Source organism: Magnolia sinica, chromosome 10 (genome assembly GCF_029962835.1).
Source record: "Magnolia sinica isolate HGM2019 chromosome 10, MsV1, whole genome shotgun sequence".
Lineage (NCBI taxonomy): Eukaryota > Viridiplantae > Streptophyta > Magnoliopsida > Magnoliales > Magnoliaceae > Magnolia > Magnolia sinica.
The window spans coordinates 16,329,352-16,401,440 of record NC_080582.1 but is presented as its reverse complement, the minus strand read 5'-3'; the positions used below and the strand labels follow the sequence as shown (position 1 = coordinate 16,401,440).

The following is a 72,089-nucleotide window of genomic DNA, read 5'->3' as shown; positions in this document are numbered from 1 at the left end:
GCATGTTGTGGAAGGATACCTCCACCATCTTCGTCAAGGGAGTTTGATGGAGATTAAGGATCTCAAGCTTCTGCATATCCCTTAGGAATGCAGGAAGAGTCTCTAGCTTGCAGCAACTTCGAAGCTTCAACAACCGTAATTCACACAGGGAGGACATGGATGAGGGCAGGGAAGCGATGCTTGTGAAAGAAATGTCGAGGACTTGGAGTTTGGTCATGTTCTGGAAAAAACCATCTGCGATTTCTTGCAAATGATCATTGTTTTTTAGCAACAATGTTGAGAGAAGAGGGCAATTTGGAGAGCGGAATGGGAGTGTTTCTACCTGATTATTGGATAATGAGATCCATTGGCATGATTCTTCCCTATCTAAGCTGTACTTCATTAGGAAAGTCTGAGAACCAATCACTTCCATCACCTGAGAATTCATATCCACATGATATTGTCCTCCCGAAGATACCTCCATTGTCAATTGCTTTTGTAGCCAATCCATAAATTCCCCTTCCATAGATTGAACTTTTGATAAGTCTCTCCAAAAATAAATTTCCCACCTATCTAGAAAGGAGCTTAGGTAATTTGGGTTTGATGGCACCAGGGACAATAGCACCATGCACCTCTCCGCAAGCTCTTTGAGCAGTACATTCCCCATTCTCTTGAAAGCCGCTTCTTTATTCTCTTCCTCATTGAAGAATCCATCTAAAAAGCCCACCGACCTCCAATACTCTTCTATCAAGGAATCTGCATCGATGGAGCATCGGTTTCGACAGAGCAAGGAGATGTAAGAGAAGCATTTGAAGACCATGTCTCTGGTTATTGAGAAACCAATGCTGGCAGAAACATCCGCTGCCTCTTCCTGTAAAAAATCCCAGGCGTCTTCTTCAGACCACTCCCCCACCCTGATGTTTACTTGGGCTTTCATTTCGTTACAGACTTCTTGGGATTGAGTTGTGATCACCACTTTGCTGTCGATGGTGAAAGCAGGGGCCATGACTGGAACTCCCATCTCTTCCAAGTTGATGCTTTCCCAAACATCTTCTAAGACGAGGAGGAACCTCTGGCCGCTTAGCTTAGCCGAGATTTGTTTAGCAGCAGCGTAGAAGTTGATGGACTTTGTGATATCCAATGCCTCCTTCATTCCCATCTGTACCTCCATTAAACGATTCCTTCTCCCCTTTTTATCCATCGCCTTTAAAATGCTTCTCTTCACAGACGATTCCGCAATGCCCTCTTTTTGCAAACGGTCATATTCTCCTTTGAGTCTTGCCTGCATATTCTCAGCAAGACTCTCGACCCCCGGTGCTCTTACTCGTATGATCACATCAAACAGACGGCTAGATTCTCTGGATTCATCCATCACCGCTGCAACCACCTGTCTCACGATCCGTGACTTCCCCACACCCTGCCATCCCCAAACTGAGAACACTGAAATATTGTCATCTCGCAAACAGTCCCATATCTGTTGCCTCATGCGTCGTGAGCAAGCACTCACAACCTCTCCTCCTTGTCTGAGCCGTCGATCATCAGCATCCCTGGAAGCTGCCGTCTCCTCCGCACGATCACTTTCTGCAAAATGGAATTCCTTGTTTGGTAATAAGGGTGGAAATGATGAGAGCATGGGCAAGATCATTCTGAAAAACAGGGCAATCTCCAGTGCTGGGTTAGATGGGAATTGTAAGCCTACGGTTGGTGCTAGAAAGGGTTCAACGGTGGTATGGTCCACTTGAGCTTTGGATGTGACTCATGTTTCGGCCCATCTCTGAAATTATCAATAAATATTGATGAACAGTGTGGATTTAACACAAAAATAAAAAATTAAAAAATCATAGTGGGACTTGGAGAAGTCAACATATGAATTATCTGCAACGGGTAAAAGAAGGGTGGTGGGAACTTGTTTTGAAACGTCAATTTTGAAATTATGTTAAGATGCCCGCCCACCAATATCAGATGTTTGGGAAATATGTGCGCACCTCCTATTAAGTGCAAACCATGCCGTGCAATCCATTTCTCTCACAAGGAAAATGCCCAAAAAACTCCACTTCCAAATAGGCCATAGTTACATTGAATCTGGACCGTTAGTCAACAAAATGTTGCAATACCATCATTCATTGCATATTAAAATCCATTTACGTAATCATTTTTCAACTTTGCCATATTGTAGGGCCCAAACGTCTTCTTGGATAGGACTGTCAATGGGCCGGGTTTGAGGTTGGCATCTGTTCGTATTTTGAACTGTTAAAGCCTGACAGTTTGGCCCTATTCAAAATTTTGATTTTGCTGGAATAAGCCTGGCACATTGACAGCACTGTTCTTGGGCTTAAAACATAGTATTAAAGCTCATCTTAATAGGAACTACAATATTACAGGTTAGTCGGATATGGTTGTTTGAATACTGAGTTCAGCTGTTACGGAGGCCATATTTCTTCCCAGTTAATGGTTGCATACCCAAACATTCGGAGCCGTATTGATTCTACAAACAAGAAGCTGTGGTAGCTTCTCTGATTTACTGAAACCGGTGAAATCACAAATTCCATGGATGACCGTCCATCATCACAACCATATTAGCAGGCAAGTTGTGTCCTCCTTGCTCTGCTAAGGGCTTGTTTGGATGAGAGGAATCCACAGCCAAGTAAAGCTGGGCCTAATGGATTTTTGGGTTTTGGCTTGGGCCCATTACTTTAAGACCATGCATGCTTCAAACTTGGGCCTAATGGTGCCTGGCCCGTCTAGCCCACATGGCCACATGCAGCAAAAAGGCCCGCTTTGACGAGCAGGTACAAATCCCTCGTACCATTTCTGTACTCACATGCGTTATCGAGTACAATTTAAAAAGGATTGCGTGGTGACCCTAGAAGGATTTGATTGGGCCACGTGTGCTGTTAGATATAGGTGGGCTGGTGACCCATGTGGAAGGATTTGATTGGGCCATGTGTGTGTCAGAGATAGGTGGGCCATGATGTTTATGTGAAATTTACCCTGACTATATGATTGGAAACAATGTATAAGGACAACACTCATCATCCAAAATGTTTCCCTTGGTGTGGCTCACCTGAATTGTGGATGGACTTTAATTTTGGGCCACGGGATCAAATTTTGGTGTGGCATCTAAGGGTTGAAGTGGATTTCATATAATCATCCTCGTGGATGGTGGACAATGTAAAGATCAAGGTCATGAGGGTCTCTACCCACGGAGAGAGAGGATCCTGCTCAATTTTGGTCTCAAGTCCTAAAATGATCTCAAATAATGGATGGACGGGGTGGATTTCTCACAAACATCAAGGTGGGCCCCACCAAGAGTAACGTGAAATGATGTGGAGAGTGCGGATTGCCTGTGTTGAAGATAGTAAAATTCAGTGCGGCCGCTTCTGATTGATCCACGTCATCACTGGATTTCTCTCTACCCATAGATTGCGTGATACACAGGGTGACTTTTAACGTCCACAATGATTTATGTTATAGATCCAAACAAATTATCAATTTTTACAGATCATTCTAAAGAATAAGCCATAAAACAAGGCACATCCAAAGCTGAAGTAGACTACAACATAAATAATGGTGGGGATTAAACCACCACCGTTAAAACCTTCCTAGGGTTCATTGTTAGGTTTTTTTTCCATCTAACTTCTTCGTAAGATAACATATACATGGATAAAGGGAAAGAAAAAACATACTAACTTGATTAGAGTTTTTGGTGGCCCTAAGAAATTTTCAACAGTATGCGTACAATTCTCACTATTTCTATAGTGTCGCCACTTGAGCTTTGATCTACATCATTTTCTGTCTAATTCCATAAAATGGTACGGAAAATGAATAGACGGTTTGGATCTAATACTCCCCATCTTCTTCTCTGGACTTGGAATGTGCTGCACCACGGGAGCTGATTAGGTGAGACCCGGGCTTACCCAAGACACAGCGGTAGTTACCATGGTGCTCACCTTGACTTGTTTATTTTGTATGCACTCCTTTCATCCATTTTTCCAGATAATTCTAGGGTATTATAGAAACAATAAAGTAGATCCAATTATCAGGTGGACCATATCATAATAAACAGTGGTGATTAATGATTAATAAGCCACAAAAGTTTTATGTCAAGAATATATTTGGTTTACCTCTTCATCCAGGCTTATGTGAACTCATCAACAGATTGATGGAAAATAAAACAAACGGAAACATTAAGTTGAGCCCTAAGAAGTTTTTAATGGTAGCATCTCAATTACCATTGTTTCCTAGAATATAATCCACCGCACCGTCTTGGGTGAAGCCCGGTCTCACCTAATCATCTCGCGTGCACCACCTAGTAAGCCATCGAATTTCTTGGAGTGTGAAATTTATGCAGGCCATGCTATGATATATTTCTTAGATCCACACTGTCCGTTCATTTTTTTCAGATCATTTTAAAATATGAATCCAAAAACATTGAAAATTCAAAGCTAACGTGGACCACCCTACTGAAGACAGTAAGAATTCATGCTACTGTTGAAAACTTATTGGGGCCACAGAGCCTTCTAATCAAGTTGATATTTGTATTTTAACTTCATGCAGATATGTGTGATCTTATGAACATGCCAGATGGAAAATAAGCCTCACAATGGGCCTTAGGAAAGTTTCAACGGTAATTTGTTTCACCTCCACTACTTTGTGTGGGGTGATTTACTTCAGCTTTGGACGTACCTCATTTTAGGATTATGCTCTATATTTATCTGAAAATATTGATGGACAGTATAGATCTAGCACAAAAATCATGATGAGACCCAGAAAAAGTTCCACACACTTCAAGAGTTGTGTTGTGTAATGAGATAGAAATCAGTCGTATCTCGTTAGCTGAGTGACTGAGTCATCAGAAATATCGTGGAGGAATGAAAAGCAACAGCTACCACTGGAAATTTTTGTGCCTTCAACACAGACGATCCACACTCTGCAACTTATCCCACTTCCGACACCTTCCAAAAATGGTTTACAGTGAAAAGATAGAAAAACCAATAGATGTAGATACCTGGTATTTGCCTCCTCTTATGTCCTGCGTTCACAATCTCTCCTCTTCTTCTAAGCTGTCCATCATCTACCATTACCTCGGCAGGATATATTTCTGCAAAATTCGAATTCCTTGTTTTGTAAGATTGGAAATGAGTGCATGGGCTAAACATGCAATAGTCATTTTAGACGGACCCATCGGGACCAAACTTCATATGTAGCCGTTATGTCACCAATATATATTTCTAGACTTGAAGGGCCCGTTTGAATATCACCTACACCTAACAAGTAACCCTTTTTATTATTATTATTATTTGTTTCTATATATATATATATATATATAAAGCTTTTGGCAAATAAAAAATTTATTTTTGGAAGTTAGTTTGATTAGCACTATTAGATTTTCTTTTTCTTGATTAGCACTATTAGATTTTCTTTTTTTTTTTTTTTTTTTTTTCGGAAGTTTTTCTACTTTTCTACTCCCCTTCTCCCGGCACAGATTTGGTGGATCCCTAACTGTGGAGCCCACCATGGTGATGCGTGAGCCTTACATCCACGGTGTCCATCCAATTTTACACATCACTTTAGAGCAAGATCCAAAAAATGAAGCATATCCAAATCTCTAGTGGACCACACCACAGGAAATAGAGGTGATTGATCATTAAAAACTTCTTCTCGACTACAAAAGTTTTGGATCAAGCTGATATTTTTGTGGTCCCTTCGTTCATGTCTTTGTAACCTCATCAAGAGGTTAGGTGGCAAATAAACATTCGCGCATCCCCCAAGAAATTTATGGTGGGCCACACAGTAAGGGATCCAAGGACCTATTCTCTAGAATTGGACACTCCGCATAAAAGGTGGCCGCGTATGATGGGCAACCCATATAAAAAATGAGGCCCACATGATGGATGATCCACATCAAAGATGGGCTTCATATGATGGATAATTAACATTGATGGTGGGCTCACATGATAGATGACTTATATCAAATTGGGCTCCACATAATGGGCATCCCACATCAAAGGTCAGCCTCTAATGATTAATGGTTTATATGCTTAGCTATATTCTTTTTAAAATTGAATATACAAGAGGTGCACCACTGTTGACCTCGCCTGTGACTCCCGCCATCAGTCAAACTTTGCTATCATTTGTGACCCTCCTACGAAACTCGATATAGTAACTTCGGTTGGCATTAAGTCATGCGGTGTTTTCTTTTAGCCTTGGATCATTGACATTGAAATGATATTTATGGCTGCACTGTTGTTGACCATAACTCACGAAATCGGGCAACCATCCATATGTGTGGTCACATAGAGAGGTTTTGTGTGTTTGGTTATCGAATGTGAAGGTTTAGTAAAGACACTTTCTTTGCTTCTCTTCATTGTCCTCAATGACAATACAGGTCTGCCTCATGGCCATGGTTAGCTGGTGGAGGATCAAATATCTACTTGTGTTGAGGCCTCTACCTCTTCAATGTCCTTGACCATCTGATTAGACTGATCCAACGATGCTTGGAACTTCATTAGAAAAATAATTGGCAGGATGCAACTTAAAGGTGATGGAGCAGTAAAGTCCCGAAATGTAACTGTGGTTTTGCCGCTACTTTCCTTGAGTTAGCTGTCTCAATATGATCTACGATTTCTTTTATAAAATTCTTAAGCTGGGAGATCCTTGGAAGGATTGGTAAGCTAAACAAATTTCCTCAGAAGAGATGAGAATATTTTGAAATCCTTCTCCACATGGATGTCTTTAGGGGAGGGCATTGGATCCTAAGGTGCTGGACATTCATGGAATGGTCCGAACCTCTTTGCGATCGATCGCGTCCTTTTGCATATAACACGATCAATAATTGTAAAAGCACTAGCCATAGCCCTCCACCTTTATAACCTATGTCTCTAGTTATGATCGGTCCTTAAGGATCTTGGGAAAACTTCTAATGGATTGCAATAGTCCACTGTTTGGTGAATGTTTCAACAGGCTTAACCATTCGTGGCCTTACAAGTGGCCAACAAAGTAGCGGGTGATCCGGCTAGCCTACAAAGCGTCTCCTCAGAGCTTAATGTGGCAATTCATTAATCCTTGGGCACCCAAACCTAATTTGGTCAGGTTTTCATACTCTCATGATTATAGGCAACGTGAAATGTTGACTTGTCTTTCTACGCTCATGGGTAAGAAGCAATTAGTGCTACTGTTGGTTCGGTTGTCGACGCACTGGTAATTATCTCGTCATTAGTTGGTCAGACAATCATGACAACCAATTATATCGGCCGTTAAGTGACGAATGTTCTGTACCCTTCTCTATGTGCCTCAAGCAGCATTCACGCATCACCAAATTTTCCTTGAGTTCATTGGGAGGGGCATTATCATTAATCTCCCATTGATGCTTGCTTCCTTTGTTGGTTTGGCCACAAAGATTTGGAGGAAGCAATAGTCACTTGTCGTTTAGGTTTAGATGGCTCCTTTGTTAGTGTTTAAGGAGTCGCCACCTTGGATTTGTTAGTGGTTCGACCGATTGTCTTAATTTCATCAGTGATGACATTGACACTAATGGTCCTAGATGATATTACTCAAAATTACACAACTCTTAGTAGAATATGTTTTGGGACCATGCCACTTGCAGTACTCCCCTTTTTGTTCCTTGGCCAATGGATTCTTCTGGTAGTCAGAGAGTTTGATAAATCTGACCTTTAACAACAGGTCAAAGATTTCTTTGGCCTTAGAACAGTCAAAAGAGTATTGCCTTAGGGACTTGGGGATACCCTTCAGCAGAGGGTTCACACCTGTGAAGGTTTGAACCTCAAAATGATTTAAATTCGGACATTTGTACAACTGTTTGCCTATTACCTCCATGATGTTCCGTTCATAGTTAGAGTCATGATAAAAACATGCCATGTGATTAGTTCATATGATGACTCTCCTCATGGAGGATTTGTTTGTAACAGGTGACCCTAGTTGATAACTTGAACAGGTCACCAAAGTGCATTCTTTCAAACTTCTAGTGAAGCTCAAAGTCCATGCCATCTAAGATGAGTCTAGCGAACTCAACCTCAGGAAGAATCATAGGGCACCAATTCTTAGTGCCCTTGAATTGGACGATGAACTGTTTGGTCAATTCTCTAGGTAATTGGCAAAGTCTGGATAAATCGGCGCCCATGAAGACTTTAGGCTCAGTTTGGCGGAATTTCATGTGCAACCTTTCCTACATCTCAAGTTAAGTCTGGATCAAGTTTGCACGGAGGTTTATATACTATGTAAAGGTCGCTTCTGTTGGGTAATAATTCTATAGTATCAACGGGATGGCCAACTGCCCTCTAAGATTTATGATGCTATCTTACAATTGTCCCCCAGGTATAAGAAGGTTTTAGAGGTCGGTGAATTTCAGTTGGTCGCATTGTTGGCCGTTTCTCCTTGCCATCGGTGGGGTGGTAATGGTCAACCATGGGGTTCGGCCTAGCGGACCCTTGTTGGGGTTTTAGCAAGCCATTCCGCCTCCTTTTCTATGGGGGAACGGCTGGCAGGTTGTACATTCACAGACTAAAAGAATCTTTCAAAGAAAGTTTTGAGCTCTTCGATGAACAATTATACTTAGGCCTTATTTTCCTCTACAATATGCAAACAGCTCCTCACAAGGCGAGGATGTGATTTACGACATCTCAAAGGGTCAGCCATTGCGAGGAAGATGATGCTCATACGTCGATGACTTCCAACTACTCTTCTTCATTACATGGTTCTCCTAGAACTTCTAAGAGAGAACTAGGCCTTTTTGCTCTGCTTACTATCTCGCTTTCTCGAGAAACACTAAGAATAACACACTGTAGTCCCACCGAGAGTGCCAAAAATATATTTTCTATTCACTCAAACTTGAGCCCACATGTCAACAAAGGCCCCTATTCAATCAAACATGTTCAAGTAGGATAGTGTGAGCATGCCGAAGTCATACTCAACTTAAGTTTGATTGAGTCTTACAACCCCAGGCGCCAAACAGCCCATAGGATCAGACATATGGAGGTTGATCTGATTGTCCAGCCTCTAATGTTGCATTGATCAGATGATTTAGAAGGGGAGAGTTTGTCCTTCTAAATGAGAACATTTGCCTGAAACTAAAGAGTACTTTTCTTTCAACGGTGATCGTGAGTACTACAATAATGGATGGGAAGAGTTAAAAAATAAGGACAAAATGTGGATTTTGATGATCTATAATTGGAGCTTAGTACACCAACGAGGAAACAATATAAGCAGAGAAATAAATAGAAGATAAACACCTACAATCGGCTGTATGGACAAACAATTGAGGCGAGTGGTTGGCAGAATGTGACTATGGTGTAATCTTCTAATTTAAGGACTTCATTGATAAGGAATTCGACGATAGTAGGTCATGGATATTTTTGCTACTCTTAGGCATACCATAGCGATCGCACTAGATAGCAACAATGTAAGCTATCCTAAACTCTAGACATTTTACACTAAAGCTAGACAGAAGTGAAGGAATTATATATATATATATAAACTGAAATTAAGCTAAGTAGCATTGCCCTGTGTAGAGAGATTGTATTTAGCTTAGGCCCTGAGCTCTTCATCGCATGCTCCTTGTATAGCTCAGGAAAGTGGAAACCCTTATTGGGTTTCCTTGCTAGTCAAGATTCTTGATGGTTAAAACATCAAACCATTTTTAGACTCCATGCTAGCTTGGCTACATAGGTCCTTAAATGTTACAACTTTGTTGTATCTTAACCGGAATTGGATTCCTCAACATGTCCTTTGATTTCCTTCCATGGGAGGAATCGGCCTCTCGAACCTTCATAGTCATTAGAGAAGCAGCGATCATCTCTATGGAGATCTCCCATTTGACAAAATCGTGTGAGATAGCCTTGCCAAGTATATCTGGATTATAATAAACTTTCAATCTTAGTGGGTCTTTATAAGCTTGTTAAACATGTTTCTTAACTACACATGCCACTTGTGTGAGGGCCATGTGTCCTTCATTGTAATATCCCATCTGCGAGCATTCGTATGGCTATGAGCCATTCTGTTTTGAGCACATGATATGTTGTCGAAAGACATCCTTGAGGCACGAGTAGGATTTCATCTGTAATTAGTACGTAACACCGACACATGCGACATCTCATTAGTCCGTGTTGACATCCCAAGACAAGTGTAAACATCCAAATCTCAGCTTGACCATGTCATAGGAACCATGCTGATTGAATTTATTATGTCGTTAAAAACTTTTTAGCGCCCACTCTAATCCCCACCATAGTATTTATTTTCTATCTAATCTGTTAATTAGGACACACTAACCTAGATGAAAGGGAAAAACAAATATAAGCTTGATCCAAAATTTCTTTATCTCAGAAGTTCTATCTCCTCTAACCATGGCACACATTTTATATATATATATATATATATATATATATATATATATATATATATATATATATATATATATATATATATGGGAAAATGTACTATGTGCCCGACCTCACGAGTCCGTCCCTTGAGGTCAAGCTGTGTGGGCGCCACCGTTATGTGTGTCCAACGTCAACACCATGCATTTGATGGGTCTCCTTTGAATGATGGTATATCTCAAAAATCAGTCATATAAGGAAGTCAGGTGAGCCATACCATCTAAAATAATGCCTTTAAGCTCATGCTCTAATATGATATGAAGAAATGGATGGAGGGCATGGACACCTCCATAGTACCATGCAATCTGCGTGGACCAGAAAGCTCTTGCTTTTACAAAATAGTGCCACACTAATACGAAATGTGAATTCGACTTTATGGGTTGATTTGCTTGCTTGATTCAGTTTGACGCAAACCATCCATCTGGTGGATAGTACTGCCATGGCTCAGCCTCTAACGCGGGTCAATTGATTGATGGGCATTCAACACTGCGGGTTTTCTTCTTCCCCGATAGGCTGCACCACACAGCCTTTGACGCATGAAATTTACGTGGGCTCCACCATGATGTATTTCTTATTTACATACCATCCATCTATATATATTTCTTACGAACAAGATTATAGCTTAAGTGGACAACAGTATGAGAAACAGTAGAAATTGGACGTCTTCCATTGAAAATTTCGTGGAGCCACGTAAGGCTCTGATCAAACTGATATTTGTATTTTCCCTTCATCCAGGTCCGTGTGACCTTATAAACAGGTTAGATGGCAAATAAATCTCATTGTTAGCCACTAAGAAGTTTTCAATGCTAGTTCATTCAACCTATTGTGCTTTGGATGTGCTTCATTTTTTTGGATCATTCTCAATAGTGCTGGAAAAATTGATTGACGGTGTGGATCTAACACACAAATCATGATGGGCCCACAGAGTTCCACACGTTGAAACCGCGTAGTATGCAATCTCTCCGGGATGGAGAAAATAGGCGGGTTTTATGCGGGACGGATTGCGTCCTACCCCCGCCCGTACGGTAATCCATCCGGGCAGGGCTATGTGGGGTCCACCATGATGTAATTATTTTATCCACTCCGTTCATCGTTTTTATCAAATAATTTTAATATATAAGTTAAAAAATGAGGCATGTACACAGCTCCAGTGGACCACACCAAAGGAAGCTACAGTGATAATGACATTCACTGTTGAAACCTTTCTAAGGGCCACCGTGATTTTGTTTTACCATCCAACCTATTAATAAGGTCATGCAGACGTGGATGAAGTGAAAAAAAAAATGTCAGCTTGATCCGAAACTTATCCGGCTCCCAAGAAGTTTTTAATGGTAGAAGTTAAATCCCCACTTTGTGGTCCGTTTAATCCCTTTTCCAGCCTCATGTTTTGGTTTACAATTTAAAATGATCTGAGAAAAACGATTAACAGCGTGGATAATACACTTACATCACGGTGGGCCCCACATAGCCCTGCCCGGAGGTTTACCGTCCGGGCGGGGGTAGGACGCAATCCTCGTCCGGTTTTATGTGCTCGTGCCACAGAGCGGACTACCGTCTGCTGGTACACGGCAATGTTTGTATTCTGTATCCACGCCGTCCATCCATTTTTCGAGATCATTTTAGGGAACTATCTCAAAATGTAGCAGATTCAATTATCAGGTGGATCATTCCATTGGAAAAAAAAAAAAAACTGTTGATTGGGTCTAGCTAAAATGACTTGAGCGTTAAACAGCTTTGAAAATTGACGTGGGTGCATTGCCTGGCCCATCGCCACTCTTAGTCATGAGATGATGAATTCGAATTTTGCAGGAGAGATCGGGCATAGGCAATGACAGCTTTTAGGGATGATGATCGATGGTTCAAAGGAGGAGGAGAGGTTGTGAGCGCTTTGTCACAACACATGAGGCAACGGATATGGGATTGCTTGAGAGATGACAAGATTTCAGTGTTCTCAGTATGGGGATGGCAGGGAGTGGGGAAGTCACGGATGGTGAGACAGGTGGTCGCCGCAATGGAGGAATCCGGAGAATCTAGCCGTCTGTTCGATGTGATCATACCAGTAAGAGCGCCAGGGATCGAGAGTCTTGGAGAGAAGATGCCGGATAGAATCATCAAAGGAGGATTGAAGCAGCTCACTTATTGGTATGAAAATGCTGTCGAACGGTTGGCTGCAAAGGGGAGAAGGAATCGGTTGATGGAGATGCAGATGGGAATCCAGAAGGCATTGGAGATTCCAGAGTCCAAACAAATCTCCGCAACTGCTGCTAAGAGTATCAATGATAAGTTAAGCGGCCAAAGGTTCCTCCTCATCTTTGAAGATGTTTGGGAAAGCTTTGACTTGAAAGAGATTGGAGTTCCGGTTACAAGTGGCAGCAAAGTCGTCATCACCACTCAATCCGAGGAAGTCTGTTCTGAAATGGGAGCTCAATTAAAGATCAAGGTGGAGGAGCCGTCTGAAGAAGATGCCTGGGATTTTTTACAGGAAGAGACGGCTGATGTGGCTTCCAGCATTGGTTTTTCAAACAGAGACATGGTCTTTAAATGCTTTTCTTACGTTTCCTTTTTGTGTCAGAACGGAAGCTCCATCGACCGAGATTCCTTGATAGAAGAGTATTGGAGGTCGGAGGGCTTTTTAGATGGATTCTTCAATGAGGAGGAGAATAAAGAAGTGGCTTTCAAGAGACTGGGGAATGTATTGCTCAAAGAGTTCGCCAAGAGATGCATGGTTCTATTGTCCCTGACGTCATCAAACCCAAATTACCTCTCTCTCTTTCAAGAGGAGACTAAAAAACTAAAATTTTATATATGGGACAATCATCCTCGGGAAGCAGAATTTATGAACTGGCTACAAGAGCAATTTACAATGGAGGAATCTTCAGGAGGACAATATCATGTGGATATGAATTCTCATGTGAGGCAAGTTATTGGTTCTCGAACGTTCCTAGTGAAAAACAACTTGGACGCAGAAGAAGCATGCCAATGGATCTCATTATCTCACAATCAGGTACAAACATTCCAATTCAGCTCTCCAAACTGCCCTCTGCTCTCGACGTTATTGCTTAATGATAATGATCGCTTGCAAGAAATCCCAGACAGTTTTTTCAAGAACATGACCAGACTCCGAGTCCTCGACCTTTCTTCTACAAGCATCACTTCCCTGCCATCCTCCATATCCTGCCTTTGTGAATTACGGTTGTTGAAGCTCCAAAGCTGCCACAAGCTAGAGGGTCTTCCTACGTTCTTAAAGTATATGCGGAAGCTTGAGATCCTTGATCTCCATCAAACTGCCCTGACAAAGATGCTGGAGGCATCCTTCAATAACATGCAAAGCCTCCGACGCCTCGACATCTCAGGTGCCTGCAACCTCAGTCGGCTCTCGCTCCAGGGTTGCCGCTCTCTAATGACACTGGCCAGCCTAGATAAACTTTCAAAACTTGAGGCACTTGATCTTTCAGGCACGAAATTGGAAGTTCTTCCGCACCAAATTTTCAATCTGACTAGCATGCAGTTCCTAGACCTGTTGGGAATGGAGCATCTCAAGACGGTTGACTGGACAAAGATAGATCGGCTTCCAGAAAAATTGAATTGGGATCGATGTGGCTTGGGCTTGGTCCATGAACAACTCCAAGACAGATGCAGACGTCATATCTCGGTCAGTGATGCTAGTGTTTTTTCGTCTTTGGACCGTAGCTCGAAACTGTGGAAATCCTGCTTTCTAGAATTCCACTTCTTGGTATGTCCCTGCAAGGGAGGGCGCAAGGATAGATATGGTCGTTTTAAAAGAAACCAATTTCTCTACCAGCATATTTATACTCAATCTGAACAGTCTTTGAGTTATGAAAGAGGACTGGAGGTTTGTGGTGGTAATAATTCCCTAGATGGTGTTAGAGGGGTTCTCTCTATGGCAAAATTCTTTCATTTGTATGGCAATGCGTTCATTAAGGCACTGCCCAATCTTGGCATGGAGATGGACAACCTTAAAGAATGCTGGATTGAGAAATGCCATCAATTGGAGCTTCTATTCGTTGGAAGAATGGCAGACGTTGATGCAGCAGTTTGCTTAGAAAATCTAAGGGTGTCCAATCTTGCCAAATTAATAACAGTGAGCCGGGGGAAGTTGGGAAGAGGGAGCTTCGCATGCCTAAAGCATATATATTTGGATTGTTGTCCGAAGCTAATCAATTTCTTCTCTTCGAGCATTCGGTTACAGAATCTCAAATTACTTGAAATAAAATTCTGTTGTAGACTGGAGAAGGTTTTTGAAGAAGACAGCCAGGTGGGGCAAAATGCATTTCCACGGCTAGTTGATATATATCTTTGGGAGCTACGGAAACTGAAAAGCATTTGCAGTGGGCACTTGCCGATGCTGAAGAGGTTGAAGATTCGAGGATGCCCACTGTTGGAGAAGCTTCCTCTCAATAACACAAATGCTTCTGCAACACAAGTTGAGATCCAAGGTGAGCTAAAATGGTGGGAAAACATAAAATGGGAGGGCAGTATCAAGCCAAGCTACATCCATTTCAAAGAATGTTGTCTATCAAGTAAGTGATTCTTCTCTGTTTAAACTGTCCCTGTTTGCTGTGTTATTCTTCTCTTCCTGAACTACTACTGTAATTCTCTTTTATTTGGGTTACTATGTGCTAGAAAGAAGAGGTTGTTCCATTGAACTTTGATTTAGTCTTAGTGGCTTCGAATTATGAATTTTAGAAAGAAATTATTGGATGTAGATCATCTTGGATTTGGAACTGCATCATTTTTTTTACCATGCCCTAAAATGAGCTTTCAATATGGACGGACGGTGGATGACAGTCGATACCATAGGAGTCCCACCCACCTCAGTGGATATGGGGTCTCACCTAATCCGCTCCCCCTTTGATATCGATTACCCATCATGTGAGGCCCACCTTGGATGTGGGTCGTCCATCATGCGTGGCCACCTTAATGTGGACCATTCATCATGCAGGCCCAACTTCAAAATGGGCTGTCCATTATGTGGGACTTGCCTTAAACGTTGGTCATTCATCACTAGCTAGGGGCAGATCTTCAATGTGAATTGTCCTCATGTGGCCCACCTTGATATGGGTCATCCATCATGTGGGGCTTATAATCAATGTTATTATCCATCATGTGGTCCTCTATCCGTTGTCCATCATGTGGATCCCACCTTATAGTGTGGGCCTGATGCAGAGCGGGTCGTGGATAGTTTCATGGCCAAGATGGACCAGAAAAGGCCCGATCAGAGATGGAGGTGATCCGGACAGTCAGAACTTCAAACATACATATCTCGCAAACCGGAATGAGCTATCAGATATACTATATATGATTTTCCCCAAGCTGAATTTGCGAAATACCATCAGATCGTCAGTCGAATTCCTATTTTAATTTCATTTTTTATAATAAGTTTTAGTTTGATTATGACTCTTCATCCGTTGGGATCTGCAAGTTGCGCCCAACATTAAAAGTGCTTAGAATAATTAGAAGAACATCATGTTGAAGCCTAAGAGGACACTTACTATTTACTATTTTTGGCCGAAAACCATGCGCACTAGTAGGAATCACGACTGTCTATAAATAGTAAGTTTACTATTTATAGTAACTCGCAATTTCTAGGAGTTTTAGCTATAGTTTAATTCCGAAACTTCTTCCATGGCTTAGTATCCCTATTTAAAGGATGTAATTTCATTTATTCAATCATTAATCAATTTACAATTTTTCTAGAGTATTATTTCTATTTTCTTGTTTTTTTTTTCCTTGTGGATTCAAGAAGTCTCTGTGAGGAGTCTAGAGAGGCTTCGTGGATCGACCTCATCATGTTCATCCCTGCGTCAGGGCCCTACCTTTGATGTGGGTCGTCCATCATGCGGGCCCTACCTTGGATATAAACCATTAATCATTAGAGGCTGACCTTTGATGTGGGATGCCCATTATGTGGAGCCCAATTTGATACAAGTCATCTATCATGTGAGCCCACCATCAATGTTAATTATCCATCATATGAAGCCCATCTTTGATGTGGATCATCCATCATGTGGGCCTCATTTTTTATATGGGTTGTCCATCATACACGGCCACCTTTTATGCGGAGTGTCCAATTCTAGAGAATAGGTCCTTGGATCCCTTACTGTGTGGCCCACTGTAAATTTCTTGGGGGATGTGCGAATGTTTATTTGCCACCTAACCTCCTGATGAGGTTACAAAGACATGAATAAAGGGACCACAAATATATCAGCTTGATCCAAAACTTTCGTGGTCGAGAAGAAGTTTTTAATGATCAATCACCACTATTTCCTGTGGTGTGGTCCACTAGAGATTTGGATATGCTTCATTTTTTGGATCTTGCTCTAAAGTGATGTGTAAAATTGGATGGACACCGTGGATGTAAGGCTCACGCATCAGCATCGTGGGCTCCACAGTTAGGGATCCACCAAATTTGTGCCGGGAGAAGGGGAGTAGAAAAGTAGAAAAACTTCCGAAAAAAAGAAAAAAAGAAAAATTAAGAAAATCTAATAGTGCTAATCAAGAAAAAGAAAATCTAATAGTGCTAGTCAAACTAACTTCCAAAAATAAATTTTTTATTTGCTAAAAGCTTTATACATATATATATATATATAAACAAAAAATAATAATAAAAAAAAGGGTTACTTGTTAGGTATAAGTGATATTCAAACAGGCCCTTCAAGTCTAGAAATATATATTGGTGACATAACGGCTACATATGAAGTTTGGTCCCGATGGGTCGGTCTAAAATGACTATTCCATGTTTAGCCCATGCACTCATTTCCAATCTTACAAAACAAGGAATTCGAATTTTGCAGAAATATATCCTGCAGAGGTAATGGTAGATGATGGACAGCTTAGAAGAAGAGGGGAGATTGTGAACGCAGGACATAAGAGGAGGCAAATACCAGGTATCTACATCTATTGGTTTTTCTATCTTTTCACTGTAAACCATTTTTGGAAGGTGTCGGAAGTGGGATAAGTTGCAGAGTGTGGATCGTCTGTGTTGAAGGCACAAAAATTTCCAGTGGTAGCTGTTGCTCTTCATTCCTTCACGATATTTCTGATGACTCAGTCACTCAGCTAACGAGATACGACTGATTTCTATCTCATTACACAACACAACTCTTGAAGTGTGTGGAACTTTTTCTGGGTCCCATCATGATTTTTGTGCTAGATCTATACTGTCCATCAATATTTTCAGATAAATATAGAGCATAATCCTAAAATGAGGTACGTCCAAAGATGAAGTAAATAACCCTACAGAAAATAGTGGAGATTAAACAAATTACCGTTGAAACATTCCTAAGACCCATTGTGAGGCTTATTTTCCATCTGAAATGTTCATAAGATCACACATATCTGCATGAAGTTAAAATACAAATATCAACTTGATTAGAAGGCTCTGTGGCCCCAATAATTCTTACTGTCTTCAGTGGGGTGGTCCACTTTAGCTTTGAATTTTCAATGTTTTTGGATTCATATTTTAGAATGATCTGAAAAAAATGGACGGACAGTGTGGATCTAAGAAATATATCATAGCATGGCCTGCATAAATTTCACACTCCAAGAAATTCGATGGCTTACTACGTGGTGCACGCGAGATGATTAGGTGAGACCGGGCTTCACCCAAGATGGTGCAGCCTTACCACGGAGCCCACCTTGATTTGTGTATTCTCTATCTACTCTGTCCGTCCGTTTTTTGGATCATTTTAGATCTTGATGCCAAAACTTAAGAAGATCCAATTATCTGGTGGATTATATTCTATGAAACAATGGTAATTGAGACGCTACCATTAAAAACTTCTTAGGGCTCAACTTAATGTTTCCGTTTGTTTTATTTTCCATCAATCTGTTGATGAGTTCACATAAGCCTGGATGAAGAGGTAAACCAAATACACTCTTGACATAAAACTTTTGTGGCTTATTAATCATTAATCACCGCTGTTTATTATGATATGGTCCACCTGATAATTGGATCTACTTTCTTGTTTCTATAATACCTTAGAATTATCTGGAAATATGGATGAAAGGAGTGCATACAAAATAAACAAGTCAAGGTCATGAGCACCATGGTAACTACCGCAGTGTCTTGGGTAAGCCCGGGTCTCACCTAATCAGCTCCCGTGGTGCAGCACATTCCAAGTGCAGAGAAGAAGACGGAGAGTATTAGATCCAAACCGTCTATTCATTTTCCGTACCATTTTATGGAATTAGACAGAAAATGATGTAGATCAAAGCTCAAGTGGCCACACTATAGAAATAGTGAGAATTGTACGCTTACTGTTGAAAATTTCTTAGGGCCACCAAAAACTCTAATCGATCAAGTTAGTATTTTTGTTTTCCCATTATCCATGTATATGTTATCTTATGAAGAAGTTAGATGGAAAAAAAACCTAACAATGAACCCTAGGAAGGTTTTAACGGTGGTGGTTTAATCCCCACCATTATTTATGTTGTAGTCTACTTCAGCTTTGGATGTGCCTTGTTTTATGGCTTATTCTTTAGAATGATCTGTAAAAATTGATAATTTGTTTGGATCTATAACATAAATCATTGTGGACGTTAAAAGTCACCCTGTGTATCACGCAATCTATGGGTAGAGAGAAATCCAGTGATGACGTGGATCAATCAGAAGCGGCCGCACTGAATTTTACTATCTTCAACACAGGCAATCCGCACTCTCCACATCATTTCACGTTACTCTTGGTGGGGCCCACCTTGATGTTTGTGAGAAATCCACCCCGTCCATCCATTATTTGAGATCATTTTAGGACTTGAGACCAAAATTGAGCAGGATCCTCTCTCCGTGGATAGAGACCCTCATGACCTTGATCTTTACATTGTCCACCATCCACGATGATGGTTATATGAAATCCACTTCAAACGTTGGATGCCACACCAAAATTTGACCCTGTGGCCCAAAAGTAAAGTCCATCCACAATTCAGGTGAGCCACGCGAAGGGAAACATTTTGGATGGTGAGTGTTGTCCTTATACATTGTTTCCAATCGTATAGTCAAAGTAAATTTCACATAAACATCATGGCCCACCTACCTCTGACACACACATGGCCCAATCAAATCCTTCCACATGGGTCACCGGCCCACCTCTATCTAACAGCACACGTGGCCCAATCAAATCCACCTATAGCTGTAATATTGTAGTTCCTATTAAGATGAGCATTAATACTATGCTTTAAGCCCAAGAACAGTGCTGTCAATGTGCCGGGCTCATTCCAGCAAAATCAAAATTTTGAGTAGGGCCGAACTGTCAGGCTTTAACAGTTCAAAATACGAACAGATGCCAACCTCAAACCCGGCCCATTGACAGTCCTATCCATGAAACCGTTTGGGCCGTACAATATGGCAAAGTTGAAAAATGATTACGTAAATGGATTTTAATATGCAATGAATGATGGTATTGCAACATTTTGTTGACTAACGGTCCAGATTCAATGTAACTATGGCCTATTTGGAAGTTGAGTTTTTTGGGCATTTTCCTTGTGAGAGAAATGGATTGCATGGCATGGTGCGCACTTAATAGGAGGTGCGCACATAATTTCAAAATTGACATTTCAAAACAAGTTCCCACCACCCTTCTTTTACCGGTTGCAGAAAATTCATATGTTGACTTCTCCAAGTCCTACTATGATTTTATTTTTTTTTTGTGTTAAATCCACACTGTTCATCAATATTTATAGATAATTTCAGAGCATGGGCCGAAACATGAGGTACCTCCAAAGCTCAAGTGGATGTAAGAAATAGATCGTTGTGGGCCCACGTAATTTTCACACATTTCAATAAATTTTGTTGGTTGCTAGAGAGAAGAAAACCCAGAGTGCTGGATCGGTGTAAAATGACCTGAGCCCAAACCGGCTTTAAAATTGATAGGGCACAGAGCGTGCCAAGCCCATGCTCTCATTTCCACCCTTACGAAACAAGGAATTCCATTTTGCAGAAAGTGATCGTGCGGAGAAGACGGCAGCTTCCAGGGATGGTGATGATCGACGGCTCAGACAAGGAGGAGAGGTTGTGAGTGCTTGCTCACGACGCATGAGGCAACAGATATGGGACTGTTTGAGAGATGACAATATTTCAGTGTTCTCAGTTTGGGGATGGCAGGGTGTGGGGAAGTCACGGATCATGAGACAGGTGGTTGCAGCGGTGATGGATAAATCCAAAGAATCTAGCCGTCTGTTTGATGTGATCATACGAGTAAGAGCACCGGGAGTCGAGAGTCTTGCTGAGAAGATGCAGTCAAGAATTAGAGGAGAATATGACCGTTTGCAAAAAGAGGGCATTGCGGAATCGTCTGTGAAGAGATACAACTTTTAATGTCGTTGGATGAAAAGAGGAGAAGGAATCGTTTAATGGAGGTACAGATGGGAATCAAGGAGGCATTGGATATCCCAATGTCCATTCACTTCTCCACAGCAACTAAACAAATCTCGGCTAAGCAAAGCAGCCATAGGTTCCTCCTTGTCTTAGAAGATGTTTGGGAAAGCATCGACTTGAAAGAGATGGGAGTTCCTATCACGGCCTCTGCTATCACCAGCGGTAGTAAAGTCATGATTACAACTCGATCTCAAGAAGTATGTTAAGGAAATGGGAGCCCAAATAAACATCACAGTGGGGGAGTGGTCTAAAGAAGACGCCTGGGATTTTTTACAGGAAGAGGCAGTGGATGTGGCCACCAACATTGGTTTCTCAACAACCAGAGAAAGTCTTGAAATGCTTCTTTTACATCTCCTTGTTCTATCAAAATGGATGCTCCATTGATGGAGATTCCTTGATAGAAGAGTATTGGAGGTCGGAGGGCTTTTTCGATGGATCCTTCAATGAGGAGGAGAATAAAGAAGCGGCTTTAAAGATACTGGGGAATATACTACTCAAAGAGCTCACAAAGAGATGCATGGTGCTATTGTCCCTGGTGTCATCAAACCCAAATTACCTACTCTCCTATCTAAAGAGGTGGGGAAATTATTATTGGAGAGACTTACCAAAAGCTCAATCTATGGAAAGGGAATTTATGGTTTGGCTACAAGAGCAATTTACAATGGAGGGATCTTCAGGAGGACAATATCATGTGGATATGAATTCCTGGCTAATGGAAGTGATTGGTTCTCAGACGTTCCTAGTGAAGTACAGCTTAGATAGCGAAGAATCATGCCAATGGATCTCATTATCCAATAATCAGGTAGAAACACTCCCAATCCGCTCTCCAAATCGCCCTCTTCTCTCAACATTGTTGCTAAAAAACAATGATCATTTGCAAGAAATCCCGGATGGTTTTTTCCAGAACATGACCAAACTCCGAGTCCTCGACATTTCTTTGACAAGCATCACTTCCCTGCCCTCGTCCATGTCCTGCCTATGTGAATTACGGTTGTTGAAGCTTCAAAGCTGCTGCAAGCTAGAGGCTCTTCCTTCATTCTTAAAGGATATGCAGAAGCTCGAGATCCTCGATCTCCATCAAACTCCCTTGACGAAGATGGTGGAGGTATCCTTCCACAACATGCAAAGCCTCCGATGTCTCAACATCTCAGGTGCCTGCAACCTCAGCCGGCTCTCGCTCAAGGGTTGTCGATCTCTAGTGAGACTGGTCAGCCTAGATAAACTTTCAAAACTTGAGGCACTTGATCTTTCAAGCACGAAAATGGAAGAGCTTCCACACGAAATTTTCAATCTGACTAGCTTGCGGTGCCTGGACCTGTTGGGAATGGAGCATCTCAAGACGGTTGACTGGAGAAAGATATATCAGCTTCCAGAAAACTTGAATTGGGATCGATGTGGCTTGAACTTGCTGCATGAGCAGCTCCAAGACAGCAGCAGTCGTCACATCTCTGTCGGTGATGCAAGTGTTTTTGAGTCTTTGGACGAAAGCTCGAAACTGTGGAAATCCTGCTTTCAAAAATTCCATTTCTTGGTCTGTCCCTGTGAGGGAGGGCACAAGGATAGAGATCGTGATTTTAAAAGAAACCGATTTTTCTACCAGCGTATTTATACTCGATTTGAGCAGTCTTTGAGTTATGAAAGACAACTGGAGGTTTGCGGTGGTAAGAATTCCCTAGACGGTGTTAGAGGGGTTCTCTCAGTGACAGAATTCTTTCATTTGTATGGCAATGCGTTCATTAAGGCACTGTCCAATCTTGGCATGGAGATGGACAACCTTAAAGAATGTTGGATTGAGAAATGCCATCAACTGGAGATTCTGTTCGTTGGAAGAATGGCAGACATTGATGCAGCAGTTTGTTTAGAAAATCTAAGGGTGTCAGATCTTGCCAAATTAAGAACAATGTGCCGGTGGTAGTTGGGAAGAGGGAGCTTCGCATGCCTAAAGAATATATATTTGGAATGTTGCCCGAAGCTCGTGAGTTTCTTCTCTTCGAGCATTCAGTTACAGAATCTCAAATTACTTGAAATAAAATTTTGCTGTAGACTGGAGAACGTCTTTGAAGAAGACCGCCTGGCAGGGCAAAATGCATTTCCACAACTAGTTGATTTATGTCTTTGGAAGCTACGCAAACTGAAAAGCATTTGTGGTGGGCACTTGCCGATGCTGAAGAAGTTGAAGATTCGAGGATGCCCGCTGCTGGAGAAGCTTCCTCTCCATAACACAAATGCTTCTGCAGCAGAAGTCAAGATTGAAGGTGAGCTGAAATGGTGGGAAAGCATAAAATGGGAAGGTAGTGTCAAGCCACACAACATCCGTTTCAAAGAATGGTGTCCGTCAACCAAGTGATTCTTTTCTGCTTCAACTAGGATCTGTTTGTTATGTTATTATTCTCTTATTGAACTATTGTAATTCTCTTTTATTTGTGCGATGCTGTGGTAGAAAGAGGGTGTTCCATAGGACTTAGGTGACTTAGTCGTAGTGGCTTCGAATTATGAATTTCATGAACAAATTGGATGTGTTACTCTTTAGCATGAATTTCGAAAAGTTAAACAAGTACTGGATTTGTTTTGTAAATCATGCTTGCAGCAGTAATGACACTTCTATTTATTTATTTCTTTTATTTTCCTCGCAGAGGTGTCAGATGATTTTTGTTATGGGGCCTTTCTGCTTTGCATGAATTGGTTGGGTTTTTCAGGTTTCAGTTATGTTCCCTAATTTAGATGTAATTTTCTATTATATGAGAGAGAGAGAGAGAGAGAGAGAGAGAGAGAGAGAGAGAGGCATATGCTTATGACCTTAGCCAACCATGGATAAGGCTGAAACTTGGGCCAGGATCATCCCAATCCCGATTGATCCACTCAATTGTTCCATGATGGGCATCCTTAATTATTTATATCATTCTCTTAATCATGTTTATCAAATCCAGAGAAATAGGCACTGTTGGATATAAGTTCGGGTTGGGTCATGAGAAAATCTGTACGCTGAGTTGAGTTAAGCCTGAAAATTGGGTCCCATCATCACATATCCGATTTGCAGTCTTAACCGGCGAGTCGTTTGATGTTGACATCTCTCGTTTTATTTAGGGATTTTTACCACAAAATTCCACACAAATAGAGCACTGAAATTACCATAATGCCCACCATGCACTTGTTTCTTTTGAAACTGGTAAAGTAGAAATTCTTGGGGCCCATTACATATTTTTATGATATCCAAGCCGTCCAATAGATGTAATCTCCTATAGTGTTGAGAAGTACCAAAAATTTCGTCAATCTAAAAGGAGGATGAGGCACACCATAAAAAATAATATACACCACTTAAAAACATCAAAATATAATCACAGCCCACTAGTGATTCAATAAAAAAATATTTTTGGTCCTTGTGATTATTATGTATGGTTGAATACGTTTGGCATGCTAATGTTATACACAAACTAGGTGGGGCGGCCACTTTTTTTTTTTTTCTGACTTCATTACTTTCCAAAGAAAAACAATAAATAGGGTACTTCGGTACTTTTCCTTCTCAAAAAGGACGTACCTAATTAGTCATTATTAAAATCCTAAAATATTTATTAATTTATAAGAGAAATTTCAATTTTAGCCAGATTTTCCCATCAATATCCTGAGAAATTCTAGAGAGAAGAAATTCCCGATAATGAGATTTGTCACTACAAAGACCTATAAATGGCCAAGGGCCAATCTTAGATGCACCGAAAAGATGGTGACCGTCTGCCATCCAATTTGAGGATTGCAATGGAAACAGGTAGGACTTACTTTCATCCCATTATGTGGAAGGAACCATTCCTCTGGAATCCGAATGCACAAGACAGTAATAATTACCAGATGCATCCATACCAGTAGCTAGAGCTTTCAATCTCAGTATCTGCACTAAAGAATCAAATCCCTATCGTATTATTGTTTACACCACATTAGAATGAATGAAAAGAGGCCAAGCTCCCTACCGGTTTCCGAACCTGGTTGGTAAGTGTGGGGCCGATGGCTAATCTATCCAAGCCATTGATCAAACGTCCCCCATCATGGATGGACCATTCCCAGTATATCCTCCCAATTGGTCAACTCTAACCTCCTGTTGTTAAAAAGAAATGAACCAACAAACCACACTCACTGGAGAAAAGGCCAAAGATTTGATGGCTAGGATCTTCTGATTTGGGAGATTTTGGGGCAATCGTCCATCCACGATGGGGGCCTACAGATCAATGGCTTGGAAAGATCAAACATGAACCCTACATCTATGAACTTTTTCTGAACAGGGAACTTGGCCTCCTCGAATGAAAACACACTAGAAAGCCGCTTTGAAATGACAATACACTAATCACTTGCATTCAGACTTCAATTGTGCATAATAACCTAAGATCAAATCCGTTAACTCCGGATCCTCCAGTCCACATGCAACACCTGTAAAATGGCATTGTTGAAAGATGAAAACAAATGTAGTTAGAATCGTTTCCCTCAATTTCAGATTGATTTTGTACTGATTCCACAGAATGGATACAAAGGTTCAACCGATGCATAACATCTGAATTTACAATCTTCCATTTTCATAGCTGCTGTTTATAGAGAGGTCCAAAAGGAAGCATATAGACCATGAAATCCTCCACTTTTTATCTTCCATGAGTAGCGATAACGGTTTTCACAAGCTTACAACTTCAACCAGCTGTTCTCTACAATGTACGGTACCCTTTAGATGCTCAGGATCATTGCAAGGGTTCAAAATGGTTAGCCACTTCACTACATCTGCAACCAGTGCATCCAACATGCATTTGAATGTGACTCTGAGCAATTCATTGAAATCTTTTGATCAGTTTGGAATGAGCAATGGCCACGATAAAATTATGCATCAGTAACCATAACGGTCATTCAATGAGGTTCGCTCATCGCCCAATTGTTCTGCATGAATTCAATGTGATTGGTCACATATATTAAACAAGCGCATAGTCATCAAAATCCTACTATTTGCAATTTAGGATTTGAGTTTAATCTTAAGCAAAACTATTTGAATCTCACCTTGAATCCCTCTTTATATGAATCCTACGATTCTATAATTTAAAGCTTCACTTGGCGTTCATTTTATGTTTTTAAATTGCTGGGGGCATTTTAAGAATCGTTTAGAAAAGGTAAATTACTTTATTTTGTTCATGATAAAAGATTAAACAGTATATACTCTCTTCAACATTAAATCATGGAGCTAATTTTTTTTTTTCTACTTCTTAACTGTTGACCTATATTTATTGTGGAATGAATGAATGATGGTTAGAAATCAAAGTATCTTTTCTTGTTGTTGTCAGTCCATAGTATCAAATGCCACTTTCCCAAATGTCAACAAAGTCGTCAGATTCATACATTTTTTGTGGCGCTTCATCATGTACATGTTGCTTCTCTTTCACTTACATGTCCTCTGTAGCACCAAGCCATATAGGCTTTGTGACCGTGTATGTGGCCACTTTGCTTTCTATGCCGTCACTAACATCTTTATCACCTTCTGGAGGTTTACTTGTTTCTAAGGTAAGACTTTTATCTTTATGGGAGGAACCATTTGCAGGCTTTGCTAGCGTAGAGCTTTTCTTTTGCTCCACTAAAAGCCTTTTTTGTGACGTTGGAAACAGGAATATCTGGCTGGTTAGATTTTGATGTCTGGGCTTTTGAATCCCTCCTCCGAGCAGCTTCTCTTGTCGGATCAGCAATTTTCAGTAAGAATTGGATCCGATCCAATTCAGATTGCAGAGCAGACAGTTCCTTCTGAAGTTGCACAGTCGCATTGATCACTGGTACATAAGTAATTAATGTCGGCAGATGGTTGGAAGAGTTGACTGTACGAATATATTCCTAAAACAGCAACAACACATAAGCACATCGTTGGACAAGATGCATGGCTAAAAAGGGTGTCAGGATCAGGAGTGTAACTCGATCAGGTTGGGCCGGGTTGGGGGTCAAACTGAGCCCAAGCTGACCCCAAGAGGACCCAACTCGCAGCCCAACCCAACCCAACCCGACTTTTTTTTTTTAAATAGACATAACCCATTACTGATATTAAGAAAAGAAAAGATTAAAAAACAAAAAAATAAAAATAAAAATCAAGACCCAGGAGAATCGAGATAGAAATCCCAGTACAAAAGCTACCTCACCTACACTCGTTCCTGAAAAGAAGAAAAAAAACTCCATATACAAGAAGCAAAAACAGAACCCACCCAAGACAAAACCCATTTACCCTATTTCTACCATTTTCAATCTCTGTTATCTAATTCAACAGAGGAATCCAGACCCAGCATCGCTGAAAGGGTCGTATTTGAAGCTGAACCTTCTCCTCGACCGCGCTTTCACCTGCCTCCTTATCTCTGCCCGAACCTTCCAGAACAATCTCCTGCATCTCCTCTTCCCATTGCTGAATGCCAGCGTTGTTGGCTCCAATATCACTGAAATCATCGCCATTCCCTCCGTCAAATCGAAGGGACGGATAGAAACCCACCACAACCCATCCCGACTTACACCATACTTGATCCAACGGGACCCAACCTGACCAGACCCCACCCAACCCAAATAGACGTAATTATTCCCAACACATCCTAATCCAACCTGAATTTGGTCAACCCGAATCCAACCTGATATCAAATCAGGCTGGCTTTTCCAATACGAACCCAAACTGAGGACCTTGACAACCAGATCCAACACGACTTGAACTAGGGTGTTGGAAAGGGAGAAAAGAAATAAGAAGAAACAGGAATGTGAAGAAGTATGGATGGGTTATCACTGGGGGCCAACTTCCCAAGTTTATTCAAAATCAACTTGCAGAAAAAAGTGTCAGTTGATGGTAGACTGGAATGAAACTTGACATTCACAAGGAACCTTAAAGACAAAGGCTGAGGAATTCACCAGCTGTTAGGGAAACTAAAGCAGGTCACTCTCCCAGAAGTTGGGGAAGATTCCAGGAAAGGGGCTGCTGGGTAAAGGACGTCTTTATATAGAACTTCTGGGCTGTGTAAGGCAGTCTGTAGAGTGGTGGACAAGTTCAAGGAGGGTCAGATTCTCATGTGGTGACAGGCAGCAAATCAGTTCTGGAAAGACCTGTGGATCGGAGAGAGGTCCCTCCAGGAGGAGTTTCCGAGGTTAGCAAGTCTTGCCCCAGATAGGGAGCTCTCCCTTGCTCAATGTTTCTTCATCATCCGGATGTAGTAGTTTGGTCTCCCCCTTGTAGGAGGAATTTGTCAGACAAGGAAGCGGGCCTCTGCTTGTTCCTTCCATCGGATGATGACTGACAGCATGGCACATAGGTGCGAGATCCAATCCATCCATCAGATTGGTCCGACCTTCTACATGTTCTACCAAAAATAAATCTGGTCCACTCATCAAGCGGGCCCCAATACTAGAAACAGGTGGATGGGTTAGAAAACTTTATCCATTTTTTTTAGAGTAGCTCATTTGTCTTGCAGACTGTGACCCACCTGACTAGTGGATCAACCTGATTCTCAGGATGGGGCCTCAATCTAGTGGTTCCTTTCTGATGGATGGATTCGATCTTGAACCTATCATGACATGCTGGCACATGAGTGGCGTGTACATGAGCTCTATTGCACACACGTGTGCACTTAGCAAAGCTCCATCCAAAGAAAAGAGGTGTTAGCTTCCCAAACAGGTGCAATGAAGGAGAGGAATCAGTTCACCTATTCCTCCATTGTTCAGTGGCTTGTTTTTGCACTGTTTTTTTCCAATCGCTTTGGAATTGCATGGACCAGGAGGGAGAAGGTTGGAGCAGTCTCAAGTAATTGCAGAAACAGTCCTTTATAGGAAAGAGGAAAGTACTCTTGATTCGTTCTCTCCAATGTTTTGTTGGAAAATCTGCAATGAGTGGAATAACTGCATTTAGGGAGAAGCAGTACCCTCCCAGGCATTACTGGAAAAAATTGAAGTACAATCATTTGGTCCCTTTCATCTCCAGTTTTTAGGAGAATCACCGCATAAGACCTTCTCTAACGCCGACACTTTCATGGCCAAGATGGACCAGATAAGGCCCGATCGGAGGCAGAAGTGATCAGGACGGTCAGAACCTCAAAACAGTCGTATCTTGCAAACCGGAATGAGTTTTTCGACGTATCATATATATTTTAGGATAAGATAAGCTACTTTAGCCAACAAACCCTATTAAACTGGGTTGCCCAAGCCGGATTTGCGAGATTTCAAATCGACAGTCAAAAGTCCAATTTATTTTATTTTTTATAGTAAGTTTTAGTTCGATCAAAACTTTTGATCCTTTGAGTTTTAGGAGTCGTGCCCAACATGAAAAGGGCTTAGAAAAATTAGGAGAATAATGTGGTTAGGCTAAATTGGACACTTACTATTTTTGGCCAAAAACCATGAAGTCTAATAGGAATCATCACCGTTATAAATAATAATTTTACTACTTATAGTAAGTCATGTTTTTTGGGAGTTTGAGTTGGAGTTTTGACTCTAAAACTTCATCTTAGGTTCGAGTTCACTATTTAAAGGATTGTAATTTCTTTTCAAATTTATTAGAAATTATTCGAAAAGAAATTATTTCTTTTATTAGAATTCACTATTATTATTATTATTATTATTTTTTTTTTTTATCATCAATCAATTTCTTTTCGAATTTATTAGAATTTATTTCTATTTTATCCCTTGTGGATTCAAGGAAACTCTGTCAGGAATCCAGAGGAGCTCCGTAGATTCAAAGTAGTTATCCTCGAGGAAGATGGTGATTGACCCCATCACGTCCTTCCCGGCATCACCCTCCTTTGGTAGGAGTATGAAAATTGAATTTTGATGGCACTTACATCAGTAATCCAAGCCCTTAAGGTATTGGAGTGTGCTTAGAGATGAAAACTGTCATATTCATATGGGTATCATCAGTAATCCAGTCCCATTGAGTATTTTCTTGTCTTTTTTGTCAAATGAGAACTTTATTGCTAAATATGACAAAATGGTTAAAAAAATTCCCAGCAACACATAAAGATGCTCCCAAGACCACTATTTGGCTGAAATGATCATCTAGAGAGCAAGATAAATTAGGAAATTCAATGATGAATGGATGATATTAGTCAATCTCATAGGAGCATATTATTAGTTACTCATACAGAAACCTAACAAAACTATAAGTATCAAAGTGGGGTAGCCCTACAGCAGGGGTCCTGAGCATCAACATATACATAGTCCCTACAGCAGGGGTCCTGAGCATCAACATATACATAGTTGATGCACATGATCCTATGCACTTGCATTAACCAAATTGTTGGGTCTGATGGGCACCACTATTGATGGGGGATCCCCTGCAGTCTTCTAGATTGTAAGATCCTAACCATTCAATGCTTCTCCTGTACTGTTTAATGTGTAGTATTATTTTCATAATTTCTTTTCGTTGGAACGTGTCATTTCTCGACTCCGGTAACAAAATACCCAGAATTTCTCTCCAGGATAGATTGCCTGCTACACAATGCAAGTTTTAATTGTGAATCTTCTCCAAGTGCCACTATGATTTTTTGTGTTAAATTCACACTGCATCAATATTTACAGATAATTTAGAACATGAACCCAAACATGAGGTGCAAGTGGACCACACCATAGAAAGAAGTGAGGATTGAACAAACTTCCCTTGAAACCTTCCTAGTGCCAACCATGATGCTTACTTCTCATCTACCCTGTTCATAAGGTCATCCATACCTGGATGAAGTTAAAACACAAATATCAGCTTGATCAGAGCCTTCTGTGGCCACAGGAAGTTTTCAACGGTAGCATCAATTCCTACTATTTCTTGTGGTGTGGTCCACTTGAGTGTTGGCTTGCCCTGTTTTTCAGAATGATCTGAAAAAATGGATGAATGGTGTGGATATAAGAAATACATAAATTTCATGCATCGATAAATTCAGCTGCTAGCTAGAGAGAAGAAAACCCGGAGTGTTGACATATGGAACTTCCATGGCCCCCATCATAATGTATGTATTAGATTCACATCGTCCATCCATTTTTCCATACCTTGTAAGACACGAGGCCAAAAGCGAGACAAATCCAAAGCTCAAATGGGCCACACTATAGTTGTAAATTAGTCTTTTAACTCCCACTGCTACCTGTGGTGTGGTCTACTTGAGCTTTGGATGTGCCTACTTTTTAGGATTGTTTGGATCTAACACATAAATCACAATGGGCCAGCAAAGTTCCACACGGTCAAAATTGGATTGTGTAATAGGCAATCCATTAGCGAGAGAGAAAATTCGGATGAAGTCAAGTCAGGATGGATTGGTCTAACATGACTCGAGCCTGATTATAAACCTGCTTGAAAATTGATAGGGCCAAGCTTGCAGGCCATGCCTAGCCCATGCTCTCATTTCCACCCTTACGAAACAAGGAATTCCAATTTTGCAGACAGTGATCGTCCGGAGGCGATGGCAGCTTCCAGGGATGGTGATGATCGACGGCTCAGACGAGGAGGAGAGGTTGTAAGTGCTTGGTCACGATGCATGAGGCAACAGATATGGGACTACTTGAAAGATGACAAGATTTCAGTGTTCTCAGTTTGGGGATGGGAGGGAGTGAGACGAGGAACATGAGACAGGTGGTTGCAGCAGTGATGGAGGAATCCAGAGAATCTAGTCATCCGTTTGATGTGATCATAAGAGTAAGAGCACCGGGGTCGAGAGTCTTTCAGAGAAGATGCAACTGAGATTCAGAGGAGAATCGGACCATTAGCAAAAAGAGCAGGAAGGATCGTTTAATTTTAATGAGTATTTGCAAACGCTGATTTTATGGAGTTGGATGAAAAGGGGAAAGGGAATCGTTTAATGGAGGTACAGATAGGGATCAAGAACGCATTGAAGATCCCAAAGTCCATGCACTTCTCCGCAGCTGATAAACGAATCTCAGCTAAGCTACGCAGCCAGAGGTTCCTCATCGTCTTGGAGCTAAGCTAAGCAACCAGAGGTTCCTCATCGTCTTGGAAGATGTTTGGGAAGGCATCAACTTGAAAAAGATAGGAGTTCCCGTCATGGCCCCTGCTATCACCAACGGCAGCAAAGTCGTGATCACAACTCAATCCCGAGAAGTTTGAAAGGAAATGGAAGCCTAAGTAAACATCACGTTGGGGGAGTGGTCTGAAGAAGACACCTGGGATTTTTTACAGAAAGAGGCAGCTGATGTGATGGCCGGCATTGGTTTCTCAACAACCAGAGACATGGTCTTGAAATGCTTCTCTTACGTGTCCTTTTTCTGTCGAAATGGACGCTCCATCGATGGAGATTCCTTGACAGAAGAGTATTGGATGTCGGAGCGATTTTTAGATGGATCTTTCAACGAGGAGAATAATGAAGTGGCTTTCAAGAGACCAGGGAATATGCAGAGAAATGCATGGTGCTATTGTCCTTGGTGTCATCAAGACCAAATTACCTAGGCTCTTAATCCAATCGATCCTACCCTTCCTCTTGTTAGCCGGTAGCGCACCTGCAAAACAAATAGACACTAGGGGTGCCGGTTGTAGCCGGGGACCCTCCGATGCCTAAGTCAGGGCAGGCACACAATGGGCCTAGTTGGATTAGAGTAGTTGTGCATACCTTTCTCTTGACTTGAGTAAGGTGTCTATCAATAAACCTTACGGGCCACTTAGATGTCGTGGTCTCGGTGAGCAGTCCCTCCTGCATACAGTGGTGATCCTCCCTATATATTTTCTATTCTGAGGTAGTGGTCAGTATCTGAGGCCGAGGTCATTGGTCGAAGGGAATTTATGGATTGGCTACGAGAGCAATTTACAATGGAAGGATCTTCAGGAGGACAATGTCATGTGGATATGAATTCTCATGTGATGGAAGTGATTGATTCTCAGATGTTCCTAGAGAAGTACAACTTTCATAGGAAAGAATCATGCCAATGGATCTCATTATCCAATAATCAGGTAGAAACACTCCCATTTTGCTCTCCAGATTGCCCTCTTCTCTCGGCATTGTTACTCAACAATAATGATCACTTGCAAGAAATCCCAGACGATTTTTCCACAAGCATCTCTTCCCTGCCCTCGTCCATGTCCTGCCTTTGCGAATTACGGTTGTTGAAGCTCCAGAGCTGCTGCAAGCTAGACGCTCTTCCTGCTTTCTTAGAGGATATGCAGAAACTCAAGATCCTCGATCTCCATCAAACTCCCCCGACAAAGATGGTTGAGGTATCCTTCCACAACATGCAAAGCCTCCGACGTCTCAACATCTCAGGTGCCTGCGACTTTAGCCAACTCTCGCTCAAGGGTTGTCGCTCTCTATTGACACTGGTCATCCCAGATAAACTTTCAAAACATGAGGCACTTGATCTATCAGGCACGAAAATGGAAGAGCACCCGCACGAAATTTTCAATCTGACTACCATGCGATGCCTAGACCTGTTGCGAATGGAGCATCTCAAGAAGATCGACTAGAGAAAGATAGATCGGCTTCCAGAAGAATTGAATTGGGATCGATGTGGCTTGAATTTGCTGCACGAACAGCTCCAAGACAGCAGTAGACATCGCATCTCAGTCAATGATGCCAGCATTTTCGAGTCTTTGGACCAAAGCCCTGATCTGTGGGAATCCTGCTTTCTAAAATTTCATTTCTTGGTCTGTCCCTGCGAGGGAGGCCACAAGGATATATATGCTCATTTTAAAAGAAAGTGATTTATCTACCAGCGTATTCATACTTGATTTGATCAGTCTATGAGTTGTGAGAGATGCCTGGAGGTTTGCGGTGGTAAGAATTCCCTGGATGGTGTTAGAGGGGTTCTCTCGGTGACAAAATTCTTTCTTTTGTATCAAAATGTGTTTGTTAAGGCACTGTCCAATGTCAGCATGAAGATGGACAACCTTAAAGAATGCTGGATCGAGAAATGCCATCAATTGGAGTATCTCATAATCAGAGGAACTGCGGATGTTGATGCGGCAGTCAGTTTAGAAAATCTAAGGGTGTCCAATCTTGCCAAATTAAGAACGGTGTGCCGGGTTTGGAATAGGGAGCTTCGCATGCCTAAAGCATATACATTTATACATTTGGAATGTTGCTAGAAGCTCGTCAACTTCTTCGAGCATTCAGTTACAGAATCTCAAATTACTTGCAATAAAATTCTGTTGTAGACCGGAAAAGGTCTTTGTAGAAGACAACGTGGTGGGGCAAAATGCATTTCCTTCCACAGCTAGTTGATTTACGTCTTTAGGAGTTACACAAATTGAAAAGAATTCATGGTGGGCACGTGCCGATGCCGAAGAAGTTGAAGATTCAAGGATGCCCGATGCTGGATAAGCTTCCTCTCCATAACACAAATGATTCTGCAACAGAAGTCGAGATCCAAAGTGAGTTGAGATGTGGGAAAGCATAAAATGGGAGGGTAGCGTCAAGCCTTGCAACATCCATTTCAAAGAATGGCATCCATCAACTAAATGATTCTTCTATGCTTAAACTACCTATGTTTACTTTGTTATTCTTCTCTTCTTGAACTATTGTAATTCTCTTCTATTTGTGTTACGGTGTCGCAGAAAGACGACGGTGTTCCATTGGATTTAGGTGATTTAGTCTTAGTGGCTTTGAATTATGAATTTAGGAAGAAATTGTATGTGTTGCTCTTTTGCATGTATTTCGTAAAAGGTAAACAAGTACCAGGTTTGTTTGTCAAATCATGCTTGCAACAGTAAGCAGGACTCAAGTTTTCCTTTTATTTACCTGATAGACTGGGTCTACCCGTCTTTATTATTTATGGTTTTTACTATGGGCCTAGCTATTTTGTATGAATTTGTTGGGTTTTTCAGGTTTCATTTATGTTCCCCTAATGTAGAAGTAATTTTCTATTATATCAATGAAATTATATATGACAGTGTCTCAACAATTAAAAAGAAGAAGAAAAAAGAGGCACAAGCTAATGAACTCAACCCAACCCATGGATAAGGCTAAAACTTGGGCCAGGCTCATCCCAATCCCAACTGGTCCAACCCAATCGTTCGATGGTGGGGATCTTTAATTCTTTAAATCAATGCTCTTAATCACGTTTATCCAATACAGAGAAACAGGCACTGTTGGATAAAAGTTTGGGTTGGGTTATGTGAAAATACATCGGCTAAGTTGAGGTAGGTCTGGAAATTGGGTCCCATTACATGGCCAATTTGCAATCTTAATCAGTGAGTCAGTCAAATAGGCCCTTATGGCCTGTTTGGGAGATTGGATTTGGAACCCCTGGATTTAGAGCCCCCGGGATTTGGAACCCCCAGGATTTGAAATCCGCCCGTTGTGTTTGGCACCGTGGATTCAGAATCCCTGTAATCCAAAAGTAGCCATGCATGCTATATTTATAGGGGTTTGAATTTAATTACTAAATCAACCTTAATATCTCTAATTAGTGTACATATGTAATGTTTTGACACAATGGTTGTAATAAGCCCGTTGAAATATATACTTTGCCCGAAGCACAGGATCACATCCGAGTGACTAACCAATGATTTTTAACCATTGATTTAAATGGACAATGTTTGGATGGAGCAGATTATCCTATTAAAGTAATTATAGCGAAGCAGTTGATAATCTAATTCTTTTGGGATATCATCAGTGGGCCATGTGCCCAATAGATTAATAGCCAAGTGACACACATGTTACACATGCAACTCTTGGAAGGATTTTAGATGTAATACAAGCTTCCACCTTGGATTTCAAACCCCCTCTTTGAGGTGATTTGAATCCCCTTGATTTGAAACCCCCAATTACTTTATGGTACCAAACATATTAGGAGATTTGAAATCCCCCCAAATCCATGGTGCCAAGTGACCCCTAGGTCTTTTCTAGTTTTGGTAGTTGTTTGAGACAGATATCTCACATTTTAATTATGGATTTTTACCACAAAATTCCTCGCAAATTAGGATTTACCAAATAATGCCCCTACCTACCGAAATGACTGTTTTTTAGCACTGAAATTACCATAATGCCCACATTGCACTTGTTTTTTTTTTTTTTTTTTTTTTTTTTTTTTTAATATAGAAATTGGTGAAGTAGAAACTTATGGGGCCCATTACATATTTTTATAATATCCAAGCTGTCCAACAGATGTACTACCTCTTGGTGTTCAGTAGAACCAAACATTTGGTCAACCTAAAAGGATGATGAGGCACCATAACAAAATAATATACACCACTTAAAAACATCAAAAGAAAGATTTTTGGTCCATGCGATTATCATGTTTGGTTGCAAATGTTTGACATGCTAATGTCATACACAAACTGTGGGGCTGCCACAAATTTTTTTGACTTCATTCTTTCTAAAGAAAAACAATACAAGAGGATAGTTCGACAATTTTCCTTCTCAACAAGGTTGAACTTAACTAGTTCATTATTAAAATCCTAAAATATTTATTTATTCGTAATAAAAATTTTATTTTTTATGAGATTTTCCCAACAATATCCTGAGAAATTCTGGAGAAAAGAAATTCCCGATAAAGAAATTTATCACTACAACGAAGTATAAATGGCCAAGGGCCAATCTTAGGTGCACCGAAAAGATGGTGACCATCTGCCTTCCAAAATGAGGATTGCAAGGAAACAGGTCCGAGCTACTTGCATCCCATTATGTGGAAGGAACCATTTCTTTGAAACCTTTTTTTTTTTTTTTTTTCCTGAAGGTGGGATCACACCCCCTGTAACTTTGTTAATATGAACAGAGGATGTATAAACAGGACTTTTGGATAGGCTCCATAAAAACATTGGGCCTCACCTATCATAACTCCTAGTCAGTAAAACAAAAGAAGAAAACAAAATGCCATAGCCACCCTGAAGAAAACAAAGATTCACACCAGCCTCGCCTACCTGCAACAAAGAGACATTCTCTGCTCCTCTGATCAGGATTCAATCATTCCCACATCTAGTTGCTACTACCAAGTCTATAAATACAAGGTGCTTTTTTTTTTTTTTTTTTAATGGGGATATCCCAAAATCAATTGGGGATCTTTTTCCTTTCTTTTCTTTTCTTTTCTTTTTGTGTTTTGCAGCAAATGATATCATATATAGACTCAACCCCACCATGCACTACACCAAAATCGTCAATCTGGTACGGTTGAGAATTTGGTTAAAAAACGGCTCTAAGCCGTTCCTGGTTTGACACGGTAATCAACCGTGCCAGAGTCATTGTGTTATGCGTTGTTCTTTCTACTATTTTGTTGGTGTGTCTCAATTGAGTGTTTGATTTTCTTATTTCTTATTATTATTTTTTTATTATTTTATTTTGAAACAGATGGATAGAATGGATTCGATTAAAAAACTCTAAGTGGACCCCACAAGGCCCATGAGGCACGCTGCTCTATCTGCCACAGACTACCGATGGGTTTTAAACCCTTCCTTACGCCAAAAGCCCTACAGTGCCTCATTTCGCTCTCCATCGCGTCTCCGTCTCCGTCTCCTTCTCTCAATCTCCCTCTCCCTTCCGATCTCAACCCTCTCTCTCGATCTCCCTCTCACTCTCCCTCCCTCTCTCTTGATCTCCCTCTCCCAGTCTCAACCCTCTCTCTCTATCTCCCTCTGCCGATCTCAACCCTCTCTCTCGATCTCCCTCTCGTTCTGTGTAACAGGTGTGGAGCCTCTAGCACAAGTGGTGAATGCACTAGCTATTGCAGATCAGGGCCAAGTTGCTACTTCAGCAATGGTCGCAGTGGTCATTGCTATACGCCTTGTGCTAATCTGCTTGTAGCCGCTAGGGCAAAGAATCGTGACCGTCGAGTTCTGTAATGGCATCAATGACCTCAACAATGTCATCTTTCCGGAGGTCCGTGGAAGCTCTGCCAAGGTATTTTTGTAATTCCGCCTTCTTTCCTGCCTTTTTGTCATTGTAATCGGTGATTCAGGAGTTAGGAAGTCAAATCCGCTCTCGAGGTTCACCAAGAATGAGTTCAGGTCGATGATTGGGGTCAAGTTTGCAACTCGGAGCTTGAACGTCGACGAGAAGGTCACCAAAGCTTAGATTCGGGGTACGACTGAGCAAGAGAGGCGATCTTCTTCAAAACCCCTTTGTTTCCATTTTTCTAATCAATGTTTTTTTTTTTTGTAATATCTTGGCATGATTTCATCTATGTGAAGCTGTAGATGCTGATTTGGGTTGGCAAGAAATGTTCTTTCTTTTATAGTATTTAGAGTTTGAGATCTGTAGCATTTTCCTGATGTGGATTTTTGGGAGTATATTTTTTCTTATTTTTTTAAGTTATAAAATGGTATAGATATGGAATTATTAGTTGATGCTTCTTCCATGTGGATTTTTTGGAGTATATTTTTCCTTTAGTTTTTTCTTTTTAGTTTTATGATAGTTTGTTCTATCAGTTCTTGATCTAGATTAGTTGATTTCATAGATACATTTACATTTGCTAGATTGAGTTCCTCACCTTTGTTACTTTTTTCTTTAACGTACTTGATAACTCATGTTTGATCTGTATGTTGGGACCTCTTTGATTGATATGGATGTAAAATGTTGTTAGATTAATGATGCACACATACTGTTCGATAAAATGCTCATGAGAGATGTTTCTTCCTGGAACACTCATCAGATCAAACTTTGCACGTCTTTATCATGTTATGGCCTTTAATCCGAAGTGTTCTCTGGAGCAGATCTTTAGGTGGGTCCCATTTGCCACCCAATGATGAGTATTTGTAGCTAGATCATTAAAGCATGATCTAGCCCTAAGCTTACTCCTTGACACAACACAGCGTAGGTCTATAGGTAGGTCCTGCTGAGCATCAAGTCAGCGTACTTAAGTCACAATCTTAGCTTTGAGCTTCTTTTCAACAGGGCCTCATGAGATCTCAATTCCGTCTTTCATAAGTTGTTTCTTACGTGATATCACTTGAGTCTTTCAGGAGTTGTTTCTTGACAACAAGATTCTATCTTCAACAATATGCAGTTCATTGTCAAACGGGTGCTCCTGGAACAATACTTCTTTCAGCTTGTATCAAAGGGCCCTAGCCCTACACTGACCCTGAATCTGTGCCCCCAGAATGTGTCGATGTCTATATTAAAGCTTGATTTATGGCCATTGGCATGCCTTAAATCAAACTGTCCCGATTAGATTGATCATCATCCAAGAATCAGAGTGGTTGTAGAATCCTAACCTTTGGCTAGTGAACACCAGTTTGAAGTAGTCAGATCACTGGATAACATTTGCTTTAACAGGCCTTTAGATGGCCGTCTGCATAATTCTCAGTTTATTGTCCATCTATCATAATTTGGACAGTTTCGCCGATTTGGCTACTAGTTGCCATGAGATCTCTATGAGTTGGGGGCTGGCGGATTCAAACTTTTTTCCATTTGAGTTTTTATTTATTTATTTATTTAAATCTTAGTTATCGAAGAAAAAAAAAATCACATTTGATTGAGAATTCAGAATCAATTCTGCAATGGATTCAAATTCAACTAAACCAGGAAAATATTTATAACCTTTTATAACTCCAAAAAACACCCTGAGAATTAAAAAAGAAGAAGAAGAAAAAGCATCTAATGCTTTGAGGCAATGAGACTAGCAAGATTGCCTAAAAATCTTAGAACTTCCTCTCCTAGTGATGAGATCAGTTTAGATTTTAGGATCCACTTAATGCATGGCATGAATCTTGTGTAAGTGTGCCACAACTCGCCTCTTAAATATTCCAAGGTATAATCTTTTTGGATTCTTATTCATGAATAAGACTGATAAGAGTGGTTGAAATTCTTATTTTGGTATAATCTTTTTGTATTAGTAGCTATCACATGGTTAAAGGGGTGATTGGAGCTTGGCTGGTGGATGTGTTAGTAGCTGTTATGTGGCTGGTGGATCTATCTATTTGTAGGGTGCTCTTCAATCTTTTTGTTTTAGTAGCTTAGGTATGCTGAAAGCAACCCACAATATACTGAATCAGCATTTTCTTGGTCAAATTCCAACAACTTCAGGTATTTACCTAACAATAATAACAACCAAATTATGAAAGAGTTGATTGTATGAAAGAGTACTTGAAGAATCACTTTGTCATAAGCTCCTTTCTATTTTCTTTTTCAGGTTTAGGCAGCAATTCATGGCAGTGGTGGTAATAGAACTGTTTCTGAGGGCGTGGAAGCATCTGCCATTTATATTCACTTTAAGGCAGCAGCGGGTGAGGTAATAGATCCTCTGTTTCAAGTTGACTGCTTCATGTACACATTAGCAGGATACCACATGCTAACCATGGGATGGCTGCTTAAGTTATACTTTTCTTTTCCTTTTCTTTTTCCATTAGCTATTTGAGCTGACTTTATTGTTGGTTGGTTTTTGTCCTTCACAATTAGCTTTTCTTTGTTGAGTTTTATACATTGTATTGAGATCATGTTTCAGATTAATGAGATTTTTTCCCACCATTTTTTATGATTTCTATAGCTAATTGATTACACGTGTGGATTGAGCAATTTTCTTACCATGTACATTTCAGATCTCACTTCCACGAGGCACATTGGCACATGCAGGAAAGTAGAATTCAAAGTTGTACTTTTGCAACTGTATGTAGCCAGGATCGGGTTTTGCACTTCCAAAACTATTTAGTGTTTATTGGTTGACCTTTCCAAGCTCTGAGTAATCTCATGACTAGTGAATTATCTTATTGGTTTTATGATATTTATAAGGAGTAGGATTCAATCTTGATATATCATATTATTAATTATAATGTTAAAAAATGGATTATAAGTGGGAGTAGGATTCAATTTTATTATATTATGTTTTTGGCACCAAATATCAGTTTGTAAAGGCAATATTGATAGGTAAAAGAAAATCATTAAAATTGTTTAGGTAGTACCGTAGTACATAAGTTTTCTGAAAAGAAAGAGAAATTTAGATTTTTTGCTAATGATTTGTGTTCTATGTCTTTATGCAGCCCTGTATGAAGATTCAGTTTAGAGTCTCATCTCTCCATCTAGTGGGGCCCATCTGGATTGGCTCACAATTACTGATCATCCCAGTTGTCACTTTTCTGCATGTTTCCCTGCCAAACCTTGACTGTCAACCAACGTACATATTTTTCTCCCATCTGAAAATTTTCTCTAATCTGATTACCTTCAGTAAATTAGGATATATATTGCATGATACTTATGCACCACTCTGATGTCCCACACACTTGCTAGATTGGCACATGTGCTGTGTGAAACAATGTGTTTGGAGGTACAAAACTTTTCAAAATCTGAGTTCGTACATTTTTACTTAGCTTCTTTTGTGAGAAGAACAAGTACTTTTATTAGACATGGGTTTCAACAAGTCACTGAGCGATTCATTCGATGGGGCCCGCTTGGGGTAGGTGTCATCCAAAGAGCCATTGGATAGTGACTAATGGTAATTTAATATTGTTTTTATTGGAAAAGGTGTCAGTGCCAACACAGCCAATTCAGTCATCACTTTTTTCTTTGCATAGAATGGATTGATAGAGGTTACTTTTTCTTATTCTATGTTTTACAAAGATAATGTCACTGCTAATGTCAGAACATTCTCACCTTTTCTTCATCATATGGATATCTTTCTCGGGTTGCTGAATCATTTTACTTCTATAAACATGACCTTGCATGTAGCAGGGTCTAAAATCCCAGACTCACTTGGGCAGTGGTCAGTCCTAGTCATATTGCAGAAACTGGTATGATTCAGGCAAGCCACACTGAATCTGTTCAAAACTTTGGTTTGCATGATCCATGTTTGGCTTCTTTGACATGGACCAGTTGCCTGTACGAGTTTGCTGATATGCATGTCTTTGGAACATGCCTGAATTGGCCATGGATTCGTTGCTTCTAGGGCCAGTACTGATTGCAACTGGGCAAGTCTACTCAATATTGCATGATATTTAAGCTATTCATCTCATCTACTTATTTACATAGCTGTTGATACAGAATGTACATGTTTCATGTATTAATTTTCCCTTTAGACCTTGATAGAGATGTTTTTGCTGCTGATCTTCTTTTATCTGGTATGCTCGTGTTGTGAATTACTTGGAGTGGCGCATATGCAGTATTCCATCAGGTTCTGTTGACATATTTGTATTCTGTTTTTAATTGTGATCCAATCTAGCTAACATATGCTCATTTGAATTCTGTCTGCATTTTTGCAGGATTACGAAACACATCATTTGCAGGTTAGTTCTCATTACACAAACTGTATACGCAAGGCAGTAAATTTTGTTAATGCTAGTCTTCTACTAGTTGTACTAAATAAAGGAAGCTTGATAGTGAACATTGTACATTTATTCTTTATAGACATGAACACAGTTATATAAAGTTTGCTACTAGTATGCTTATCTGTGTCCTTTTTTCTTTGTTCTTTTTTCTTTTTTCCTTCCACAGACAAGCACACAAATACATATATATTAATTTATATATATTGTATATTGAAACCTCTAGGCTCTAACAGTCTGTCGACGATCACAATACATGTTTAGACTGTCAGTCCTCAATGTATGCTTACCTAAGAATGGGTTCCTTTTCAGCAAATCTTTTGCTTTAACAAGATTTTTTTTCAGTCGGTAAATGCCATTCCTAGAGCATACTGCTCCACTTCTTACTAGAATGATAATGTTCATTATTTGCATTGCAGGAAGGAAATGAGTGCATATTATTTGGAGCATGCTACAGTTAATCATATCCAAAAACACTTTGATCACCTAAGAAGAAGATGCCCATGAATTTTTGAGGTCAGCTGTTTAAACTATTTCTGGAGTTTATGCTGCATCCATCTGGACATAAAATTTATCATTTCAAATGCATTTAATGATATCCTGTTAATGGGTGATTTTGGCAGGTATGCTATTGATACAATGCAATCTGTGTGCCTGGAAGTTGGTGCAAATACAACGGACCCTTTGGCAGGGGAAACTACTCTTATACAACTGATTTTCGGGGGTTACCTTCAATCTAAGGTACGTCTATTGGCCTCAAGATCGAGAGCATTTTCATCAGATCTTTGTATTCTTTTTTATCGTGGTTTCTGCAACAAAATTTTGTATTGGGTACTGAATAGCTGCTGGAAACATGAATGGTTATTGCAGATAAGGTGCATGAAATGCCAAGGCAAGTCTAAGAAGCATGAACGGATGATGGATCTAACTGTTGTGATACATGACCATCGTCCGTCACCACCAGTGGGCCCACATGCTGGGTGTTACGATGATTGGAACCGCCGATCTATTGTCTTGTTCTTCTATTTGTGTAATTATCTAGCATATAATACAAGTAGATTACATACCCCACTCTCTCTTTTACAATGAACAAAGGGGTTTAAAATTGTTCTTAAAATTCCATCCTAAGTTTTGACCGTTGGCAACATTAATAAGCATTCAAAACCGTTTCGAAAATTGTGCATAAAATGTGACCATTGGCACTAGAACGGTTTAAAACCGTTCTTAGAACTCCGTTTCTAAAAATTGAAACGGTACCCAAAACGGTTCTGAACCGTTCTTGTTTTTCTACGACGCCTCATTTAGGAATGGTTTGAAACTGTTTTTGAAGCATTTAGGAACGGTTTTAAACCGTTTCTAAATGACAATTTTGGTGTAGTGACGAAATGGCTTCCCGTTACCAAAATGTTGAGAACCAGCACAAAATGCTTCACTCTGCCTCTGCAATCTTTCCCATTGCCACCTATAGTCAACCAAAGCCCTCCGAACTTCCACTCTACTCCTCACTGAACTATTTATTTCTAATAGGAAGCAACTACCGACATTTTGCCCCACTTTACAGCCTTCTCCCAAACCAGCTGACAGCGCACAACTACCGCCAATAAACTAGCTGACAGCCCACCAGACCTATAGAGCCACCTTCTCAGCCTAGCCCAAAGACCTCTGCTCCAGCAGACGGCATGAACAAAACACGGGCCAGCCAGGCACTCAATAGCTCATCATCACTCTCTAGCTCCACCTGATGCACTTTGTTTTTAAACTAGCAGCCATAGACCACCACTCACAACACAAAACCAAACTTGCAGCAGCCTCCCAAAGCACCAACTGCATAGATCACCGCCTCCAGCAAAGAACAACAACAACTCCACCCACCAAACTACTCAACAATTCCCAAACAACAAAGCACAACATATAGCCACCAACTAACAACCTTCCCCCAAACAACATACAATTACTTATCACAACATTCCTTAACCAAACAACAAGGCTAGATACAGCAGCTAACAGGATATATGCAAAGAGCAATCCGAACGAATAACTAGAACCACCTCAGGGTTCGAGACTGGCACCGAGATCTTCCTTGAAAGAGGCAACTGGTAGGAGCTTGAGACAGGGATCAACATAACCAATCTATAATTTCTTCATGGGATTGCTAATCAAATGACCGGAGAAATTAAACAGCTGGGCAGCTGGGAGATGCCTGCTGTAAGTGCTACAAAACAAAACAACATCCAGCCCAACCTTGGATAATGATTCCTTATTTTAGCCATGACAAATTGCAGTACAGGGCAGAAAAAGGGCAACGAAACAAGATTCCACGACTAAGATCGCTATCCCCAGTGAAAGGTTCCCAAGCTTGCCTTGTCCATCATAAACATATCTCTCGCCTCCCTTGGAAGGGATGGGCGGAGCCTGTACAGCCTATTCGGGGCTCCACTGCTGCCTAAGCGGCTAAGCGATCTGCTATCGAGTTGGATTCTCTGAAAATATAACTGAACTGGCGGTTAATACCTCCAATTTCCTGACAGATAGGGGTGCACATTTAACCGTTAGAACCGTGTAACCCGATCGGAACTATTGGATCAGTCCGGTTCCGGTTCCCAAATTTTGAAAATCATTGATTACGGATCGGTTCTGGTTTAGGGTACTCCCGTAGAACCGAACCGAACCGTTGATTCAAATCGTTAACCGAACCGTTGATTCGAACTGTAGAACCGAATCGTGATAAGAACCGTGGATCTGAACCGTCGATCCAATGTATTTAAAACCAAAAAAAAAAAAAAAAAACCCTAAGTTGCATCAATCCACGCCCTGCCCTCTCTCGCACCGCACTCCCTGCCCCCTGCCCTCTCTCACAGCACTCCCTGCCCTTTGCCCCTCTCCTAGCCTTTTTTTTTTTTGTGACGAGAAAGGGGTTGGGGATTTGGGGCTTGCGACGAGAAAAAGGGTTAGGGATTTGGGGCTTGCGATAAGAAAAGGGGTTAGGGATTTGGGGCTTGTGAACACGAGTGGTTTCTTTGGCAGGATTCCTACTAGCATTGGTAATCTATTGAATCTAAGGGTGTTGGATTTGAGTGGCCAAAATCTGTCCAGCGAGCCACCAATGGAGCTATCTGGGTTGTCAAATTTGCAGGTTCTCGAGCTAGCTGATAGCTCGTTTTCTGGCAATGTCGCAATTTGTTGAGCTTACAGGTCCTGAATCTGACATCCAATGCCTTCTCCGGCAGCATTCCAATGACATACGGGTTTCTCCAATCTTTAGCGATTCTCTCCCTATCAGGCAACAACATATTGGGCCGGATTCCAGCAGAGCTTGGTAACTGTTCCAATCTTGAAGTATTACAGCTTCACTCAAACCATTTAACTGGTCAGATTCCTACTCCATGAATCACCATTCCAAATTGCCCTGATTTTTATCCTTTTTTAAAAAAAATATATATATATATATATATATATATATATATATATATATATATATATATATATATATATATATATATATATATATATATATATATATTACTTTCATTCATGGTATACAACTATAGATCACTAAATGGAGCTTTGTTAAGCCACACACATGGAATAAAACTCACGTACATGCCACTCATGTGCCACCATCGCACACTAGATCTGAGATCCAAGTCATTCATTGGAATGGTGCTATTATGTTAATGCCCGAACCCAAGAATCTGGTTGACCAACTGGTCAGGTGGGAGACAATTTGCAAGACAAATGTATAGCTCTGAAAAGCTTGGTTGAAGTTTTCTAACCCATCTTTCAGGTGGAAGATCCTAGCCTTTTTTTGCTATTAGAGCAGATTATTCTTTTTCTTCTATTTCATCTTCTTTTTTGTTTTTCTTTTTTTCTAATCAACTAACTGGGCTGGACTTTTAAAAGCCTAGAACTGTGGATTCGATCCGGGACCGAACCGTTCTTCACGGTCCGGTTTCGGTTCGGTTCTAGGATGCTAACGGTTTGGTTCCGATTCCAATATTTGCAGAACTGTTAGGAACGGTTCAGTTCCGGTTTCACCCCAAAACCGGATCGAACCGACCCGTGTGCACCCCTACTGACAGATCACTTTTATATCATACCAAATCTTCCAATGAGGCACTGATTGCGGATTTGTAATGCTTCTGAAAATGATTTTGAAGTCTGATTCAATGATGATCCTTTGAAGGCCTTGGGATTTACATTGCTTGATCCCCTTCAAAATTGCTCGCGCTTCCGCTTCCGTGTTTGTAACTCAATCAAAGTAATGGTGGAATTCGAAAATGAGGTTGCCTTGATGATCCCTACAAATTCCCCCTCCTCCTCCCCCCTCTCCTGGGTTTCCTTGAGACGATCCATCTGCATTGAGCTTCACTCATCCCTCTATCGGCGGAGTCCATATGAGATAGTGAGGTTTCCTTCAACTTCCCTGTGTGAATGTGTTATCCATCACCTGGAGGGCCACCTGTTGAAGGAAAGGGCAGAAACCGTCCTATGGCATTTGGTGAGATAACTCCCCAAGCCATCATTTTATTCTAGCAACAACTTCTGATGCAACGATGGGTTCGTTATCAAATCTATTTGCATTCCTAGCCAACCAGATTTCCCACAAAATGATGCTTGGGGATAGGCCTCGTAGTCTGAGAAATCTCAAGCTATCGCTGGCTCTATTGGTCCATATGCTTAGCCTTTGCTCCAGAGAGTGGATATGACCTTCGTGAACATAAAAAAATGTTGTTGAAGAAAGACCACACCTCTTTTGCTAGTCTACCTTTGCAAAAAAGGTGATCGATGGATTCCTCATCAATCCCTGAGGATGAACTACTGATCTGAAAAGGAGGCGCAACTGGGATGGGCTATGTTTCTTTGTTGACTCCTTCAGAGGTGTTGTCCGCTCTGTGTGTTGGAATGGGGATGAGGCGAACACCATCAGAGTTGTTATGCTACTCCGTGACTAGTAAAGAGGAGGATGGTTGGATTCCCAGAGAGGGCTGCCCATAGTACAATTCATAGCATACACATTTTGAGAATGTGTGAACACCAAGGCATTGCACTGCCTTTTCGACTGGGATCGCTCTTTTCAACGCCTTCCATGCCAACATGGATATTTTTGGCGGGATAAGCTTGTGCCACACCCATTTTGCCCAATCCTGATTATGACTTCTACTATGTAAGACGTTCCATGCTGATTTAATAGTGAATTTTTGTGATGGAGATGATGTTCAGATCAGCTCATCTTCGTCATTTGATATGCTTATCTTGCTTGTTGCTATCCTGGCAAGAAGATGGGAACACACATGTTTTGCTAATAGGGTTAAATTGCATCCGTTTGGAGTGGGAAGGTCTTTTACCTTCAAGGACATCATTTCAACCGGAACTCTAACGCCATCCACTTATGCAAGTAGCCCATTTCCTAGTTAGTTTTCCCTGTAGAGGTTTACCTCTCCTTTGCCAATCATCCACCTTGAGCTGTGGATAGTGAATGGAAGGTGTTATGGGTAAAAATTTACTGACCAGATGTATGAGACAGATGAGCTGAGCAGCCAGACTGGATGACTATGGATTGCTTGAGATCCAAAAAATCACCTTGACCTTTGGTGTCAGCTATTTCTACCTCAGCCTCAATGACAGGCCTCGAATACCGACCTCGGCCTTGGAGGCCGACCTAAGGTGGTACCGACCACGGTCTCAAGGGATGACCTCGACCTCGGAGGCCGACCATAACCAAAGACCTCGACCTCAGAGTTCGGCCTCGATCAAAGACCTCGGCCTCAGATACTAACCTCGGCCTCGGATATCGACCACCACCTCAGAATACAAATACACTTACAATATATGAAGATAGGATTATCCTCTGAGATATTCGTTGACAATTTTAGGAAGTCGATCACAACACGTCTAGAAAAAGATCTCTTCCATAATACACAATCACCATCCAAGAGTTATTGCCATATACGTCTCTGAGACCAAAGGCTATAAATAAAGGCCTCATCTACAGTGAAAGGGATGACAAATACTCTGATTCTATTACGCCTATTGTAAGTCCATATCATAACTTAGGCATGGGAGGGTTCCCGGCCTTAACTGGCGCCCCCTGTATCTTCTCTTGTTCTTCAGTAAATTGCAAATACTTTGGCTACTAGGAGGTGAGGCAACACGGCCAGATTTTGGCATCAACAGAAGGTATCTAGCAATAGACTTCCATACCTTGGATCCGAAGCGCATGGCCGAGGTGGGTTTTTGAATGAAACGGGAGAAGTATTTAACTTGGATAAATTTTGCCCACAAGGACTGCCCTTTGAGTGCGGAGAAGCACATTGTCATGTTGAAGCTTACCATGACCTCTTGGAGCCTCCTGTCGCCCAAGCCACCTTTTTTTTGGGTAGCATATCCTCTCCAGCTAACCCAGTGATGTTTCTTTTTATTATCTATCTCTCCCCACATAAAGTCTACAAAAATCGATGTTATCAAATCGCATATGCAATCACATGCGATCAACATATGTTGTTCGCATATGCAATCGCACAATCGCATATGCCATGACTCTTTTTTTTTAATAGAAATTTGAAAAAAAAAATTGAAAAAATTCTATTAAAAATTAAAAAAACAAAAACAAAAAAAAAAAAAAAAAAACTTGTCCAATTAGTACACATGATTGGATTGGGTTATTTTACTTATTTCATTATAGTTTGAGTGTTTCATTAAGTTAGATATTTAATTACTTATATTATATTATATAAATTTTAACAAAACAATCAACAAGCTATATTAAAAGATAACTAATTATTATAAACTTCGAACAAAGAAATTTTATTGATAAATGGATAACTTAAAACAACTTATAAGATATAACTTACAACTTGGTTCACAAAAAGTAAGCACAACTTATAAAATACAAAAAATAAAAATAATTGAAATAATTGTAGAGAAATTAGAGTAAGAGAGAAAGAGGTTTACGAGAAAAAGAGTAAGAGATTTAAAGCTTTGGAGTAAAGAATAGTGAAAATGGAGGGGATATGAGTGCCTATTTATAGGCAAAAGTTCTCCAAATTGGAAAAATAAAAAATAAAAAAATTTCTTCCGCTCTTGGCTATTGGGAAATATGTGATCACATGTAGTATGCAATCGCATATGCGATTGCATATTGGTCGCATATAAAAGTATGCCATGACATATTTGCCAGGATCACATATGCCATGATGGCATATGCGATTTTATCAACAGTATGCGCATATGCGATCGCATATACGCATATGTAATCGCATTCGACAACAATGACGAACATAGTTTCCATTTCTTTGCATATGGAGGCTAGAATTAATGTTGGTTGCTGCTAGAGTGTGGATGGGTTGACTTGAAAGCACATTAATTAGCACAATCCTCCCAGCTTGAGTCAACGTTATTGATTTCCATCCTGCTGTTTTCCTATAAGCTTTTTGTGCTTGAGATGATGGAAGTTGAGAGCTTTTAGCCTTTCATTCGAAATAGGGACTCCAAGGTACATGATGGGAAGCTTATCTTGCCTAAAGCCGGCAAGATGGGTGATTGTATGAATTCGGAATTGTGGGGTCTTTTTCGAGACAATGTAGCGGCTTTTCCTAGAGTTGATCCATTGGCCTAAGGTAGCCTCGTACTTCTTGAGAAAGCATATGAGATTTTGAATAGATGCTTTACCTTCATTAATAAATACAATCGTGTCGTCTGCAAATAAAAGGTTAGAAATCAAGGGGCATGAGCGAGGAACATGAAAAGGAGAGCAAATACCTTGTTGGAAAAGACGATGGAGTCCCCTGCTCAGGACCTCCGACACTAGGATGAAAATAGCCGGAGAAAGAGGATCTCCTTGTCGGAGACCTCGTAAAGGCTGAAAGAAGCCTGCCATTTTGCCATTTACTAATGTTGACAGCCACATGTCTTTCCAGAACCCTTCCGCCATGACCAACCAGTCGCTTGCGAATCCAAACTGGAGAAGAATGCAATTAACAAAATTCTACTCCATTCTATCATATGCCTTCTGCATATCTAGCTAGATAATAACATTCCCCTCCTCTTATCTTCCTGTCTATTTCTACCAGCAATTCATCAGCTAGAGCAATATTTTCTGATATATTTCGGCCTTGAACGAAGTCGCCTTGCTCTTCTGATGTCAGTTTAGGGAGGATCGAGGCTAGCCTAGTCACTATGACTTTGGATATGAGTTTGTGGAGGCAATTGCATAGACTTATCAGTCTGTACTCTGAGAATTTGGTAGGGTTTGGGATCTATGGGATGAGGCAGATGAGCGTGTTGCCTAAGCTTCTCAGGAATAAATTTCCTGCGAAAAAATCACAGACTACTGCATGAACATCTGCTGCAACTATTTCCTAGTATAGAGTAATGAAACTGCCCGTGTAGCCATTCAAACAGGAAGCGCCATCTCCTGGAATGTTGAAAGCGGCTGCGTTAACTTCCTCCAAGTCTTAAACTCGTTGTCCAGATCTGTGACTAATCGTGGGATAGATTCCACTATTTCCCATGACCGAGGCTTACTATCAGCTGAGTACAAATCTTTGAAATAGTGAACCACTTCTGATTCAATTTCATCCTGGGATGAGAGGATGATACCTGACTCTGACGTGATTTGGTGTATCGTCGCTTGTTGTCTTCTTTCCATAACTGACTGGAGGAAAATTTTCGTGTTGCTGTCACCCTCCTGAAGCCACTCGTTGCGGGATTTTTGCTTCCAATAAATCTCTTTTTGTAAGAGGGTTTTTCCCAGGTGAGCTATGGCGTCTTTCAACAAGAGGTGATGCTGATCTAATCTTGAAGAGAAAAGGGCCTGTTCCGCTGAGGTAATTGCATCTTCTTCCTGTTTAACATTTTGGAAGACGTTCCCAAAAGACTTCTTGTTCCAATCTCGGTGATGCTGATCTGATCCTAAAGAGAGAAGGGATCGTCTCACAAGAGGTGATGCATGGATGGAACATTCCCACCTCCCAATTGGTCAACTCTAACCTTCCTATTGTTAGCATGCAAATACATCGTTAATGCATTTAAGAGATTTTGAGGGAATTGTTCATCCATGATGGGGGCCGACAAATCAATGGCTCGGATAGATCAACCACGAACCCCACATATATAAACTAACTTTGAACAGGAACTCTGGCCTCGAATGAAAAACACACTTGAAAGTTTCTTCGAAATAACAGTACACTAATCGTTTGCATTCAGACTTTCATTTATCTAAGCACTTCATATGTTCTTCTATACTGTCACATCAGATTTAATTTCAATTCATACAAAGTTTGCATCTATTTGCTTTTCTTTCTACACGGTTCTTGTCAATTTTGGTTTCAAAGAAAGTTTCATGCCCTTGGGAACTTGTTTATTGTAAATAACACTTTCGGAAATGTGATTTTAGTGAAGATCTTTTCAGAAAAGTTCTAAATCTGATCCTGAAGGAAACCAGGCCTGACGTGTTGATAGCCCTTGGAGAATCTGAGATTCTTGAAAAGAAAGAATAACGTGAAAATCCCCTGGAAAAAGTACTTGAACAAGACATCACAAATAACAATGATGAAAAAAGATGGCAGATATGATGGATTGCAGATCGATCAGAATTTGATCAAGGGATCTAGAAATATCGGAATTTGATGAAGGGATCTAGAGATAGATCAATGAACAGATCAAATTATCGATTGGCAGATGCATTGATGCAAATATCAGTAGACGGATTGTCAGTCAAGTCGGCAAGTTTTGATGCGTAATCAAAACTAACATAGAGACGAATGATATAACACACCACGATGATCAGGGCAAATAGTTGAAAGATAAAGGTGAGATGGAGGACAGTACGACAATCTTGAATTACAAGAAGATAGAATCCTTTTCAAGTCTGGTGGTGTCCTTTGTAGCCTTTTGGTTTCTTTTCTTTTCTTTTCTTTGAGCTTGTCTTCGGCCCTTGGCTTTTGTTCTGAGCCATTGTTGTAACTACATTTACTTTTCTTTCTTGTATAAAACATAAGAACAGCAAAAAAAACAAATGGCACACAAGTGTAAAAATTATAACTATACAGACAAAAGTTTCCACTTCCTTGACTAACAATCGCAATTAGAGAAAATGAGCACTCCCAAAAATCCTCAAATAGGTGAAAAAATGAAAGGGTTTTCGGCAAAACCACAATCCGTAACCTGTACCCCTTCAAAACAAAATATGATATTCCAGAGTAGGTGGTGGCGTTGTATTTTTGAGAACAAAATGAAAAAGAAAAGAAAACCAATTTCTTCCCGTCAGATCAAGCACCAGCACACATCCCCAAAAGAACTTAAAAAATTCAAATCACAATTACAGGTAGAATATCCCATGAAGCTGCATGCAAGCTCGTTAACTCATTTATTACGCCCTTATACACCAAATATCAACTATATCTTCATAGAAAATGAACAGTGATATCCTCAGACTTACAAGTGGCATCAACTCCGATGGTCCTTGGAATATATACAGCTGAGAAGAGCTGTTAGACATCAAATAAAAAGGATAATTAATGGCAAGTTAGAAAAAGAAAAAGCATGCCTAAATAGTCTACAAGCACGACTCTTTTACCTTTTCCATTCAAGCTACAGATGCATTATATCAGATTAGTAAATTACATTTAAGATACAGACATGGTGGGCTCCCTTTTTTTCTGTCAAGGAGTGGCAATTTCTTTTCCAAGCTTCTTCCACCTCCTCCTGTACCATCAACGTGATACCCCATATCCTACGCCACACGATTGCTTTAGAGGAACCAAAAAAGGCATTCAATAGATGATGTACCATAACAGTCCCTCTTTCTTACCACCAACTGAGAACCATATCCACCACGATTTTGAAGATAGAAGTAACAAGACAGAGCACCGAATCATTTTCGTAACTCCACCCAGCAACATCATGAAGTTACCCATGCAGAAACATCTTCTAAGGAGTAGACTTTGAAATCAACACTAACCTTCAAACAAATCTCCCTCTTAGTCTGCCATCAATAGTTTCTTTCTGAGCTTTTGCTTTCTCCTATCATTGCAGTTTGGTGATATATTTGAAGCTTAGTCCCCTAATGGACAAAAGATCCATATCTTTGACCTCCATCCTCACTCTGTGATTTTCCTTATGCTCCTAATCCTGATCCCTCCTGAAATCACTCCTGTTTTGGCCACAAAATAAAAAACAAGTTTCTAGACACCAAACTTCCAACTGTTCAAAACATTGTCTTTTAATCTGATTTGGCATATCTGAACGTGACAAATATAAAACTCACATTCAACACTGCGATTTCTAGGATTAAAAATTTATATATATATATATATATATATATATATATATATATATATATATATATATATATATATATATATAGAGATATGATTTTATTGATGAGAGCTAAAACAGCCAGAAGAAGTACAAAGAAGCCCAAGAAATGCAAGATAGATCACAATCGTCTAGAATAATTGAGATTGAAGCCCACTCCATTTCATTCAACTCAGCCCACCTAAACACCTCTGATGCTACCCCACAAAGATTGTAGAAGCAGCAGTTGCTCCTCTTCGCCATGAGGCCCACAAATCGGCCATTAGAATCAATCTCCATAATCTACTTCCTCTCTTGCCAACACTGACCCCATGCCAAGACTGTAGGAAGCCCTCAATTGATTTTGGTATCACCCAGGCCATCCCAAAAATACCCAAGAATCTTTCCCACATTTCCCTCACGAAGATGCAATGAATAAGATATGATTGACTGACTCCTTGCTACGCATGCATAGCAAGCAAATGTTAGTTAACACCATTCCTCTCCTATGAAGATTATTAATCATTAGCATCTTGTTCCACCCCCACCCACTAAACCAATGCCGCTACCTTGGGGGGTTCTAGAAGACCAAATGAGCTGCTTCCTTATTGGATGGAGACCCAATGAGAAGGTTATAAAGCACTGAACTGTGAATTGCTCGGTTTTATCTTTGACCCACACCAATGAATCTAAATCTTTAGAAGAAATCAATATACCCAAGAGCCGTTAAGATAAGCCAAGGAACTCTTTCTCCTCTTCCTACAGATTCTTGCGCCCTCAAAAAAAAAAAAAAAAAAAAAAAGAGCTAGAGAAGCGTTTGTGTTTCCATGACGACAATTTCCTCTCCTTTTTGTTCATCACCTTGTCTCAGAAATGCTTCGCAAGCTTCCCAAAATAGAACAAGAGCCCCAAGTACGAAGAAGGAAACAACCCTTCCTTACACCAAAACACCTACACAAGGTCCTAGACTTCCACCTTAAGAATGTCAACACCCAACATTTCACTCTAGAGAGTATTCACCTTTAAGCCTGACGCTACTTCAAAGCAACAAATAATCTTCCAAAGATTGTCCACCTTCGACACCTCCACATCCCAGAATAGGTTTCTATCATTGGTAAAATGGAGATGGGACACTTAAAAGTCTCCTTTATCCACCTCAAATCCATCAATGAGCCCCACCGAAGCCCCTAATCCAACATTTTGCTTAAGGCATCCACAATAACCACAAACAAGACCACATCCTAAAATTCAGAAATATTCCAACTTTATAACTTCAGAGATGTGTTAAAATTCTTCAGGCAGAGGACCACATCCACCTACCATCAAAATTGATGTTGAAGACAAATAAGGTATAGGAATCAGACCAGACAACCTATTCAATCTTCCTCCTCACTGGAATTGTCTTTCATTCCCATTCACTTCTTTGATCTTCAGATCCATTCTAATTAAAATTACTGTCTTCCCTTTATTTTCCTTGATCATTCAATTGTAAATTTGTAATAGAAGATTTATCATTTGATACAATAACTTCGAAGTCAAAATATGTAACAAAGATATACTAAGAAAGGCGAATTTAGTCCCAAATGCATGGGCCATAGAAAAAGCAGGAATTAGAGGGTCCGAGTGCATCAGGATGTAGTACCATGATGCACCAAAGTCTATTAACACTTACAATGAAGGAGATTAGTTCAAGGTTGATGCATAAACTGGCCCCAAAGAAGATTAAGATTCGGTTATAACAATTGATAAAAGCCCTTTTGCTGACAGTTATCATTTTGTTCACTTCAATCAGTGATGAATAAAGTTTATAGTTAGGCATCCCAAATTTACTTAAAAACAAGGGCATACACTTGTTAACTCATCTTCAATTGTTGTTGTTTTTCCTTTTCTTTTTATTTTATTTTATTTTTTAAGACTATTTTCAACTGGATATTCAAAAGATTTTCGCAAACAGGAGCAACTTGGTTCAGTCAACTTCAGAAAATCACAAGTTTTTTCTATTAAAATTGTACTCGGTTACAAATTTTTTGTTCTTAGAAATATATTTTCCAATTTCCACTTCACACTTTCTTTTGTTCAACCAATTCAATATAGACATGTTTAATTGGAGAGAGTGATGACTAATCTACTTTCTAAGATATTGCCCCTGGAAAAAGGCATATGATTGCATCAATTGGTAATGCAGGACAATTAACCACTTGCTCTAAAAGCTTGAACTGTTAGAGTATGGCGAATTAATCCCTTAATCTCATAGCTAAGGCCCCACATCGCATGGGTTATGACCTCGGCCGAACCCCCTTCGCGGGCCCAAATCACATGTGCCGCCCACCCCGAGTGTGTCCTCGCAGCCCACGAGCTACCCCACTCGAGCCCGGTGTGAAATGCGCATTAATCACCTCCGACTCCCGTGGGCCCCAAATCACATGGGTCACCCACCCCGAGTGTGTCCCCGCATCCCACGTGCTACCCCACTCGAGCCCAGTAAGGAGTCTTGAACACGAGACCTCCTGCTCTGATACTAATTTGATGCAAGACATGAAAATTAAATATGATATGCAAGATCTCAGGCTTTAGATCATACTAATTTAAAACAATTACATAATAATTCCACATCCCACACAAAAGCTCAAGCATTCAAACAAGGGAAATCTGCACGAGTCTAAGCCTACACTGGCTAGGGATGGATCGGTAAAAATTATGAACCAAACGATGCTCAAAGATAAGTAATAATCATCCACACATGCACAGCAATCAGTTCCTAATCTAAAGGATTCACAAATTGCAATTCAGAAAACCCTAGGTTAAGAAAAGGGGCAAACGAAGTAGAAATCACGCAATCTAGGGTTAGGGTTATGAAAAACTGGTGTGAAAGGGGAAAATAGGAAGAAAACCTGAACGAAATGACAGCTCTCGCATGCAGACTGCTTCCCGGGCCTGATGCACATGCACAGGAGGCTAGCCACACGTGCGCTATGGGCTCGAATCCTAAAATGGCCCTCTAGGCTTTGGTCGGCCAGGGGGGACTACAAACCTTCCAAATCTCGTGGCGATCCGAATTGCGATCTGGGCGCAGTGCTCCGTCGAAGTTTCGGCCCTCCTGCAGGGCCAGATTCTAGAAACTAGCTGTAAGAAGAAGAACGGCTGCAAAACAGGCAGATTTGAAGTGAGGATGATCATAGAATGGGAGAAATATAGATGATAGAAGATAGGGGCAGATTGGGATGGACGTGGCTTCGCACCATGCTAGTTAACCCTTCGAAAATAGAGGGCTTCGCACCCACTTGAATTTTTCCACAACTTAGAATACTAAAAGAGCAGAAAAATATACAGAAATTTTTATTCAACTTCAATGAATGAAAAAAACTACAAGGGGTGTCTATTTATAAGAAAAACCCTAACCCCAAATTCACGCTATGTGCGCAACCTATTACTTGACGATAAAGTAAACCAAAATAAAAACTAATCAACGAAATCTAAAACGTTCATAATATTCTAAATAATAATATTAAGCAAAAGCTAAAATATGAGTTCAATCAGACTAGTGGGTCACGATCATGAGATCCTATGATGGGCTTTACTTGACTATCAGGCCCACTCCAACAAACCAAAACTCTATCTTCTAAGTAGGAGGCCCTCCCTGGATGTCATCATCGAGCCAGATCGATGGTGGGGCCCTCCTCCTTGTGTATGTGCATAGGGGAGGTGGTGTGCGAGTGTGCGTGCGCGTGATGTCCTCATCAATTGAGAGTTCCTGATTTACCTGTTAGACCACAATCAAAGCCTATATCTTAAACCCCTCATTTTCTATTCTTCATCAATAGAACTTCAAAAGGTTTCTTCAAGGGGAGCCTGGTATCATGCAGGGTGATCCCTGTTCCCTCGATTGTTTGCTATAGATATTGAATTCATTTCATATTCATCTAGAATGTTGTGAATGCCCCATTCTCCTATTGTCACCCTTAACGGATCATTATGGCGTTACATGTACATTTTTCCAAAATAACTATTACCGTACGGCTGTTACAGGTCGATTTTTCCATAATAGCTATTACGGCCATTATGACCCTACAACACGTAGCAGTTACTGCTGTTACCATTACATAATGGTCGTTACATAACCATTTTGGGATACCTTAATTCAGGCACTACAACAAGAAAGTGTTTTCTTTTCCAAAATGTTAGCAAGTGCAAAAACCTAGGCAGTGGGATTAGAAGTGGGAGTGTCAGTTCGAAGAAGTGGAAACTTAGTAGAAGGTTCCTACAACTAGGACTCAAAAGCATCGTATCTGTAATATGTTTAATTTTATTGGTACTCTGTGCATATGAAAACATGATTTGCTTCTAAGGAAGCATGTCCATTTGATGTATATTAAAATCTAAATTAAATGTGATAATAAGGGTAGGTGCATCAATCAATGAAGTTAGTTCTTCCAAAGGAATCACAAAGGCTACACTCAGCTATACTTGTTACGAAACATATTGTCATACTAGCATAGGGAGAAGGGAAGGGTGTGAAAGAGGAAAGTTTAGTAATTTTGGAGAAACAAGGTATAATTATTTGCAATTGAGATGAGCCAAACAGCTTTTGGCATTTCAATCAAACACCCCTTATTTGGATGATCCAAATTTGGAATTAATGACATGTTGGGCAAAAGGGAGGGATTATATTATGGAAATAGGGTTAAATTCGTTTGGAACGTAAGCTTTAGAAGGAACTTAAATAATGTCAAAACAGGATACCTAGTTGAGCTACTGTGTGAGTTTCATGAAGTTTACATTCCAAAGAGGAGTTGATAAAAAAGAGCATGGGAATAGGAATTGAATGGCCCTTCTCTTGTAGTTCCTGTTCAAATTCTTTTCCCAATGAGGATAATCTTCCATTGCCAAGATTCGAGGAGCAAATTCAAACTATGCATCCAGAATTAAGGAAGACAGCTTCCTTAGAGAAACCCTTTCTTCCCGAGAAAATCAAGGCAGAAGTCTTTGATTTGGAAAGGGATAACGGCCCTAGCCCTGATGGTTACCTACGGCTTTCTTTCAGCATTTAAGGGAGCTCGTACAGCACGATCATCCAGGAGCTCAGATCGTCTTCCATTGGAAATGGATTGTTCTTCCGTTGTCCTGGTTTTAAACTATAAAAGGTCATGAGAGTTGATGATTATAGAGAAGCAGATTGGGTGGTGTACCATAAACAGACGCGGATTAGCTACTGTAAGTAGCGAGACTGGCTACTGAAGTGAGGTCATCAAGTTCTATGGGCCCACCATGATGTATGTATGTCCATCCATTTATAGAGATTATTTTAGGGCATCATCGAAAGAATGAGGCATACCCAAAGCTGGAGTGGACCCCACCACAGGAAACTGTGGGGAAGGTGACGCCCACCGTGGAAACCTTCCTAAGGTCATCGTAATGTTTATTTAAGATCCAACCTGTTTATGCGCTAACGCGTACACGAAAGAAAGGAAAACACAAATATGAGCTTGATCGAAAACTGTTGGGGACTTAGAAGTTTTTAACGGTGGGCGTCAATCTTTCCAATGTTTTCTGTTGTGGGGTCCACTCGAGCTTTGGATCAGAATAATTCTTTGGATCATACCTCAATATGATCTCTCCAAATGTATAGACGGTGTGGATACCAAACATATATAATGGTGGGCCATGGAACTTGGTGACGTCACTTCATGAGTAGTCTCCCTGCTCAACCTGTCAGTAGCTAATCCGCGCCCGCCACACATCATCGACCTGGCTGTGTGGGTACGTGTGACACTCCTCAGCTCTGAGTTGTACAAACAGTTCAAGAGAGATCAAAGTTACATGGGCACTACAATGATGTATTTGTTATATCCATACCGTTTGTCCATTTTGCAAGATAATTTTCCAGCACGATCCGAAAAAATGATTAGCATATAAATAAGTGGACCACACCACAAATAGTATTGGGAATATTGATTTTTACTGTTAAAACATTCATAGGGCCCACCATAACATTTAGTTTCCATCCAATGTGTTAATAAGGTCACGGAAACCTGGATGAATATGAAAAACAAATATCATTTTAATCCAAAGATTTTCCACACCTAAGAGGGTTTAATGGTAGATATTCATCCCCGTTGCTTTTAGCAGTATGGTAAACTTGGTCTTTGCATCTATCGTATTTTTCGACTCAAGCCCTAGGATGAGCCCGCCAACTAGACGGACTGTTTGGATATAACACATATCTCATGATGGTCCCACAGGACTTGGTAATGTTATCACACCAGGTAGGTCCGTGGTGTGTGTGGCGTGTGTTATACCCATAAGTTTGATTAGTAGCTGTTACAAAATTGACGGTGGGGTGTGGAACTTGGTGACATCGACACACAATTCGGACTTAGTTTAGCTAGTGACGCTGCCACTAGCCACGTGGTTAGTCGTCGTGTTGATGTCTTTCCACAGTATTAATTTTATCTACGTCCTTTATCCATTTTCCAATATCTTTTTTGGGCTTGATCCCAAGTGACGAAGATCTAAATCTAAGGTGGACCACACCACACGAAAACAACACTGATTGAGTTTCCACCAATAAAAATCTACTAAGGCCCAGGGCAATGTTTATTTCACATCCAACCTGTCGATTAGGTTGTACGGATCTTCATAAAGGGAAAAAATAAAATTCAGTTGATCTAAAACTTTTGCGACTCTTGAAAAGTTTTTAATGGTGGGCATTCTTTGAACACCGTTTCCTTTGATCTGTTCCACTTCAGATTTTGGATCTACGCCATTTTCTGTCCCATGTCATAAAATGATATGAAAAAAATGGATGAATGGCATGGATGAAACACAAATATCATGGTGGGCACAAATAGCACCGACCACTAGCCAATTTGCCTTCACCCTAAGTCGGCGGTGGGGCACATCTAGCAATCCACTTACATTATGCTAGTTAAAAGAAATTTTCATTCTTATCTTTAACTAAAAAAAATTATGAAATACTAAAATGTGCCTGTGAAATTCAAACCATGTATGATTCCAACTTAGGTCCAAGGTTAAAAAATCGTTCTTATCTGTGATTAAGATAGACCACGTTAAATCAAACAGTTGGATGAGAAATCTATTGTAGAGTTTTTATAATGCCCATGGAAATTATTATCCGAAAATTCACTGAAACCATTATATGCCCCATCAAAATGTAGGTTGGAAGCCAAAAATGAAGACAATTTGTTTTTCAGATGAGTCCCCATGTAAAATAGTTTGCAGAGTTGCATCACCCTGTACACCTTCAATCGTTTGGTATACATGGATCAAAGATTCAGATGATTTTTAAGACGTGCACTTAAGATTGGATCCCACAACTGATGGTCAATGTAGAATTCAGAAACACAGTACTACAGGGCTCGCATGGTTTCATAGCTAGACAAATGCAATTTTGGTGGGAGCCGTGGTTTCGGTTACAAATGGACTCTCCAACAAGGTGTTTTTGGCCATGACAGATTGTATTAAAGGAAAAAAATCAGATTTACCATATCTAATATGAGGGAATTTTAAATTTCCGATTAAAAAACTCTATTAAATTTTAATTTAAAATTTTTCATCCAAAAATTCTTCCAATTACAATGATATTGGAAAACATCTCTATATTATCATGTTGTACGGATAAAGAGTGAAAAGCATAACTTATCCTTACAAAGGAATCATGCAGAGTCGAAACGCAGCCGCATTGGAAAGTCAATTAGGCCTTAGAAAAAACCAGAAGGTGAGCCTAACTTAATTTATTTCTGAAATCCAATCCAATCACTAGTTGCACGATCTAATTTTCAGTGTAGATCTCAAAAACTAGCTGCATATGTTTTTGGATGGGTTATACATTTTGAAACAATAATACAGACAATGCCCGCTCTCCAAATTGTTTGTCCGAATTTTGTGTTTGGTTTTGTTTTTAGTTTTTTGGCTTCTAATGGTTTGAGTGGACTTCACATAATCACTACAGTGAGCACCGTAAACAATTAATGGTGGATGTCTATCTCCAACTATTTCCTTTGGCCTGGGCCATCTAAATCACAGGTTAGCTTGATTTTTGGGGCTTGATCCTAACAACGAATTACACATCTAACAAATCGGAATGGATTTTGTTGATGCAAAAATCTGGTTCACCCTCTTTGGACCTTTGAAGACCTGCACAAGAAGAAGACAAAGAAGACTCTGGCTAGAGTAGGGGACCCTCCGATGTCAAAGTCAGGCTAGGAATCTAGGTCTTATGGTATTGAAGGGTTTTGGGAGAGAGCTTTTGTGTACCTTTCACCTTTGAAGTGTCTCTTATTTATAGGAGAGGGAGGGTCCCGCCATACGGGAATTTCTTTCCTGATTTCTAGGAGATTTGATTTAGCTGTAATATACTTACGAATGTTTCCTGATCCCGAGATCCTCGGGATTGAAAATCCTTTCCCATGATTTTCAAAACGGTATTTAAGCTTATACCGTTTCTTCCTTTCTCAGCTCGGCCTTGACCGACTCAAGTAACAGACAAGTCTCGGCTGGCTACAAGGATAAAGTTTTTTACCTCCCGTCGAACGGAACAGGATGGGCTTGTGGCCGACGTTCTTCCTTAATCCGATAACTGACACTATAACCGACCTTTGTATGGGTCAGTTTTATGGTCGGTCAAGTTGCTTTTAGCTTCAGGGTATCGATCGGCCCCTTTAGACATGGCTGCCTCATTAACCGAGCCAACTTTATGTGTCTTACTTTGCCTATATATGGCTCCTGACCCTTAAGATCTTGGTCGAGATTCGATTTCCAGGAATCCGAGCTAAGTCTCTCCTTTAGGCTTTGTCTTGTACATTGCCTCGGACTCTCTAACAGTGCCGATAGAGTTGGTTCATTCCATAACCGGGTCTCCGGACTTGGTGTTTTTTTCCCCAATAGTAAACCCCCTACTCCTTGTGTTAGTTAGGTTGACACTAAGGAGTAACGAGTTTTTTGAGTCGTTATGCCTTGGAGACCGAGGTTATGATAGGACATTTAATGCTTCTTGTGTCATTCTTAACTAGCGTCGGTTCGGTTCTCGAGGTCGCACGAGCAGACAGCCGTCAGAACGTTTCGTCCACTTATGAGCATTGAACACGTGGCGAGGGTATTACTTGCGTCAGTCGGCGTGCGCCACGTGTCGAGAGGGGGAGTCGAAGCAGGCGTCGATTTGACTCCTCTTTAAATGAAGTTGCCACGTGGCTCGAGTATAAAAGGAGAGAGCGGGATTTGTTTCCCATTTTCACGCGAGCTCTCCTTTCCCATTTTCTCTTCTTCCTTTCTCCTCCTCCCTGCCTGTCTTCGCATTTCCCCACTTCCTTTATTACTTTCGCCCTTCTTCTCCTTTTTGCTTCACCAACTATGCGATTTTCTCCTCTCCGGTGAGTTCTCTTTCCCTCTCTTTTCTTTTCGACTCTTTAATGGCAGCGCATTCTTCAAGTCCCCGGGAAGAGATTTTCGATGATGAGGATGAAACGGGATATCTTTGAAATGTCTCAGCATCGCCCTCGTTGCTGGCGGAGATGGCGATTAGTGCCAATGAAGCTTTCCAGTTCTCTGAAAAAACGTTCGGAACTTCAACGGAACGTCCTGCTTTGGCGGGTCTTTCCGGCGGAGGGGCGTCTCTGGTGACTGCCCCTGGGAGACCTAACCCCCGCTTTCCTGTGGATGACTTGGAAGAAGAGGATGAGGAGTTAGAGGAAACCACTGAATCGGTTCCCCTCAGAAGGTCGGCCAGGGCCGTTGAGTCGGCAGATGAAGAGGGAGATGCTGCCGAGGGAGAAGTAGGAGATGATCAAAAGGGTCCAATCCCATCAGTTTTAACTGAGGCAGATTTAGACAGGATCCGAGTTGGGTGTCATGTCCCCAACTCGGTTATTATTCATCTTCCCCTTCCAAGTGAATTGCCTGACCATCCTGATGCTGAGATGGTCACAATTTTCTAAGTCGCAATGCAATGTGGCTTACGTCTGCCCCTCCAACCCTTTGTTCGGGATTTTCTGTCCCTACTCCGAATCATTCCTGGGCAGATAGTGTCGAACGGGTGGAGGAACTTATTTGGATGTTCAGTGTTGTGGGCCGAGACAGAGCAACCCCCACTGACTATGAACGAGTTCCTTTATCTGTACCAAATACGGCCAAACCCTCAACAACCCGGCTGGTACTTTTTATGTGCTTGGTGGAACAAGGGCGGTCCTTTGATAATCGACCCTCCTACCTCCAACAAACACTGGAGAGAGAGGTGGTTCTGGGCATGCGGTCATTAAGAAACTGCCGAGCCTAGGCTCTTCGAATCTCGTATTCCTCGGGCGTTTTCTGAAGTAGGTGACTCAGCATTTCCTTTCTCCATATATTTTTTGTTTTGACATTCCCGAGTTTGACTGAACGCGTTTTACAGATATCCCCAAGAGAAGGCCGAAGCTAGTAGCTGGTGCTCTAGCTTGAATCAAGAATCTGAGGGGGCTAAGTCTGGAAGATCGGTCTTGGAAGGCTCTTCTTCAACCGGAACGTCTCCTTCTCTCAGGCCTAGACTCTGCCATGACAGGTATCCTCGATTTATTCTGACGCATTTTTATTGGATTCTATCTAACTCTTCACCTTATCTGATGGAGAGATGGTTGAACCTCGACCTTTCCTTAAATCGGCGTAAAAAATGAAGGCTCCTCCGAGGTCAATGCTTATGTCAGATCCTCGTCCTTCAAAGAAGGCGAAGATGGCTCCGAAGGCTGAGGAGCCATCCGCACCAGTTACCCCTGCTCCGGTAGTCCCGACTGTCGTCATGCTTTTTGACCCCGAAGAGAGGGCGGAAGAGGCAGGAGCGGCTCCTACTGAGTCTTAAGTTGCTTCTGAACTGGGGCCCGTTGCAGAGCGGGTCTCGGAACTAAGAGAGGAGCAGAGAGGGGAGACTTCGGGAGGAGGGATGACTCAACAGGAACCTTTGTCTTTCCAACGGGTGGTATCGGGGACGATCCCTTGAGCCATCGCTCATGGGAACGAAAGAGACTTCGCTAGTCTCTACAACGCCTCTTCGCTGCAAACTCTTGGTCATGCGGCGAAAATACTTCTTGAGGTAACGTTGGTAATCTTTCTTTTTTTTGTTCATAATTTCTTCTATTAGTGACTCAGTCTAACCTCACTATTCCTTGTATAGTTGGCTCCTTGTTTGGTTAAGGTCTGCTTGGATTTGACTGTCGCTCAAAAGCAGGCAGTTGAGGCAGGAGCGAAAGTCGAGGCTTCCTTGAATCAGGCTGAAATTCTGTCGTGTGAGTTGGGACTCGCTAAGAAGGCCACTGTTGATGCTAAAGCCGAGTGTGCTCGTGTGGCTTCGTTACTGGCAGAGGCTCAAGAAGAGAGTCGGCGAATCCGTCAAGCTCATGCCTCTTGCGCGAATAAGTTGGCTCAGACCAAGGGTGAGGCTGAGGCAGCCATTCGGAAGGCCATCAACAAGGCTACGGAGGCCAAAGATCAGACTGTGCAGGCCTTTCTTGAATCCCCAGAGTTTGAGGAAGAGAGGGATCACTTGTATCATAGTGGATACATAGCTTGCATCTAACTGATGAAGCAATCTTTTCCCAACCTTGATCTGTCGGGATTCGATGATGATGTCTCTGGTCCTAAAGACATGGAGGCTGAGGCCGCCAAGCCTGCTGATGCTGTGGCTAGTGTCGAAGTCGAGGCCAAGGTAGCTCCATTTTTGGCACTAACACCAGCTCTCTAAACAAACCGAGCTCCAGGACGGGCTCGAGAGTATCCACGGCCAAGGAAGATGTTTGCGTGTCACAACCGACCTTTCCTTTTGCTTTTAAGCCTTTCACTTTATCAATGTAATGCCACAACTAGATGTAGCTCAATGTAATAAACGCACTGATAAATGAATGTACTCAGTTTTCTTTTATTTGTCCTGATTCAGTTTACATGCTCGTTAGTTTTGAATCTTTCTGAGCGCTTCGCTGCACTGACCTAGGGATAGTAGATTTTTAGATGCTCGGTATTCCACGGATGGGGTAGCAACTGTCCGCTTAAGTCTTCCAATCGATACGTTCCTGGTCGGATGGTGCTTGAGATGACATAGGGTCCTTCCCAATTGGGTCCCAGTGTACTTGCACCAACTTCCTTAGTGTTGAGGAACATTTTTCGAAGAACCATATCCTCGACTCGAAATCGTGTGACCTTGACTCGGGCATTATAAAACTGAGCTACTTGTCGCTGTCGAGTCATAGTTCGTAATTGAGCTCTTTCTCTTTGTTCGTCCATAAGGTCAAGTCCGAGGGCTAAGAGTTCTTCATTATCCTCTTCGTTAAACAAATTGATTCTGGTTGAGGGCAGCCCAATCTCGACCGGAGTAACGGCTTCCGAGCCATAAGTGAGGGAGAAAGGGGTTTCTCCTGTAGCGGTTTGAACCGTGGTTCGGTAGGCCCACAATATCTTTTAGAGTTCTTCGGCCCATGCTCTTTTGGATCGGTCAAGCTTAGTCTGGAGATGCCGTTTGATGATCTTATTGACCGCCTCGACTTATCCATTCGTCTGAGGATGATGGGGTGATGCGTATACATTTCTGATTCCGAGATTATCGCACATCTTACGAAATCTACTATTGTCGAACTGCTGCCCATTATCAGTAACAATGGTGCGAGGTATCCCGAACCGGCAGATAATGTTCTTCCACACGAAGTCTGTGATCTTTTACTCGGTTATTCTTGCTAGTGGCTCAGTGCCCACTTTGTGAAATAGTCCACTGCTATGACAGTGAATTTGGTCTGTCCTTTTCCTATGAGTAGTGGTCCGATAATATCGATTCCCCACTGCGCGAAGGGCTAGGGACCGGTCATTGGAGTCAGATCCTTCGCAGGTTGCCTCGGAATGGCTGTGAGTCGTTGACATTTATCGCATCTGTGGACAAGCTTACGAGCGTCGTGCTGGATGGTCGGCCAATAGTACCCCTGACGTAGAACCTTATGCACGAGTGATCGTTCTCCTGAATGGTTTCCACATATTCCTTCATGTATTTCTCGTAGTACATAATCGGCTTCTCTGGGATTTAGACATCGCAGTAACGGAGCGTAATAACTTTTCTTGTACAGCACCCCGTTGAGTATGGTGTAGCGAGAAGCTCAGATTTTTAATCGTCGAGCCTCGGCGTGATCTTCAGACAACTTTTTATTGTCGAGATATCGGATAATCAGGTCGAGCCAAGTGAGCTCCGAATCGATTATATGTACGGTCGAGCTAACTGGTTCACCGATACTCGGTTCAGCGATTTACTCGATTGGAATGGACCTCGGTATGTCATCCTCATCGGCTGAAGTAAGTCTCGCTAACAGATCGGCTTTGGCATTTTCTATCCGAGGGATCCAAGTAACCACACACTATTGGAATCCATCGATTAACTCTTTGGCTTTCTCTATGTATGCTTTCAACTGCTCTTTACATGTTTGATACACATCAGCGACTTGATTGACGACCAATTGTAAATCGCTGAAAACATTGAGATGCATAACGCCCAAACTGGCCGCGAGTCGGAGGCCGAACAATAAAGCTTCATATTCTGCTTTGTTGTTCGAGGCTTGAAATCCAAGTCTTAAGGCATACTATATGTAGGTTTGATCAGGAGTTTCCAGCACTACTCCTACCCCACTTGCCTTAGAGTTAGAGGCGCCATCGACATATAGCTTCCAGGGAATTGGGTTGGGCGCTGACTCGGGAGAAGTGGTGGTCAATTCTTCAGTAGACTCGGTATTCCAAGCTATTGAATCTTCTCGTGGTGTCACTTTAGCAATGAAATCGGCCACGGCTTGCCCCTTTACTGCTACTCTTGGCTTGAATTGGATATCGAATTCGTTGAGTTCAATCGCTCACTTCGTGAGTCAGCCTGAAGCTTCTGGTTTCTTTAGGACCTGACGTAGTGGGAGATCAGTCATGAGGATAATTGTATGAGCTTGAAAATATGGCCGAAGTCGTCGCGAAGAGACAATCAACACTAGGGCCACTTTTTTCAGGAGTGGGTATCTCGTCTCTGCTAGTAGTAGTGCTTTGCTGACGTAATAAACTGGCAGTTGTTTTCCTTCATGCTCACATATCAGTGCCGAGCTAACCGTTGCCTCGGACACCGCAAGATACAACAATAGGGCTTCTCCCGGCTCGGATTTCGATAAGAGGGGCGGAGACCCAAGGTAAGACTTTAATTGCTGAAACACTACTTCGCACTCTTCCGTCCAATCCACCGTTTGTCGTCCCTTCAATTGTTTAAAAAATGGGAGACATTTATCGGTGGCTCGGGAGAGGAAACGGTTGAGTGCCGCTACTCGTCCAGTCAATCTTTGTATGTCTTTTATAGTTTTCGGAGACTCCATATCAAGCAATGCCTTAATTTTCTTCGGATTTACCTCGATTCCTTGTTGACTAACTAGGAATCTGAGAAACTTTCCAGAGCTTACACCAAAGGCACATTTGATCAGGTTCAGCTTCATTTGGAACTTACGTAGGATCAGAAACATTTCTTTTAGGTTGGCTGTATGGTCGGCGGCGTGTACACTTTTGACGAGCATATCGTCAATGTAAACTTCCATGGTTCTGCTGATCAACCGAGCAAAGATTTTGTTCACTAATTTTTGATAAGTCGCTCCAGCATTTTTCAAACCAAACGGCATCACTCGGTAATAATAAAGTCCTTTGTCGGTGATAATGGTGGTCTTAGATTTATCAGACTGATGCATTACAATTTGATTGTACCCCGAATAAGCATCCATAAAACTAAGAAGTTCATGCCCCGCAGTGCTATCCACCAACTGATCGATCCTTGGAAGAGGAAAACTATCCTTTGGGCAGGCTTTATTAAAGTCAGTATAGTGAACACAGATATGCCACTTCCTATTGGCTTTTTTCACAAGTACGACGTTGGTTACCCATTCCGGGTAGTATATCTCTTCTATAAATTTAGCCCTGAGGAGCTTGCTAACCTCTTCTTCAATAATTATGTACCTTTTAAGACCGAGTGGACGTCGCTTCTGTCGGATCGGCCAGTAGGTCGGATCGATGTTAAGTCGATGTGTGATAACAGATGGGTCGATTCCCGGCATGTCTTTATGGTTCCATGCAAATACTTTGGGGTATCGCCGAAGCAGGGCTATCAGATTATTTTTCAATAACGATCATAGAGACAAGCCAATTTGTACAGTTTAGATCCGTTGGTCTCGACCAATACTAAAACAAGGTCTTTCACTGGTTGTCCTCGCTCGTGAGTTTCAGCTCGGGGATCTAGTGATTCGATCACTGATACCTCGGTCGGGACTTTTACGGCTGTTGCATAGTAGCGTCTTGCATCTTGCTAATTTCCTTTAATAACTCTCACTCCCAACTCAGTCGAAAATTTAATAGAGAGATGACATGTAAATACTACGGCTTAGAGGAGACTCAGAGAGGGTCGGCCAAGTATAACACTATAAATGGACGATTAATCGGAATAAGAAAGTCGACCATTACTGTTGCCTGATGCGGAGGGTTTCCAGCAGTAAGTGGCAGTGAGATGATACCTTCTGGCAGTATCTGTCCTCCCGAGAATCCGATCAATGGGGTATGTGCCGGCCGTAAGGTCGATCGTTCAATACCCATTTTATCGAATGCCTGAGTGAACAGTACGTCAGCAGATGATCTTGTGTCGACAAGTATGTGGAACACCCTTTGGTTTGTGATGGTTAGAGTGATAACTAATGCGTCATCATTGGGATGATGAATGCCTCGATTATCTTCATCGGTGAACGAGATGCAATATTTTTCTCTCTTCTTTTCTTTCGAAGGTCGAGCTATGATCAGGATCTCGGACTCGGGTTGACTAATGCTTCTGGCGTGACTTTTCCGAGCTTTATTTGAGTTGCCCCCGCCGCGGGGACCACCGACAATAGTCCAGATTTCCTCTGTGGGTCGGTTGTTCCCTGAGCATTCTTCCACTGTTCTGGTTCTTTTGACGTGTTCTCCAAGCCGACCTTCTTGGATAAGCCTTTCGATCTCTTCCTTTAAATGATAACAATCACTCGTACTATGGCCATGGTCACGATGGTAGTGACAATATTTATTCTTATTCCGCCGGTTCGGATTACTCCGAAGCTTATTCGGCCAACTGACAAATCCTTCACTCTTGATTTCCATCAGCACCTGCTCTTAAGGTTTATTAAGCGGGGTGTATGTAGAAAACCTTCGGTCGGGTCGCTTGCCCAACTTACGTTCGTCGAGTGTTGGGTCATCCTTACGCTTCTTTCCTCCGGTCGAGTCAACTTCCTTTTTGGCTGACTCTTTGACTGGGGTTTTCGCGTTCTGAGCGGCCTCACACAAGTTTCTTGTTTCCTCGGCGTCCGCATATTTATCTGACCGAGTTATGAACTCAGTCAAAGTCTCAGGCAGATTCTTGTCCAGGGATGCCAAAAACGGTTTATCCCTGACGCTCTGCATGATAGAATTGAGTGTCGTCTCCTCTGAATGTTTCCGAACTTGGAGTGATTCAAAATTGAAATGTTTGATGTAATCTTTCAGTAGCTCTCCTTCCTTCTGAACTATGTTGTTCAGATGCGCGGGGGGCTTTAACTTCTTCTTCCCGCCAATGAAATTGGTGAGAAAGCATCGTTGAGTTCCACGAACGTGCTGATGGACTTTGGTTTCAGTTGTTTAAACCAAAGTCGGGCTACGTCGGCTAAGGTGAGGGAGAAAGCTTGACACATCACGGCATCCGAGGCATCATGCAGTTCCATGTACGTTCGGAAGCATTCGATGTGTTCTGTTGGGTCGGTTTTGCCTGTGAAAGGTGTAATCTGCGGGAGGCAAAATCTTTCCAGCAGTCGAGCTTGCATCACTTCATCGATGAACGGGGACGCTTTTATTTCTGTCTTGGTTGAATATGCATCCCGACTATGCTTCATATTCGTCATCTCCTCTAGCACTTCCTTTTTAAAGTCCTGAAGGTTAGCTTTCTAAGGCTTGTTACTTTTTACCATCCCTTCCACAGAAGGTCGGCCGTGCCTCCTCCGATCTATCTCGTGTCGGAGATCAATGAACGGTAGCCCGGACGGCCCACGGGGCTGACTGGGCTGTGCCAACGACCGCGGGGCGGTGGGATGAAGGTCGGTAACTTGTTGCGGAACATTCATCGCCTGTTCTTGTTAAGGTTGCTGAGTTTGTTAACGGTGCATCTGCTCCAACATTTGTTTCATAATGTTTATGTCGGCTCTGAGCTCCTTTCCCGATCCAACCGTCCATTTTCTCGATTCTGCTGGGTATTCCTAGTTGCGGCAGAGGCTGCAGGACGAGTCGCAAAACCTTGTTGATTGTCAGGTTGATTCTGAGCTCCTTGGACCCCGTCTGGACCTGACGGTCCTGCGTCATCAACCTCATTTGGTTCATTAGGACCAGTTTTTCTAGTTCTCACCATTAACGCTTGCTTGACACTTCTGGATAGAGCCTGGAACATGACTTTTTGTATCATTTCCCACAGACGGCGCCAAACTGTTGATACAAAAATCTGGTTCACCCTCTTTGGACCTTCGAAGACCTGCACAAGAAGAAGACAAAGGAGACCCTGGCTAGAGCAAGGGACCCTCGAATGTTAAAGTCAGGCTAGGAATTTAGGTCTTATAGTATTGAGGGGTTCTAGGAGAGAACTTTTGCATACCTTTCACCTTTAAAATGTCGCTCATTTATAGGAGAGGGAGGGTCCCGCCATACGGGGATTCTCTCCCTGATTTCTAGGAGATTTGATTTAGCCGTAATCTACTTACGGATATTTCCCGATCCCGAGATCTTCGAGATCGAAAATCTTTTTCCATGATTTTCGGAACAATATTTAAGCTTACACTGTTTCTTCCTTGCTCAGCTCGGCCTTGACCGACTTAAGTAACAGACGAGTCTCGGCTAGCTACAAGGATAAAGTTTTTTGCCTCCTATCGGACAGAACAGGATCGGCTTATGGCCGACGTTCTTCCTTAATCCGATAACTAACACTATAACCGACCTTTGTATGGGTCTGTTTTATGGTCGGTCAAGTTGCTTTTAACTCCAGGGCATCGATCGGTCCCTTTAGACATGACTGCCTCGTTAACCGAGTCAACTTTGTGTGTCTTACTTTACCTATGGCTCCTGACCCTTAAGATCTTGGTTGAGATTCAATTTCCAGGAATCTGAACTAAGTATCTCATCTAGGCTTTGTCTTGTACGTTGCCTCGGACTCTCGGGCAGTGCTGATAGAGTTGGTCCATTCCATAATCGGGTCTCCGGACTTGATGTTTTTTTCCCCCAACAGATTTCAAATACAGATCAGGGTAGGCATGAGTATGCATACATAAAAATTTCTTTACTTATTAAGAATCCGAAAAACTCTAAAATATGTATAGGAAGGAAATCTCGTCTTAGAGACCTATGCATCTTAGAATGTTGAAGTCCACATTGATGTGTATCTGAAATCCACTCCCACAATAAGATGTGTAATCTCACTACTGCCAGAAAATCAGGCTCACTTATGATGCAAATGGGCTACCAGAAGAATCAATTGGAGAGAGACTTCCATAATTATTATTTTCATAGAGGGAAATTTAGGAAAATCCATGATTCAAGTGGGCCACAACGAGGGAAATAGTTTCGAGGGTAGGCATCATATATGTACGTTATTTTAAATCATGTGGTGTATTGAGCTGGCGTTCGAGACCTATGTCTATGGTTAGATCACACAACTGTGATCAAATTGGATTTAAGAAACATAACCTGATAGGGTGCATATAACTTCCGGCGAAGGCCTAATTGGCTTTCTCAACCGGGCAGGCTTTCACATGGCTTTCGGTTCCATCGTTAAGTGCATGTAAGGGTAAATTAGAGTTTTCACTCTCTAGCCGTAACATCAGATGAGTGTTTGGGT

General features: G+C 41.3%; 4 protein-coding genes across 9 annotated transcripts in view; 2 read left to right on the top strand and 2 right to left on the bottom strand.

Annotated features, from left to right (window-relative positions):
- LOC131217392 (probable disease resistance protein At1g61300) overlaps positions 1-5,060 on the bottom strand; it is a 5,220-nt gene extending 160 nt beyond the window's left edge. Inside the window, exons 1-2 of the mRNA XM_058212308.1 lie at positions 4,988-5,060; positions 1-1,560 (exon numbers count right to left, since the gene is read on the bottom strand). The exon at positions 1-1,560 is cut by the window's left edge and continues 160 nt beyond it. Of these exons, the coding sequence (XP_058068291.1) occupies positions 1-1,560; positions 4,988-5,060 (1,633 nt within the window). The remainder of the gene's footprint in view (positions 1,561-4,987) is intronic.
- A 7,138-nt stretch (positions 5,061-12,198) lies between these two features.
- LOC131217391 (disease resistance protein At4g27190-like) lies at positions 12,199-14,919 on the top strand. The gene has a single exon (XM_058212307.1). The coding sequence runs from the start codon at positions 12,199-12,201 to the stop codon at positions 14,917-14,919; it is 2,721 nt and encodes a 906-aa protein (XP_058068290.1).
- Positions 14,920-21,052: 6,133 nt separating this feature from the next.
- LOC131217390 (probable disease resistance protein At4g27220) lies at positions 21,053-23,479 on the top strand. Its single transcript, XM_058212306.1, has 3 exons — positions 21,053-22,665; positions 22,807-23,018; positions 23,460-23,479. The coding sequence occupies exons 1-3, from the start codon at positions 21,053-21,055 to the stop codon at positions 23,477-23,479; spliced, it is 1,845 nt and encodes a 614-aa protein (XP_058068289.1).
- Positions 23,480-25,828: 2,349 nt separating this feature from the next.
- On the bottom strand, positions 25,829-58,603 carry LOC131258070 (uncharacterized). 6 transcript variants are annotated; one of them, XR_009177850.1, is made up of 4 exons: positions 58,219-58,603; positions 52,476-53,051; positions 52,338-52,386; positions 33,820-34,060 (listed from the first exon to the last, which is right to left on the bottom strand). XR_009177850.1 is itself a non-coding variant. In XM_058259118.1 (3 exons), the coding sequence occupies exons 1-3, from the start codon at positions 52,482-52,484 to the stop codon at positions 26,299-26,301; spliced, it is 303 nt and encodes a 100-aa protein (XP_058115101.1). In that variant the 5' UTR covers positions 52,485-52,845; the 3' UTR covers positions 25,829-26,298. The 6 variants fall into 6 exon arrangements, 2 of the variants coding, with proteins under 2 accessions (XP_058115101.1, XP_058115100.1); XR_009177849.1 differs by lacking the exons at positions 33,820-34,060; positions 52,476-53,051 and adding an exon at positions 25,829-26,543; XM_058259118.1 differs by lacking the exons at positions 33,820-34,060; positions 58,219-58,603 and adding an exon at positions 25,829-26,543 and having other exon boundaries at positions 52,476-52,845.
- Between the last annotated feature and the right edge of the window lie 13,486 nt (positions 58,604-72,089).

Coding starts and splice junctions, on each gene's coding strand:
- LOC131217391 (XM_058212307.1), top strand. CDS start 12,199: ATGACAGCTTTTAGGGATGATGATCGATGGTTCAAAGGAGGAGGAGAG.
- LOC131217390 (XM_058212306.1), top strand. CDS start 21,053: ATGTGGCCACCAACATTGGTTTCTCAACAACCAGAGAAAGTCTTGAAA. Junction 22,666..22,806: donor CTTGCCAAATTAAGAACAAT/GTGCCGGTGGTA, acceptor ATTTTGCTGTAG/ACTGGAGAACGTCTTTGAAG. Junction 23,019..23,459: donor AGCAGAAGTCAAGATTGAAG/GTGAGCTGAAAT, acceptor TGGGTTTTTCAG/GTTTCAGTTATGTTCCCTAA.
- LOC131258070 (XM_058259117.1), bottom strand. CDS start 58,238: ATGCTGAAAGAAAGCCGTAG. Junction 52,387..58,218: donor ATGCTGAAAGAAAGCCGTAG/GTAACCATCAGG, acceptor GATGTCTAACAG/CTCTTCTCAGCTGTATATAT. Junction 34,061..52,337: donor CATCGGAGTTGATGCCACTT/GTAAGTCTGAGG, acceptor CTTCTGTTGCAG/AATCATTTGTGTTATGGAGA.